Source organism: Arachis stenosperma, chromosome 9, assembly GCF_014773155.1.
Source record: "Arachis stenosperma cultivar V10309 chromosome 9, arast.V10309.gnm1.PFL2, whole genome shotgun sequence".
NCBI classification, from domain to species: Eukaryota; Viridiplantae; Streptophyta; class Magnoliopsida; order Fabales; family Fabaceae; genus Arachis; species Arachis stenosperma.
The window spans coordinates 7,274,263-7,346,351 of record NC_080385.1 but is presented as its reverse complement, the minus strand read 5'-3'; the positions used below and the strand labels follow the sequence as shown (position 1 = coordinate 7,346,351).

Genomic DNA, 72,089 nt, shown 5'->3' with positions numbered 1-72,089 from the left:
CTATTAAAAATACTAATAATAATTAATTAATAGTTACAAATTACAAAGCCTACTAATTTTCTAATACTCCTCTTTATTTTAATTTATGTCTAACGTAGAGTTAAATTAAGCAGCTAACTTTTTAGAGTTGATATCATCAGTATTTTTAAATTATTTTTTATTTAAATTTTAAATTCTAAATTTTAATTAATAATTAAACATTTTTGAATCGCAAAAAAACGTTTTATATTTTGAGTAAATAATCAAAAATCGAAAAGAATATTTATTTTAAAAATTAACTAAAATAGCTAATTAATTTTTTGTATTTATTCATAAAAAATCAAATAAATATATTAGAATATATTTAAATTTATTTAGTCTGATATTATATTAGTTTTATCATTATAATTAAATTGAATTATATTCTGATTTATAAATTAACACTCTTCGTTATATATGCTGATTGATAACATAATAGCAATAGCATTTGATACATTTAAGATATTATATATTATTATATATTAATATATAATATTTTAAATATATTCTAATAAAATTAATGTCCAGTCTTTATATGCCAACATATTCCATCTTTATAATTGTTATCTACATGCATGTTTTAACAAGCTACTTGCTAACACACCAAACAATTTAATAATATATAATTACTACCATCTTTATAATTGTTATCTACTTACCAGCACAAATTTAAACATCAATAATATATAATTATATACTCTTTAATAATTAAGATTAAGAAGTTCCATGTATTATTCCCACCATTAAAATAGAGTTATAATAATATTTTTGTCCAACCCTCAACCCTGCCTGTCTTCTACACATGGCCTATAATATTTTTAATTAGCGTTGTCATAAACTTAAGCACGCCGCACATGCACAGCAAATATAAGACTAGTATTTTTATACATTACGAAAATATAAATTTTTTAAATTATAATCTATTTTATTTTGATAGTATAGATTATATATTATATAAAAAATTTATAAAATTAAATAATTTGTATAAAAAAAAGCATAAATTGACAAAAATTTTTAATTAAAAAAATTAAATATCTATATATAAAAAATCAAATAATAAAATTTTTAGTTATTATTTTTATATAAAAAATCTAATTTTTTATTAATAATTAATTTTAATATTTGTTATCTAAAATTTAAAATAATTTAATGTGTATACATTTATATTTAATTAGGTATTAAATTTATTGCACAAATTGAAATAATTAATTTTTATACTTACTATTTAAAAATAATATTTTTTCTCTCCATATATATAAAAATATAATTAGATATTAGTATAAAAAAATTATACTGATAGTTATAAAATTAACTCAAATTTTTTTAAACAATTGAATCTTGATTTTAACTTTTAATTATAACATTAGTATTCTCTCCAAATTATATGTAATAAATATCTGAAAGAAGAAAAATGAAAATATAGATTAGGAAGATAAGCGATAAAAAATTTAAAATTAAATAAAAAACTAAAAAAAATATGTATATAATAATAATATTTTTATTTAAAATATATTATTTTGTTAATTTTATTTTCTGTAGAATAGAAAGATAGAAAAAATAGAGAATGAGAGAAAAGAGAGAGAAAGATAAAAATGAAGAATGAAAATGAAAGTGAGAATTTATTAATTTTTGAAAAAATATTTTAATTGCTTGTAAAAAATATTGAATAACATATTTTGATTTGTCAAATTATTAATATAAAATATAAATTATATATAGAGTAAAAATGGTAGAGAGAAATAGAAAAATAGAAAGAAGTATATGAGAGAATTTAGGAAAGAAGTTTATTAATTTTAATTAAAAAAATATTTTTCTCTCAATTTTAATAAGAGAGTGTCATATGACATATTTAATTATTAAATTAGATAGTAAAATATGATACATAATTAAGTATATTTTAATTTTAATTTTAATATTTTTAATTTTAATTTTAATACAATTAAAGAATGTCATGTTGTATATTTTGATTGTCAAATTAGTAATTAATATTTAGTAATTGATATTGATAATGACATGTAAAATAGATAGAGTTGTTGAAGGAATAAGAAAAATATAGAAAGGAAGAGGGAGGAGGAGAGAACCCTTTAATTTTTTAGGGAAAGATTTGATTTCAATTGCAATGAAAGAGTGACATATGACATATTTTGGTTGTAAGATTAGTGAGGATGAGGGAAGAATTCTTTAATTTTAGAGGAAAATATTTAATATCAATTACAATGAGAGAGTGACATATGGCACATTTTGGTTGTAAAAGGAGAGAAAAATTCCTTAATTTTGAAGCGAAAGATTTGATTCCAATTGCAATGAGAAAATGACATGTATGTGACACATTTTGGTTGTAAAATATATATATATATATATATATATATATATATATATATATATATATATATATATATATATATGCACAACTTCTGTTTTTGTCTCTAAGGTAGCGTTTGGTGAAAAGATAGAAACGGAAAGACTAAGACTGAGAGACAGAGACTAAGAGACAGAGATTGAAATAAATCTCAGTATTCTATTTGGTGCAAAGTGGGAGACAGAAATCGAAATAAGAATGAAACTCTAATTTAATTTGTACAAAGGATAAAATTAGAATTAATTAATTAAATTGAAGATATTTTAGGTATGTATAAAATGTTATTAAAGTTTCAATATCTATCTCTAAAAATTTTAGTTCCTTGTGTCCTACTTTTTAGAGGTACTGAAACAGAGTTAGAAATTTTAATACCAGTCTCTAAACCAACAAATATGATACTGAATCTCAGTCTCCTAGTCTCTGTCTCAATACCTCAAAATAAATACTATCTAAGTCTCCATCTTTTGATTTTTGTCTTCCTTTCAAACGCTACTTTATAAATTTTAATTTCAAGTAACTCAATTTAACATTGATCATTTTTGTTAAATTTTAAAATCTTTTACAGATTTTTTTGCCAACAACAGATCAAATATTATTTTATTAGCCAAAATTTTTCGAATCCCAATTTAATATTTTCCTCCAAAATTATACCATTGATGCAGAGCTATTCTATGAATAACTTTTTGTTTTCATTTAAGGGGAGGAGTATATAAGTTGAATTAGATTCCAAGTTCAAATGTAAGGTATACAAGACTCAATTAACTAAATTGTTGGCTCAATTGCTAAATTTTCTAATGGCTTACAAGCAAATTACTCTTTAACTAATTTTTATTTAATTCTGTTAAATAATTAACAAAAATTTAACTAACAATAAATTAACAATTATTTTTGAATTATATTTTATATCAATTAATTATCATTAATTAGTAATTATTTAAATTTTATTTTTTAAAAATATAAAATTAATAATTAATAATTATAATTATTTAAAATTAACTGATTAAAAATTGTTTACTTATATATATTTTTTATTTTCATATTGCACCTTATATATCTCACCCCTCCCATTACTCAAATCATGGAATGATATCTTAACCTTAATTCTATCGTCACTCGTATAAAGAGGTAAAAAACAACTTTTTTTTTAAGTTGTTTATTTAGTTAAAGTTAAAAAAGCGTGTTTTAAAAATATGGATTAATAATAAAAATAAAAACTATGAATAAAATTAAATTAATAAATAAATTAAAAGATTTGAGAAAATAATTAAATTATTTAAATTAATAGACTAAAAATGAATAATTTTAACTAATATCAATTTAAATAACACTGAATTTTTTAAATTAATATAAAATGTTTTTAAGATTAATTTTTATAATATATTTTATTTAAAAAATTCAAAAATAAATAAGAATTGTTAGACTAAAAATGAAATAGTTAGCAACAGGAATTGGAAGATTAGAATATAGATCTTCAAAAATCATAAAAAAAAAAATCATAAAATATAGATTAATTGGTTTTATTGCCATTTGTTCAATCTCTTCTTCTTTGGTGTGTATACATTTTAATTTTTTTGGGTTAAATTACACAGGACTGAATCTGACCTCATTGAAGGCATAGTCCAAATGATTGTCCGAAAATTGGATCAGAAATACACAAATGAACTCAGGAGCCCTTTTATACATGACCAAAATTATGCATGCATTGAATCTGTTTTGATCAACTCACAGGATGTTCGAACCATTGGAATTTGGGGCATGGGCGGCATAGGAAAAACAACTATTGCGGCTGCCATTTTTCAAGAGTTCTCTCCCAAGTACGAAGGTAGTTGTTTCTTGGCCAATGTAAGAGAAGAATCTTCAAGGCATGGCCTCAACTACATTTTCAATAGACTTCTTTCTGAGTTGCTGCACGAACATGTTCATATTAGCACTCCAAAGATTGTGTCTTCTGCTATAATCCGCAGATTGAGGCGTAAGAAAGTTTTCATTGTGCTAGATGATGTGAATACTTCTGAACTTCTAGAAAATTTGCTTGGAGTGGGACAAGATTATCTTGGAGTTGGTAGCAAAGTTATTGTTACCACCAGAGATAAGCATGTTCTTCTGAGTAGATCGGTTGATCATATCCATGAAGTCACAGAAATGAATGATGAAAACTCTCTCAAACTGTTTAGCTTGAATGCCTTCAATAGAACCCATCCTCCTGAAAATGAATACTGGGAGCTATCAAAAAGGGCACTTGCTTATGCCAGAGGAAATCCTTTAGCTTTGAAAGTTTTGGGATCTTTTCTTCATTCGAGAAGTGAAAAGGAATGGGACAATGCACTGACAAAACTAAAAAGGATTCCTAATGCAGATATTCAAAAGGTGTTGAGGTTGAGTTTCAATGAACTAGATGATACAGAAAAGGATATATTTCTGGATATTGCATGCTTTTTTAAAGGAGAAGAGAAAGAAAAAGTGATAAGAATATTGAATGAGTGTGGCTTCTTTGCAGATATTGGAATAAGAAACCTTTTAGACAAGGCTCTTATATCAATAGCTACCAATAAAAGCATACAAATGCATGATTTGATACAGGAAATGGGTCACAAAATTGTATGTGAAGAATCTCTCAAGAACCCTGGAAAGCGTAGCAGAGTGTGGCACCCAGATGAAGTTTGCGATATATTAGAGAATGATAAAGTAAGAGAACGAAACTCCAACATTTTCTAAGTTAAAACAGTACATGTTTTTGTATAGAAAATTTAACTTGCTTACATTATTGTGTATATTTTTCAGGGGTCCGCTACGATTGAAACCATATACTTGGATATGACTCAGCGGACAGAAATATGTATTAGTTCCGGTGCATTTAGAAAGATGCCAAAACTAAGATTACTTGCTTTTGCTAGCAGCAGCATTGATTATGGGAGAAAAAGAGTTGATTATACATTAAGTCTTCCAACAAATCTGGAATTGCCTAATAACTTGAGATACATTCAATGGGACAGATGCCCATTAAAATCTCTATCAACTACTTCTTGGCCTAACAAACTTGTTGAACTCTCCATGCCATACAGTAACGTTGAAAAGCTTTGGGATGGCCCACAGGTTAGTCATATTCTTCATATAAATGGTCTCTTTTTTTGGTAAATTCTAAGGGCCTACGTGCTTAAGGACTAAAGAGGATAGTGTGTGTTTGTATTGGTTTTATTTTGTAGAAAATAAATTTAACCGATCAAACTATTAGTTTATTAGTTTAGTTAGTAAATTATTAATTGAACCGATCGATTTCGTATCATATAAATAAAAAATATAAAATAATAATAAATTTAAAATTAAAATTTAAAATATATATCTTTATTAATATTTTAAAAACAAACAAAAATCAACAAATTATAATTAATAAATTATAATTAATTTATTATTAAATAATTATATAAAATTCTAGTATTTTAAATAATAATTTTTGTAATTTTATTTTTATATTAAAATAATTTTTTTTTTAATTTTAATAACTATCTAATTAATTTATATTTATTATATTATTATATATATATATTTATTAAAAAATAATATTAATAAATATTATATAATTATAAAAAAATAATTATATTATAACTAATAAAAATATATAATATTTTTATTTATACATATTTAATAATATTTATATTCATATTAATAATTATATATAATAAAAATATAATTAATTTAAATATAAATAAATATAAAATAATATCTAATAAAATTATTACATATTTTTATTATATAATTAATAATAATTTAAAATAATAAAAAACAACGTAATCTAATAATAAAGAGAGTTTGTAGTAACAAAGAGACTTTGAATTCAAATTTCATCTTCATCAATTTTAAAGTTTTCACTTCTACATTCCGTTGAATCGGTTTATTTTGACCAATTTCGTCGAGTTTGACCAGCTCTAGTCGGTTCCAATTCTTCTTATAACTATAATAGGTACACTTTTATAAAAGTTATGGCATTTTATTTGGATTTTTTTTAAATACCGTAATATTATGATTGTAATATTAAAAAAAAATTCGTTCATTTTAAGGTTGTAATATTATGTTTTTAATAGGGGTGGCAAATCGGTTTAAACTTATAGGGCAATTCGTGTAACCTGCCAAAAAAAAGTAGGTCGAATTAAAAAATTGAAATCGTTAAATAGCCAAAATCTGTTTAATTCGTATTGTTTAAACTGCGAATATTTGGCAGGGCGGAGTGGAACGGATTTTCTGTTGGACTTAGTATTTTTTTGGCAAAGAAATATTTTTGTAATTTTTTTTGTCAAAACACAACTTTTTTCAATCCAACTTATAATAGAATAAAGATAAAAATTGAATGTTTTGAATTATGTTTATTTTGCTTTGAAGACAATATTTATAATTATGTTTTGGATGAAAACTCGGTTGATAATTATGTTTATTAGATATCTATAATTACAAAAATTTTAATGTTTGTGAATATAAAAATTATAATTTTTTTATGATTTTAGAAATTATAAATTTATTAAAATAATTATGAAATTATATACATTATTTAATAATTAATATATAATAAAAAAAAGATAACATTGGTGGACTTAACCTACCAGTCCACAGCTAGATAGGACGGGATGAAATTTTAAGATCGTCTCTCTAGGCGGGACAAAATGGGCCAATCCGTCAAAAGATAGGTTTTTGACGGAATAGAACAAAATAAGACAGACTTCTCTACTTGTTACCCTTAATTTTCAATAATATTATAAAATTAATAAATATTATTAATATGAAATAAATACATAATTTATACTTATATTTATTATATTTTACATATATAAATTAATATAATTTACATTTATATTTATTAAAATTTGTATATATAAATCAATATTAAAGATAATTCAATGCTTGTGCCGATAAAATAAAATGTTGGCCAAAATTAATAAAAAAAACTGCTGATCCTAATTTTTTGTTACAGTAATAATATGGTGATAATGAGTTAAAATTATTTTATTTAACTTAAATGTACATTTATAATTTTTTACCTAACATCTATATTTATACACTGATTATAGCTGCTAAAAAATTATAATTTAAATGACATAATCTCTTCATATTTATTTAAGAAGTTAGGAATTTAGGTTTGCTTGTTTTTAATATTTCGTTCTATTGTCTTAATCATTGTTTTAAATTGTGCACGCACATCAGTTGTCGTCGATCTAGTAATTGAGATGAGACATAAAATCACAGGGGCTTTTTAATATAGTTACATGCGTACTAAAAAATAATTATTAAATTAGATAATATGCATGAGTATATTTATATAATCATATCACATATATATAAAAGTTTAGTTACTCACTTAATCTAATAAAATATATATTAAAATATAAATTAAATAATATTTATTTATATATAACTATATAATTAATTTTTTATATTTACATAATATTTTTTATATTTATATATATATATATTAAATCACATATTTTTTTAATTAAATAATTAACTATCAAAATAATGAAACTTATATTAGACTAATAACAAAAAAAACTTATGAACTTATTGTGTATATTTATCGACCTTAATTATTAAAGAGAAATGTTAGAAGATAATAAATTTTATAATATATAACTATCAATTAATTATTATTATTATTTTTAATAGTATAAAATTATATTTAATAATATAATTTTTTTTATTAATTAAATACTGATAAAATTTTAATAAAAATACTACACTTTCTTTGTTACGAAAATTGCTGTTTCTCAAATTTCATATAGCAACATGCATTGCAGCAGCTTCTTTAGCCATATATACTGGTAAGTAACCACAACTAAGGATTCCTAATCTACCCGCTTAATCCATTGCAGAGTTTACCGAGTTTGGAGGAAGTTTATCTCAGTGGTTCGAAGCGAATGATAGAGTGTCCAGATTTTTCAGGTGCCCCAAATCTCAAAGCAATATGGCTAAATCAATGTGAAAGCTTACCTCATGTTCATCCTTCTATTTTCTCCCTTCCAAAACTTGGATTTTTAGCTGTGTATGGATGCAAGGAACTTAAGAGCCTAAGCAGCAACAACTGTTCAACTTCCCTTGAAAAAGTTGTTGCCTATGGCTGCCCAAATCTGGAAGAATTCTCAATCCCAATTTCAAAAGATCATTCTGATATTCATGTGCATTTGAGGTCAACTGCCTTGAAACAACTACCATCATCAATTGTGCATCTTCAACATCTTGTGAACTTCTCCTTTCCAATCAGCGATCTCCTCATGGATCTTCCTGAAAAGTTCACCAATCAAATCATGCTTTCAGACCCTAATAACCAAGAATGTGACTCAGTGGCCACCTTACGCAGAATACTACCCAGCCCTATGTTCCATTATCTAAAAGAATTGAAATTTGATGGATGTCAAAGTTTGACTGAACTCCCAGACAACATCTCTTTGTTATCATCATTGTTGTTCATAGGCCTACATAACACTAACATCACTTCCTTTCCAGAAAACATTAAGAGTCTTCCGCGGCTCAAGGCTGTTTTACTTTGTCATTGTGAAAGGTTACAACATGTACCAGCGCTTCCACCTTCCGTTCATGACTTCAAGGTCTGGGACTGCAAATCTTTGAGGACAGTGTCAGGTTCCACAGAACAACTGAAAAAACAGCATGGTACTACTTTTATATTCCTAAACTGCGTGATGTTGGATGAAGAGTCATACAATACCATTTTGAAGGATGCCATTGCTAGGATGGAAATCAAGGCAAAATCACTATCAGCAACAAGAACAGAAAACAGAATTGAAGAATGCACTGTTGTTGATGATGGTGATGGCTTTCTTAGTGAGGATAACGCCAACGTTGGCAAGATTTGTTATTTCTTGCCAATTAGAGGAAGTAAACTTGATGACTTGTTCCATAATGGATCTTCACAAAATTCCATCAGCATTCAAGTGCCACTAAGTTCCAATTTCTCTGGTTTCATTTTCTACTTGGCTCTTCCTCCAATACCACCATGTAATACTGGTGACCTTGACATTAGGTTTGGGTTTGAATGTTACTTGGAAACAAGTTGGGGTCAAAGGACCCATATAGCAAGTTCGTCCTTAATAGGATGGGGCTGCAGTTTTTACCATGGCTTTCAGATGAATGTTATGTCAGATCATGTGTTATTATGGTATGATTCACAATGCTGTAAGCAGATAATGGAAATAATCAGAGGAAGAAAGGCCATTATTGATGATGATGACCAGAATGCAAATCTGGAAGTTAAGTTCTTTGCTCGGCTACCAAACAAGGAGGAAGTGGTGATAAAAGAGTGTGGCATCCGTTGGATATACACAAATATGGAGAAGGAATCAAGAGTGTGCAGGTTCAAGAGAAGCAGGCAAGTTTTCGAGTTAGAAGCCATTGCATCTCCAAATGAAGAAAAGGGGTTCGAATCTGATGATGGAGGGGAAGAACTAGTTCCTCCAGCAAAGAAATTTAAGCATAGCTTAATGGAAGTTGAATCAGTAGAAAACTTGAGGTAATCTTTTAATTAATTAATTAATTAATTGGTTACTATAACTGAGTGTTAAACAAATAAGTTTAATTTAATTTATGCATGCTTTAGCCAAGATATGCTAATAATATTTTCCTCTTTAAAACCAAAAAATGAACAGGAAAAAACTTGAACAATTTTTGCACATTCAATTTGATGGAGACTCTCTTAGCGCGGAGATCAAATTGGGGTACAATGTGCAGTCCATTTACAATTAATTCTTATGAGTAATTTCAGTTTAAAGGTACATATTTTGATTACATTCCTTTTATTAATAACCTAGGACTGAATATTCTAGCTAATATTGTATTATGGTTGTATCTTCTTTTTTCTTTATATATATATAAAGAAAGTGTGCTTCCCAGTTTTTTTTTTTTTTTTTTGGTGTCAGTCCTTCTCACTTATATTTCTAAAGATACTATTCTCTCTTTCTATTTGTTATTTTCTATTTGTCTCCCAATTATATTTCTAAAGATAGCAGCTAGTTTGGATGGATCCTATTAGGGTTTAAATTGCAGCTGCATTTATAAATGTGATCATGGTTATGATTGTCGTAATTGCGGATATTTCACTTTCGTGATATTTATCACAGACTATTCCATACACGCTGCTGCAAAACCGAAAAGAGAAAACAAAAAATGCTGCCCTATCTATATGAATAACAATGAAAGAAACAAAAGCTTGAGCTTGCTGTTAATGGCCAGAGGTAGAAGACGCCATGCTGACTAGAGGGGATCGTGAATTGCTGCATATTCTGTTGGGCTTGGGGCCTCGGCCAATTTCCATAATCAAGGCAGGCTAGTGCTATTAGTCCATTTCAATTTGATAGACTAGTAGTGTACACTCAAAAACAAATATTTGATAGATTAGTGTGCTCCATTATCTTGTTACTTTTGATTTTGACCCCTTTTTTTTTTTTTCACTTTAACTTTTGGTTATAATTTTATAACTTCTCTATTTTAGAACCAAATATTAATTATTAAAAAAAAAAGAGAAATGAAAAAGAAAAAGGACAGGAGCTATGCATGCATGTCAAATATTAATTATTAAACCCAATTAGGCTCGATTTATTTTTGTTTATTAAATAAAATCGTGGATATTTATAAAGTCTATTTAATTATATAGGTCAAACTGTAGAATTTTAAAATCCAACAAACAGGCCAACTTTAATAAAACTGCTACTAATCCCCGCTTTCCTTGTAGCATGAGAAACTGGCATTTCAATAAGTTCTTAAATCGAGTTGAACCTTCAAATTTTTTTTTTAATTTTTAATTCAAAGGTTTTGGACCACAAATAGTATGTTACCACGTATGAAACTTCGCCTTGTTCCTAGCTATTACCTTTATTACCACATGTTCTCGTATTCCAAAGCAAAAAAAAAATGTCTATTTTATTGGATTCCTTCAAAATTGTGACAGAGACATTACAAGAATATTATCTCGTGTTGGTATAGCTTAACTTAATGCTATTCAGAATATATTTTTATTTTTTAACTCTGCGAATCTTCTAACAATGGAATTCATGCAACCTTTGGTATATTATTTTACATTCCTTATTTCAGTGTCAATACCGTGTGTAGTATATATGTGCCGATGCTCGTTTCCATTTTGCGTGATAGTTTGTTTATCCATTTAATTAATTTGTACACAATTTCCGAGTCCAGTTTAAATCCCAAACCTAGTGTGCAAGACTCAAGGAGCAAAATAGAATTTTATTCTTGTTATTACTATATATCACTTCTCATATTGATACCAACAGCTTATTTATATCTTGAAATTTATATATTTTGGTGAGTATACAATAATTTATTACTTTTATACTGTAATCCAACTCACACACAATACAACTGCATGTTATTATGTTAACAATTTCGTTACATGACCAATAAGAATTCTACTAATTTTTGCCAACTTTTACTTATAGCTATATTTAATAAAAGTATTTTTTAAGAAAAAGTATAGGGTATCAATATATTATCTGCCAACTTATTACTAACAATGATTAGTTATTATATTTTAAACACATATATAAAGAGACACATCTAAAAAATATATTTATAAAGACACTTCTATTAAATACAGTTATAAAAAAGATATTTTTATTAGACACATCTACAAAGACACTTTCATCAAATATAATTATAAATAAGAATTGGCAGATGTTGGCAGAAATGCTGTTGGTAATGTAGCAGAGTTGTTTTTGTAAATGTATCTAATAAAAGTATCTTTTTTTATAACGGTATCTAATGAAAATATTTTTATAGATATGTCTCGTGAATATATCTCCTTATACATGTATCTTCTAGTAAAAATGTCTTTAATATTAATTATTATTGACAATAAATTGACAAATAATATATTAGTATTCTATATTTTTTCTTTATGTTAATTAATATAAAACATTTTGAAAGTGAGCTGGCTATTGAGGGATAAAAATTAAGCTCAGTTACTTTAATTTTAACTAAAAATTAACAGAATTCTATTAAAATTGGAGTGAGCCCCTTTATTTGCACATGGTTCTATCAGTCTAATTCAAAAAAATATTTTATCCCTAACACCATATATATGTAGGGAGATAAAAGTGCTTATATATAATTAAGATTTGATTAATTTTTTATACGTGTTAAACAATTTTTATCTCATCATGAATTGGTTCTTAAAATTAAATTATGCCCACTTAATTTCTATATGATATTAGAACTAATATTATACACAAATTCAAGCCATCAAAATTCAAGTTTCAAATTCATGTTAGTTCTAATAAGAATAAATAAGTTAGGAATTGAACACTTTCTTATACGTCGTAATCCAAATTATTTCAGTTTTATTTGAAAATAATCAAATTATAAATAACTGTATTATAAAACACACGCATATATATGTTTTTGTTCTTAACTTTTTGATACATGATAGTCTTATGGTTTTTTGAATACTTTATTTATTTATTCATTTTATGCGTTACCATTTTATAATTGTTTAACGAATTGGTCTTTTCCTTTTTTTTTGTTCCCTCCTTCTTTATCATCTGTTAATTGAACTATTTTTATCATAGGGTTAATGTCAAATTTACATTATGTGAACAAGGACCTAAAAGGTAACTTTCTGGAAAACAATTAATAAGCATTTTAACCAGAACGATAGTGACCGGGAAACTGCGAGTAAAGAGCATGAAATGGAAACACAAAAGTGAACAAAAATTGGTGTTTCTAGTTAAGCTGGGTCCTTAACTTTACATCTGATTCTGCTGATTGTGAACAAAGAATTATAAAAGATTATTTACCATTTGGACGGGAGAATATTTTGAATGATCGTTATATATATATAGCTATAATTACTTTGAATCTAATTCCGCTTAAGATGCTAACCTATATATAATTATTTTGTATTAGAGAAAGTATAAAAGAACAACACATATAGTATATGATACGTCACCCTTATCTTCGGTCGCCCGAAAAACTCGGCACACGAGCAGATAAACTCGGCCTCATCTATTTGAGAAATAGGAAACGTGCTCAACAAACTTAATCACCAAAACAGAATATCATAACCAATCTACAAACTAGGACTTATCCATAGTAAACGGGTAAAACAACTCCTATAAAGCCGAACTAATATCCTCGGCCAAGAGTCAGGTTCCATTACTAGTTTTCATATTCACTTATTCACTCTCACTTAAGATTATCACTAACTTGAGCGTTGGGGTATCTTTTGCAGGTGTTTCCGCCGCGGTGTTTGGTCCTGGCCGACGTATAGCTCTTCCTCTCTGCTGACGACTCACTCGAAAGTGCTTAAACTCGGCCACCTCAGTACTCGGATGAATCACTTGGCACCCACCGTGGGGCCGGAATACATCTAACCCCATTTTTTTCTTTGTTCAGTCCTCTACTCTATTTTGCAGGATTCTCAATCCTCGGTCATGGCTGACAAGGAAAGTCCACAACTCACACAGGCTGAGCTCCTCGCCCAAATCGCCGAGCTTCAGGCGGAAGTGCGGAGAATAGTCGAGCTGTCTACGCAAAACAATGGGGAGAGCTCCAAGAGCTTGGCTCAAGGGAACACAGATCCCTTAAACATCACTCTGCTGAAGAAAAAGCTCACCCTCGACAACCCCTTCTCCGAGGAGATCACAAAGTACTAGATGCCAAAAAACTTTGCACTGCCCTCCGCGCTTGAACCATACAAGGGATTCGGAGATCCCAGAGCCCATGTGAAGAAATTCCAATCCATGATGTTCTTCAACGGTGCTAACAATGAGCCTGTCCTATGTCGAGAATTTTCTACTTACCTCGACGGCGCTGCGTTGCTCTGGTTTTCTAAGCTGTCTGCAGGTTCGATCTCCTCCTTTGAAGATCTAGCCAGATCATTCATTGACTACTTTGCAGCGTCGAGAATATACGTACATGGATCAGATTATCTCGGCACCATCAAGCAAGGACAGCACGAGGGCTTGAAGGACTATATGACCAGGTTCGCCGAGGCCACTATGGAGATCCAAGACCTAGATCCGACTGTCCACTTACATGCTCTCAAAGCTGGCCTCAGACCTGGCAAATTCCGGGAGACTATTGCGATAACAAAACCAAAAACACTGGAAGAGTTCCGAGAAAGAGCTGCAGGACAAATGGAGATCGAGGAGCTCCACGAGGCCCAAAAGACGGATAAGCAGCCACATCGAAGAGATGAGGAAAAAGCTCTCAGGTCACCAGGCAACAAGGACACAAAGAAACCTTTCAAGCCCGCATCGAAACACAATACGTACACCAGATTCAACACCAGAAGAGAAAATATCATCAAAGAGATTCTGAATGCCAAAATCGTGAAGCCACCAGCTCGAGCAGGAAACTACCGAGACCAAAGTTTCGTGGATAGAAACAAGCATTGCGCCTTCCACCAGAAGTTCGGCCATACCACGGACGACTGTATCGTGGCAAAAGACTTGCTCGAAAGACTGGCACGCCAAGGGCTCTTAGACAAATATGTCGAAAGTCAGAAAGCCAGAGGGATAAGCTCGGACTAGAACGAGCATAAATGAACAGTAACAGATAAGAACAAAAAAAACAAACAACTCCAGATCCGCCAAGAGGAATCATCAACCACATATCAGGAGGATATGCAGGTGGAGGCGAAACAAGCTCGGCCAGGAAACGGAGCTATAGGGCAATGCTGGCAATCGAGGAAGCATTGCAGCCAAAGAGGGAGGAAGGCCCAGATATCACAATATCTTTTGGTCAATCAGACTTCAGATCGACAAGCCCTAACCTCGACGACCCAGTAGTGATCTCTATCCAGGCTGGAGAGCTGTTGGTAAGGAAAACACTGCTGGACCCAGGTAGTAGTGCTGATGTTTTATTTTATTCTACATTTAAAAAGATGAAGTTATCAGAAAAACTAATACAACCCTCATCGGGAGAGCTAATTGGGTTCTCCGGAGAAAGGGTCCCCATCATGGGGCACATATGGCTAACGACCACAATGGGAGAGATCCCTATGTCGAAATCCATCGATATTCAATACCTAATAGTAGACTGTTATAACCCTTATAATATTATAATTGGGAGACCCGCCTTGAATATATTCAAAGCGGTAGTGTCCACATTACACCTGTGCGTTAAGTTTCCAGTGCAGAAAAACAGAATAGCAACAGTGTATGCTGATCACCAAGAAGCCCGGCAGTGCTACAATGCTAGTCTAAAGCAAATCCAAACGAAACAAGAAGCTCGGCCCCAGGTCCAAGCAATACACAATTCAGCCGATGCCACAACACTAGCTGACCTCGACCCGAGAGAAGACCTTGGCGAAAGACCTTGACCAATGGACAATCTTCACCAAATAACATTAACAGCAGATGATAAACAATACACATACATAGGAGAAGCATTGGAAGGGGAAGACCGAGCAAGACTTATACATATACTGTGCCAGAATGCCGACCTATTTGTGTGGACACCAGATGATATGCCCGGAATAAGCTCAGGGGTCATCTGCCACAAATTAGTAATCGACAAAACAGTCCGACCAGTGGCATAGAAAAAAGAAACCTTGGAGAAGAGAAAAAACAAGCAGCACTTGAAGAGACCAAGAAGCTCCTCAACGCAGGTTTCATCAGAGAAATCCGCTTCACCACATGGTTGTCCAACGTGGTAATGGTAAGGAAAAACTCAGGTAAATGGCACATATGCGTCGACTTTACAAATTTAAACAAAGCTTGCCCTAAAGATGCATATCCATTACCTTGCATTGATAAGTTAGTTGATAACGCTTCTGGTTTCAAAGCCTTGAGTTTTATGGATGCATACTCTAGTTATAACCAGATTTTGATGCACCCAAAGGACCAAAACAAAACAGCTTTTATAACAGAACATGTAAATTTTTGTTACAAGGTAATGCCTTTTGGCCTAAAGAATGCAAGTGCAACATATCAGAGACTAATGGACAAAGTATTCCAACAGCAGATAGGCCGAAATATAGACGTCTATGTAGAAGATATGGTAGCAAAAACACCTGCGCAAAGGTCACATTGTAATGACTTGGTAGAAATTTTCAAACAACTCCGAGCATATAACATGAGACTCAATCCGAACAAATGTGCTTTTGGAGTCCAAGGAGGAAAGTTCCTTGGTTTCATGCTAACCTCGCGAGGTATAGAAGCCAACCCAGAGAAATGCAATGCAAGGCTGAACATGACAAGCCCAAAGACAGTAAAAGAAGTCCGGCAACTAGCAGGGAGAATAGCTGCCCTGTCACGTTTCCTACCCGCAGTGGCAAACCGATCTTATCATTTTTTCTAGACATTCTCTAAAGGCAAAAAATTCACATGGATAGACGAGTGTGAAAACTCTTTTTGCGGAACTCAAACAGCTCTTAACATCACCACCGATACTCCAGAGACCTGAGGCAGGTAAACCGTTATGTTTGTATTTATCAGTATCTAACCATGTTATAAGCTCGGTACTAGTAACAGAAACAGTGAGAAAGCAAAACCCAGTATACTTCATCAGTAGGGTACTACAACCAACAGAAACAACGTACCCGAAGATAGAACAGCTGGCACTAGCATTAATCACCACAGCAAGAAGACTGCGACATTACTTCCAGAGCTACACAATCATAGTACGAACAGACCAACCGCAGAGGCAGATATTAACCAGACCCGAGCTCGCCGGAAGGTTAACAAAATGGTCGGTCGAACTCTCTGAGTTCGACATGCAGTACAAGTCAAGGAAAATACTGAAGTCACAGGTGCTAGCCGACTTTATATCGGAGATGACTAATGACACACAAAACACAGAGGTCAATTGGAGTATACATGTGGATGGAGCGTCAAACAAAGAAGGCAGTGGAGCAGGGATATTGCTAAAGGAAGGAGACAAAGTGGTAGCCGAACAATCATTGCAGTTCCGCTTCAACGCAAGCAACAATCAGGCGGAGTATGAAGCTTTACTCGCTGGGCTAAAGCTCGCCCTACAACTGCAAATACCTCGAATAACAGTTTACTGTGACTCTTCATTAGTGGTGCATCAAGTAAAGGGCGAATTCCAGGTAAAAGATCCTTTGTTAGAGAAATATTGGCTCATAACAAAGGATCTCATTTCAAAATTTAACAAATTTGACATTATTCATGTAAATCAAGAACAAAACACCAGGGCCGATGTGTTATCCAAGTTAGCCACAACAAGGCAAGCCAAAAACACATCGGCACTGTCCCAGCTAACACTTGACAAGCCAAGTTTCGAGCAAGACACGATCTTAAGCATCATGCAGGTACCAGATTGGAGAACACCTTTTCTTAATTACATTAACACAGGTGCCGTGCCAAACGAAGAGCCGAACTTGCCGCTCTTCCGAAGAAGAGCAAGCTTCTATACAGTGCTCGGACATACCTTATATAGGTGAGGACACTCCCAACCACTACTCAAATGCATCAGCAATAAGGAAGCCGAAGAGGTTATGGCAGAAACGCACGAAAGGGTTTGTGGAAACCACATTGGCGGCCGAACATTAGCCACAAAAATATTGCGAACGGGATACTATTGGCCGACGATAAAAAGGGACTGTATTTCAAAAGTAAAGGCATGTGATAATTGTCAGAAGCATGCCACCCTCTCAGAAACCCCCGCCGAGGAACTCCACACCATAGAGGTAAGCTGGCCTTTTGATAGGCGGGGATTGGATATCCTCGGACCTTTCCCGAAAGCGCCAGGCCAGGTAAAGTTCCTTTTGGTATCAATAGATTATTTCTCTAAGTGGATAGAAGCACAACCACTAGCACATATAATGGCAGAGAAAGTGTGATCTTTCTTATGGAAAAACATTATATGTAGATACGGTATCCCAAGAGAGATAATCTCGGATAATGGGAGACAATTTACAGACCATAAGCTCGCTGCCTTTCTAATAAATTTTAACATTAAACATCATTTCAGCTCAGTCGAGCACCCGCAAACCAACGGACAAGTTGAATCAACTAACAGAGTTATCTTGCAGGGATTAAAGAAAAAGCTCGGTGAAGCTAAAGGAAAATGGACCGACCTCATTCCAGAAATCTTATGGAGTTACAATACCAGCATTCAATCCGCTACGGGAGAAACTCCTTTCAAGCTGGTATATGGTGCAGAAGCACTGTTCCCAATGGAAGTCAGCATCCCGACATTGCGGGCCGAGCTCTATAATTAAATGAATAATTTGCAAGCTCGAGCAACCAAGCTGGATCTTGTGGAAGAAGAAAGAGACATTTCAGCCATAAAACAACGAGCCAGGAAGCAGTTCATAGAACGGAGACACAACAAAAGAGTAATTCCAAGGTCTTTTAACAAAGGAGACCTCGTACTCAGGCGAACAGAAGAAGCTCGGAAGCCTCCAACACATGGCAAATTAGCAGCAAATTGGGAATGACCCTTCCAAATTCTCCATAATCTCAGAAAGGGGGCTTACAAGCTAGAAACCCTTAAAGGAGGTCAACTTCCAGGAACATGGAATGTCTCCTCGCTAAGGGAATATCAGTCATAACGCATGCTGTAAATTTGCGAATGATGGTACTCCTTTTCCCCTTCGAAGGTTTTTTCCCAAAACACATGGGTTTTACTCGGAGAGGGTTTTAACGAGGCCGGATGCCACAAATCATTATACAAATGTAACTTAGGTTAAAGCAAAACATTTTTTATCATGGCAGTTAGCATACATTTCAATCAACAACATTCAAAATTATCCGAGCTTCATACTCGGAACCCAAGATACACATGCCGAGCATAGTTCTCAGAAACATTCAAACTACAAAAGCAAGTCAAAGTTTCTCATAAAGGCTTAAACTGCCCTATCACTCTCATTGCGTAACTACTATTGCTTACTACTATCATAACTTTACCAAAATATTATATTTTATAAAGGATCAAACAGTCATCATCAAACCGAGCTCTATGCTCGGAAGCCAAAATATAACAACCGAGAATAAATACTCGGAACTATCCAGAAAAGCCAAACAAGTCAAGTACAAGTCTGAAAACTAAAGCACCATATACAAAGCCTACAAAATAAAAGCATAAACTAAAAAAGCCTAATCTGCCTTATCAACCAGGCTGGATCCCTCGCTATCACTTCCAGTAGCAACCTCGTCATCCACGAGCTCATCATTTACGACCACCTTCATGACATCAAGCTTTGAAGGATCAGCTTCCGGGTAAAGCACCTTGACCTGAGAAACGGCGCGATCAAAACCTTGGGCAAAAGCCTCATAGATTCCATTTTCGAATTCTTTGATCCGAGCAGAAAGCTGATCATTCTCGGACCCCATAACCTTCAGCTTTTTTGAGGATGTCTCCTGCAGTTTTTTCTCATTAGCCAACTCCAGCTCTTTCTTCTCCATGAAAGCAGAAAGCTCAGCAATCTTTTGGTCCTTCTCCTGGATGATTCCAGACAACTCCTCTACACAGGAAACCTCTTTTTCCTCCCGCTCCAAGGCAAGCTCCTGTGCCCGACCAATGGCCACGATCCGAGCACCAATCACCTACGAAAAAGAAAACAAGTAAATAGGTGACATTAACAAAAAATATTTACAACACCACAGCAAAACCTGTACCTGAAGAAATCGGCTAACACCAGCTCGGCCAACTTCATTAATCATCTTCATGTCATTCGGGAAACAGCAGAGTTCATCAGCCATGGTACTAAATGGATACAGCCTTGCCCACAGAGACCTAGCATGCTCATTTTCATCATACCCATGGAGCCTTTTTTGTGATTCATATGCAGACTCAACCATCTGCAGAATCATAGACGACTCCCCCTTACCCTCTAAGACCTCGGCAAGGCTACCTTGAGCTTGTCCTCTCTTTCTCTTATGCTTCTGCCCAGGACCATATTGAACCAAAGCAGCAGGCCCTTTCCCAACATTAGAAGAAACCTCTTTCTCACCTTTCTTGCGCTGATTAAAGAAAGACTTCAAACCTGTAGTAGTGATGGCAGGAACTTTCTCGGCTGCAAAATCATACATAGCCAAAATTAGGAGCGACAAGATCAAAACAGAAATAGGAAACAAATACAGTAAAACAAATTACCTATATGATCATACACAGCCTGCCTATCAGTATCCCATTTCAACATTTCGCCAACTGACAACAAACCTTTTGGATCCAAAGACTTAAACAAAAAATCCATCACGATATCATCGTCAGGAAGCCTATCATCTACATCCAATGCTTGATATGGCTCGGCACACCAAAATAAAGAAAATCTCTCGACTAAATGCTCGTTCAAATAAAACGAGAAATCCTCAGGTACACTCCTAACCCTTACAAACATGGATTTAAAGTCCTTAAACGAAGACTTATACAGACCAAACACAGCATGATGGGGATAGCTACTAAGGTTTACCCACAAGTCCCTATTCACCCCTTTTGCTTGAAATAAAGAGAAAAACAGCCTGAGAGACGGCGGATGCTCTAACAGTTCCATCAAAATCTCGAATGCTCGGACAAAACCCCAGGAGTTAGGGTGAAGCTGGGTTGGGGCACAATTCAACCAATACAAAATCCCACACTCAAACTCGGTAAAAGGAAGTCTCACACCCAACTCAGTAAACAGACAACTATACATGAAGAAGAAAGACCAATCATCTAGTCGGTTGCACACTCGGTCACCTCTCTCTTACAAGGTAATAACTCTATCCTAACATTACTACCCTCCCTGACCCAGAAATCTGACCCCAACAACCTCATTGACTCTTCATCATCAAACTGGGAGACATGCTCTCTCACCCTAGCATCCACCCAACCATATGGGTCACCCACATTACAGTTCTCCATCAAGAGCACAGAAACAGAAAGACAGAAAAGAAAAAAAGAAAAATAGGAAAAGAGTTAACACTGACCTTTCTTACTCATTCTCAGTCAGGTAGAAACACAAACTTTTATTTTCGAAACAAAAGCAGAATGAAGGAAAGGAGAAAACGCAACTAGGGATAACTCCTCTAAAAGACAAACGGTTACAATACCACAGCATTAAAGCCAGATTGCTAAAAAAGAGAAGAATTAAACCCACTACAAAATTCAATGGACATGGGCACCTAGAAAAATGGAGCAGTTTCACATCAATCATGTCATAATGGCGCGCAGAACGAGGCCACCAAAACGTTTTCAATTCTGCACAGAACCAAGCCGAGCTTGGGGGCTGTAAGGAGCATATACGACAACAACTCAGCGACCGAGGATTGCGATACTCCTGGTTCGAAAGCTCGCATTAGTCCTGTCCAAACCAAGGCAAGCTTGGGGGCTATGATACGTCACTCTTATCCTCGGTCACCCGAAAAGCTCGGCACACGAGCAGATAAGCTCGGCCTCACCCATTTGAGAAATAGGAAACGTGCTCAACAAACTTAATCACCAAAACAGAATATCATAACCAATCTACAAACTAGGACTTATCCACAGTAAACAGGTAAAACAACTCCTATAAAGCCGAACTAATATCCTCGGCTAAGAGTCAGGTTCCATTACTAGCTTTCATATTCACTTATTCACTCTCACTTAAGATTATCACTAACTTGAGCATCGGAGTATCTTCTGCAGGTGTTTCCGCCGCAGTGTTTGGTCCTGGCCGACGTATAGCTCTTCCTCTCTGCTGACGACTCACTCGGAAGTGCTTAAACTCGGCCACCTCATTACTCGGACGAATCAGTATATATTGCGAATAACAGATTAGAAAAAAGGTAAAATTAATTTTAAAATTAAAAAATTTATTAAAGAAAAAAGTACTACGCCAACTAATCCTAATTTTATTTTAGAAAACCTTCTTCTCTTCCCATCTCTCGCTAGCTATCGCCGAGTATCTTCCGTAGCGCTGAACGGATTTCTCATTGCATCGCCCCCACCCCGCCCCGTCATGCCATCACAACTTCTTCTCCTGCACTCTACAGCAACTATCGACCATGCAAGCGCAGCTGCCATTTATCCTCTTCTTTGATCTTCTGTGTTGCACCGCCTTGAATTGTTATTCATTTTATTAGGTATGTAAATAGTTGTTTTCATTCTAAAATAGATGTTTATTTAATTTAGATTGGATTTAAGTAAAAGTACAATAAACTTTAGTAGATGTTTATTTTATTAGGTATGTGGATGATTATTTTTATTCTAAAGTCAATGTTTATATATATATATATATATATATATATAATAGCCAAACAATAGACACTTAATTAACGGGACTTTCCAAATGAACGTAACAAGTAATAAGCAAGAAACTAACATTAAATGAAAAAATATATATAAAAAAAATATAACACACACACATCCCTGAGCCACAAGTATAAATCCTATAGCTAGAAGGCCAAAAAAGAAGAGAGAATCCCAGTTTTATTAATTTATTACCAAGTAAAAAGAGATGGGTTTGGTAGATATTGTTTATTTAAATTAATCGTTGGAGTATATCTTTTGACAATAATGTCCTTTAATTTGTAAGATAACATCATCCAGTGACGTCAACATAATAAGATCAGGCTAACCGCGGTTCAAATATAAAGGTGTTGTCTCCATTTGCACTCATGAACGCTAATGTGCAACAACAGGATCGGAGAATAATTCTGAATTGATTATTATTGACCAATATTGGGATCTGTAGAAAATTAGCAAACATGTAAATTAAACCTCTAATTTGATAACGGTTTCTCACTAAAAAGCTTTAATTTCGACATGAATAAGTGAATCAATTCAAAATTTAGTTAATAAAATTAAGTATTATAAAATATTACACATAAATAATGCTCCACGTCATTGATTCCCACGGAGAAGAACAGGTTCTTTTTCTTTTTTATATATATATATGAACCAGGATCAAAACATTTGATACAAACGTAAAATCGAGCAAAATAGACTTTGAGAGAAACCTAACTTTAATTTACCAAGAACAAACTAAAGATGGTTTTTATCGATCCTTATTATTCATCCTCGTCTCTAATTTCTGATGATCTCAAGGAATACGATGTGTTCATCAGTTTTAGAGGCGAGGACACCCGCGAAAACTTCACAAGCCATCTCCATGCAGCTTTGCGCCGAAACCAAATCGAAACTTACATAGACAACAGGCTTGAGAAAGGAGAAGAGGTTTGGACATCACTTGTCCAGGCCATCAAAGACTCCATTGTTCTCCTTGTTATCTTCTCAGAAAACTATGCTTCTTCGACGTGGTGCTTGAATGAGATCGTTGAGATCATGGAGTGCAACAACAAGAATGGAGGACAACATGTTATTCCTGTGTTCTATAGAGTGGATCCTTCGCATGTTCGGCGGCAGAAGGGAAGCTATCATGCAGCGTTTGCCATGCACGAGAAGAGTTCTAAGCACTCTCATGAGATGTTGGAAAAGTGGAAGGATGCTCTCTTTCAAGCAGCAAATTTATCTGGCTTTGATTCAAGCACTTACAGGTACGTACTTATAGTTTATAATATCAAACTAACCTACTACTTAATAAGTTTTAAATCATAGTGATATTTTGCTTTGGTTTTTGCTAGGAATTTTTTTTAAACTAATAACTAGTAAACAAAATAATGAACAAAGATTAGGTTTTTGTTATGAGAAAAAAGAAAAATATTCACAAATTATTAGTTGAAAAAAAAAAGTTAGTTTCTAACTAGCTAACATTTTCTTGAGGACAGATACTGAGAGGAGTTTGATCTATAAATTTTATTTAAATATTTCTTATCTTGACTAACATCATATATTATTATTATTATTATTATTATTATTATTATTATTATTATTAATAAAAATATAGATAAATATGTACATTACTACTTATTAATCTACCATATAAAATATTTTTCCAAAGATAATAATTATTCCTTTAGAAAATAAAACCACAAAAAATTTATCCCAAAAAATTTAGCTACGATAAAATTACTGTTGAAAGATCAAAACAATAAAAAGAATCTTAAAATATTTTATAATATAAAAAAATAATTAAGTATTAAATATATATTCTTTGAAAGAATTTTAAAATTAAATTTTAATGTATTCTTTGCAAGCATAATTAAAAAATAATACATTTTATTCATTTTAAATTTGGTGATTTTACGATCTTATAATTATAAATGATTAAAAATTTGAAAAGATAAAAAATCTAAAGATCAAATTGTGTTCTAATTTTTTTATGTATATTTTAAATAATTATTTAAATATTTTCATGAAAATTTCGATCAAATGCACAGTTATAACTGTGCTAAATATGAAATCTATTTGTCAATTATAAAGAAGTTTTTTTAATCATGTTTTTAACCCTTTTTAATCATTTTTTTCTTTTCATAGTAAAAAGCATTTTTAATTATTAGCTTTATCTATGGTTATAATAACAAATAAACAAAATAAAAATGTTTACGTTTTTTATAGGAAAAAAGTATTTTTAATTAGGAGTTGTTTAGATAAAGATACTTAAAACGTCTTTTTTTTAAAGATGTTTTTTAATAATTAAAATTTAACATATATAATCGATTAAACTATATTATTTTTATCAAAATTAAAAAGAAGAGAAGGGTTAGGATTTAGAATTCTTAATATATATATAAAATAGGGATATTGTAGTCATTTTTTATAAGAAATATTAATTTAGACTGGTTCAAAATTTAGTTTATTAATTTTTTAGTTAAATCGATTTGTCCGGCTTAATTTTAACAAAAATACTATGATTTAATTGATTATATATGTTAAATTTTAATGATTAAAAAATATCTTTAAAAAAATATGTTTTAAGTATTTCTAGCGTAAATGACTTTTTTTTTTAATTATCTCCCGGTCTTGGATTTGTATTCATTTAAGAGGAGTGCTAGGGGACAGTAAGTTTTGTAATTTGTAGCCATCAATTAGTTATTATTAGTATTTTTAATGGTGTGAGATTTTATCCAATAGTATAAAATTATTCACTTTTTTTTATGATTAAGTACTAACCAAATTTTAATAAAAGTACTGACTTCTAGACTTTCTCTTCATTTAATAATTTTGGGTTACATTTACGCATGTTAGGACTGAATCTGATCTTATTAAAGACATAATCCAAATGATTGTCCAGAAATTGGACCACAAATATACAAGTGAACTCAGAAGCCCTTTCATATTTGACCAAAACTATGCATGCATTGAATCTGTACTGACCCACTCAAGGGGTATTAAAACCATTGGGATTTGGGGCATGGGCGGCATAGGAAAAACAACTATTGCGGCTGCCATTTTTCAAGAGTTCTCTCCCAAGTACCAAGGTAGTTGTTTCTTGGCCAATGTAAGAGAAGAATCTTCAAGGCATGGCCTCAACTACATTTTCAATAGACTTCTTTCTGAGTTGCTGCACGAACATGTTCATATTAGCACTCCAAAGATTGTGTCTTCTGCTATAATCCGCAGATTGAGGCGTAAGAAAGTTTTCATTGTGCTAGATGATGTGAATACTTCTGAGCTTCTAGAAAATTTGCTTGGAGTGGGACAAGATTATCTTGGAGTTGGTAGCAAAGTTATTGTTACAACCCGAGATAAGCATGTTCTTCTGAGTAGATCAGTGGATCACATCCATGAAGTCAAGGAAATGAATGATGAGAACTCTCTCAAACTGTTTAGTTTGAATGCCTTCAACAAAATCCATCCTCCTGAAAATGGTGGATATTGGGATCTATCAAAAAGGGCACTTGCTTATGCCAGAGGAAATCCCTTAGCTTTGAAAGTTTTGGGATCATTTCTTCATTCCAAAAGTGAAAAGGAATGGGACAATGCATTGACAAAACTAAAGAGGATTCCTAATGCAGATATTCAGAAAGTGTTGAGGTTGAGCTTTAATGAATTAGATGATACAGAGAAAGATATATTCCTAGATATTGCATGTTTTTTTAAAGGGCAAGAGAAAGAAAAAGTGGCAATGATATTAAACGAGTGTGGTTTCTACGCAGATATTGGAATAAGAAACCTTTTAGACAAGGCTCTTATATCAATAGCTACGAATCAAAGCATACAAATGCATGACTTGATACAGGAAATGGGTCACAAAATTGTGTGCGAAGAATCTCTCAAGAACCCTGAAAAGCGGAGCAGAGTGTGGCAACCAGATGAAGTTTGTGACATATTAAAAAATGATAAAGTAAGAGAATAACACTTTAACAAAACACATCTTTTTTTATTTAAAATATAGTTTATATAATAAAAGTTTACTCTAATTTTAATTATATTATATTTATTTTTCAGGGATCCACTACTATTGAAACTATATACTTGGATTTGACTCAGCAGACAGAAATATGTATAAGCTCCAATGCATTTAGAAAGATGCCAAACCTAAGGTTACTGGCTTTTGCTAGCAACAATGGTTATGGACAAAAGAGAGTTGATTATACGTTGAGTCTTCCAACAAATTTGGAGTTGCCTAATAACTTGAGATATATTCAATGGGATGGATGTCCATTAAAATCTCTGTCAACCACTTATTGGCCTAGCAAGCTTGTTGAACTCTCCATGCCATACAGTGATGTTGAAAAGCTTTGGGATGGGCCACAGGTAATTTTTTTTCCCTTCTAAATTCATCCCTTACAATGATATAAGTTTAAGAAGGGAAATGAATATTAACTTGCTTGATTCATTGTATGTCACTGCAGAATTTTTCAAGTTTGGAGAAAATATATCTGAATGGCTCGAAACAAATGATAGAATGTCCAGATTTCTCAGGTGCCCCAAATCTAAATTCAATATGGCTGAATGCATGTGAAGGTTTGATTCAAGTTCATCCTTCTATTTTCTCCCTTCCAAAACTTGACTATTTAGCTGTGCACGGATGCAAAAAACTTAAGAGCCTTTCAAGCAACAATTGTTCATCGTCTCTTCGCGCAGTGGTTGCCTACGATTGCCCAAATCTGCAAGAATTCTCAATCCCAATTTCAAAAAATCAGTCCAATATTCATGTCCATTTGAGGTCAACTGCCTTGAAACAACTACCATCATCAATTGTGCATCTTAAAGATCTTACAAACTTCTCATTTCCAATAAGTGATCTCCTGATGGATCTTCCTGAAAAGTACACCAATCAAATCATGCTTTCAGACCCTAATAATCATGCATGTGACTCAGTGGCCACCTTACGTTCAATCCTACCTAGCCCTATCTTCCGTTATCTAAAACAACTGAAATTTGATGGATGCCAAAGTTTAACTGAACTTCCAGATAGCATTTCTTTGTTATCATCATTGTTGTTCATAATCCTGCATAACACTAATATCATGACCTTTCCAGAAAGCATTAAAACTCTTCCACGGCTCAAGATTGTTGTGATCTGTCATTGTGAAAGGTTACAACTTTTGCCAGCGCTTTCACCTTCCGTTCATGACTTCAAGGCCTGGGACTGCAAATCTTTGAGGACAGTGTCAAGTTCCACAGAACAACTACAGAGACAGCACGGTACTACTTTTATGTTCCTAAACTGCGTGAAGTTGGATGAAGAGTCATACTTTACTATTTTGAAAGATGCCATTATTAGGATGGAAATTAGGGCTAAAGCACAACAACTATCACCAAGATTAGAAGAAAACAGAAATGAAGAATGCACTGTTGTTGATGATGGGGATGGTTATGTCAGTGAGCATAATCCTAATGTTGGTAAGGTTTGTTATTTCTTGCCAGTTAGAGGCAGGAAACTTGATGACTTGTTCCATCATTGCTCTTCACAAAATTCCATTAGCATTCAACTGCCACTAAGTTCCAATTTCTTTGGTTTCCTATTTTACTTGGTTGTTCCTCCAATACAACCATGTAGCATGGGTGAAGTATTTGAAATTAGGTTTGGATTTGAATGTTACTTGGAAACAAGTTGGGGTGAAAGGACCCATATAGCAAGTTCGTCATCAATAGAATGGCACTGTGACTTTAGGCCTGGACTTGAGATGAATGTGTTGTCAGATCATGTGTTACTGTGGTATGATTCACAATGCTGTAAGCAGATAATGGAAATAATAGGAGGAAGAAATGTCATTGATGATGACAAGAATGCGAATCTGGCAGTCACGTTCTTTGCTTGCCTACCAAACAAGGAGGAAGTGGCTATAAAAGCGTGTGGCATCCGTTGGATATACTCAAATATGGAGAAGGAATCAAGAGGCTGTAGATTCAAGAGAAGTAGGGAAGTTTTTGAGTCAGAAGCCATTGCATCTCCAAATGAAAAAAATGGCTTGGAATGGATAGAACTAGTTCCTCCAGCAAAGAAATTTAAGCAGAACGTTTTGGAAGCTTCCTCAATCCTTGAAGTTGAGTCAATAGAAAACTTGAGGTAATCTTTCAATTAATAAATTGTTTATCATAATTGATTATTAAGCAATAATTAAGTTTAATTTATGCATGGTCTAGCCAGATTTGTTAATAATAATAATGAACAGGAAAAAACTCGAACAACTTTTGCAGATTCAACTTGATGGAGACTCATGTAATGCGGAGATGAATGAATGATTCAATGGTCTCTCTATCGGTCTATCCTTTTTTGTTTTTACCATGTTGGTGAAATCTAAACCCACGGTTAGATGCAAGAAAAATTGTGTTCACTTGCAATACTTATTATTATGTGAAAGTTATTAGAATATCATAATTAGAGAAAAAGAATCAGAAAAATATCAAAGAGGATTAGAAAAAAAAAATCAATGTAATTTATTAGGATATTATTCTATAACAAGTGCATTCTTAGCGTACTTTTGGTTTATATATTGGTAAAAACTTTGTAATTACAGATGAAAAATATGAATAACAAAAATAATATTTTTTTTAAATAATTTTTCGTTTCTTTTTTAAATTTTTTGTACCATGGTAACATGGTATTAGAATAGAGTTAGGTTCTAGGGATTCAAAATCAAGAATTTTTTTACAAATTGGCGATCATCACAAACCAATTCTGATTTGTCAATTGATTTTAAACTAAACGGATATGATTATCCATTATGGGCAACTCTAATGAAAAAAAGTAATTGGTGGAAGAAGAAAAAAAAAACACCAAAAAAAATTGCTTTAATATTATGGGTTATCCAAATTGATGGAAAAATAATCCCAAATCAATAAAAGTAAGTTAAAAAATTATTTTATAAATACAAAAGAGCTACCAAATCAGTTATATACTCACCGTATATTTAATTTCTTACATTTATACATGTTGCTTTATACCATCATTTTCAACAAAATAATTAAACTTGTATATTAATAACAAAATAATTAATTTTTTATGAACACAAAATATGTATTTTTATACTGTGAGGATTTGTCGGCTGCTTTTTATATCTATTTGGCATGGTTGATTTTTGTTCTATATCATGTTTTAAATTTTAATAGATTTTTAAAGATGTATTACTTTTGATTGGTTTGTGTTGATAATATAGCAAGTAATGAAAATAGATAACTGTTAGTTACAAATTAGTTATTGATGGATCTAGTTGAACTTGAAAAGGGGGTTGAATCAAGTTAGTTTAAATCTTAAGGCTTTAAACTTTGTTTTTTTTTTTTTTTTTGCTGTATCACAATTTGCAGGAGATTATTTGAAATAGTCTCATACGCAGAGCTGAAAGAGTAGGGAAGAGAAGATGAAGACCAGCATGTATCCTGGTTCGGATTTTTTGTGCAATGAATCATACGTCCAGTCTCCACCACAAACCATGGTGAAATTTTCACTAATCATTCACAGATTACATACACCAATACCATTGAATTTCTCCCTAATTCAACTAGTATCTACCCCCAAGCTTTCATCAACAAAAGCTTAGCTTCCCATAGTGCTGACCCAACTAGGAAGGGGAATCAACCAGATTCAATTTCCCCAAGTGCTAACCCAACTTGATAAGGGGAACTAATCCTAGTTCATAAACCCAAAATACATCAGAAATCAGTGGCTATTTTGCATTACTCTTACCTTTTCTCTCTTGGCTTTTGAACCTCACATAATTGCCTTTTTCAAAACAGAAAATAACGCAAGACAGCCATAACACAAAGATCAGAATTAAGCTTGAGTAGAAGAAAGAGATTCCAGCTTTGTTTTAGAGATGGTGCTCTGAGTGTGTATTCTCCCTCTTATGTCTTGAAATGGTGGGATGAAACTTGTTATATATTTTCAACTTGGCTTCATTGTTGCCTCTTCCATTTTCTTGTACCAGCTGCTCGTTGGAGCTGTCATAGCTAGCAGTAGTCCTTCTTAACCATGCTCCACTACCTCTGCTGCTTGAGGAGCTCGACCACTACCTCTGCTGTCCTTTGCTTGGCCTTCTTCCTTGGCATGCTCTTCTTTTATATTCTGCTCCATTTCCTTGCTACTGCTGCTTTGTGCTCTTTGCTCGATTGTGTTTTGCTCAACCATGATCCTAGTATTGCTCAGCTGATGTCCTTGGGTTAGTGGTTGTCCTAGTTTCCTTTTCTTGCTTTCACAGAGCCACACATGTCCTTGCTGTGTTGTTGCCTCCTTTGTTTGCCAGCTGTCCTGTTTTGCTCATGATATAGACATCTGTCCTTTTTCTTTTGCCAAATGCATAGCCTTTCATTCTTGCTGAACGGTGAAACAAAAGAGAGGTATTGGGCTTGTGCATTTACTTGAAGCATCAAAGGAATGAACATGTAGCTTTGTTTGGCTGTGAGAGAATTAATAGGCCTGCCACAATAAACACATATTAAACAATATTGGGCTTTAAACCCAATTGAATGTTTGTCATCATTAATTAACCCAAAATCAAACTAGGCTCAACAATCTCTCCCTTGATGACAAACATGATAAAATAGGAAAGTTAAAGCATAGTTGTCAAAACCGAACCGGTGATCGAACCGGTCAGACTACTGGGTCACTGGGTTACTGGTTCAACCGGTGGGTCACTGGTCGAACCGGTTGACTCGGTCATATATAAATAAAAATAAAAAATAGTGAAAAATTTAAAATTAAAATTTAACATACATATTTTTACTAACATTTTAAGAATTTCAAGTTATTTTAAAATAATATGGAATAAGAACAATAAATATTTTATTATTTTTGCTCTATTATAGATATTTTTATTTTATTTTTTATATTTAAATAACTATTATTTTAATTTTCAATAATTTATTAATTAATTTATATTTGTTATACTATTATAGAAATAAAATTAAAAATTAAATACATATTTTTAAAAATATATTAATAATAATTAAATATCAATTCTTATATATAATTTATGGTGCAAAATGAGATAATAAATTACTAATTACTCATTAATACAAAATACTTTCTCAATTTAATGAACAAAAAAAATAAAATATAACACAATCAATATCAATATATTAATATATTTGTATACTATATGTTGTTACTATGTGAATCCATATTTAAAAGGATAAAAAATATAAAAATTCAGTTATAGTTTATTATATATTTAAATTTTGTCGTTTATACTATTGAGATTCATGCTGGCGTAGTGGTAAGATAGGGGACATGAATGTTGGCTGACTTGGGTTCGAGACCTGTGTTACTCATTTTTTGAGTAATTTGGATAGGAGCTTCTACCATGGTTCGGCAGCGCACGGGTGCACCGTGGACCCGCGCGGGTCTAGCGAAGTATGGATGCGGACCGGCCGGTTTTCAACGGGTTTGACCACCGTTGACTGGTTTAATTGCGGGTCCGGTCCAAATTACTAACCGAACCGGCCAGACTACCGGTTCACCGGTTTTTTGGTCGAACCGGCCGGTCCGATCCGGTTCTGATAACACTGAGTTAAAGACTAATTTAAAAGAGTTAAGAACACTTCCCTTTTATGACATTTGGATTGTGAGTAGCTCCCCCTCAATGCTAGCATTACTCCCCATTGATCATGGCTTACATCTTTACCTGGGTAAAACTTAAAAACAGCCAAGACCAAAATTTCCAAGCAATATAATACTAATAGCACAGATCAGTAACACTAGGCATTGATACACAGCACATGACAAAATGAGTTAATTAGCACCACAAAGCATCATTGTTCTTAACAAACACTATTAACCCTTAAGGCAAAACTAACATTCCATTTCTTTTCTCCCCCTTTTGTCATCAAGGGAGAAAAGGAAAAATCTGTACAAAATTTGTTAGTGGCTGGTGCATATAGTTTAAGTAGCAGAGTAGTTAAGATCTTTACAGTCATCCAAAAACTTAAACAATTTCAAAAGAAATAAACTAAGTCATAATCACAGATGAGATTAAAAGAAGCTAGGCATCAAAGTTGGATTCATCAGAGGTTCCATCGTCCTCCCCCTCATTGTCAGAAGTTGTGATCCCAACCTCGATATCCTCTACAAAGTCTCTCAAAATCCGAATCTTTCCTTTAGTCTTTTTGAGAGCATTTTCCTCCAAAACTTGGACCCTTTTGTGCTCAACACCATGATGGAGAAGAAGGTCTGTCAGATTGGGGAATTCTTCAAGCATATGCTTCATGATGCGTGTCATGGTCCTGACCATAATAGAGGTGGATGGGGGAATCAGAGGATCCTCATCAACAGAGGGAACATCAGTGCTGTCATCAGTTTGGCGACGCCTGGAAGCTGTTTTCTTTACTGCACCACCCCCTTTGATATATGAGTTACAATCTTTTGCAATTTCAGCCCCAAAATCAACATTGTAATATTGAAAAATTTTTGTAAGAAGCATGCCATAGGGTAATGCATTTTTGGTACTGACACAAGCATACATATGTCTCACAAGCAAGTAAGCAAAAGAAATGGGGATTTTCGAAAGCAATGCATACAAAACCAGTGTGTCACAAAATGAAACACGTTGAAAAGAACCGCTCTTAGGTAAGATGATGTGATTTACAATCCGATGCAACTAGGCATGGACTGGACCAAGAGACTTGTGAGTAGGAGTGTTACCTTCCAGGAGAGGGATATTGATGCAGACAGTGCTTAGAGCATCAAAGTAAGAGACATTGAGCGTTTTGTCCCACTTACCAGAGGTGTAGACATCAGGTCCTCGGTTCTGGTAGTATAAGGCTTTGCCTAAGTGATATTTGTCAAGAATGATCACTTTGCCTTTAACAAAAGAAGCGATTCTCCTTTCTTTATAGGACATGTTGCTATAGAACTGTTTGACCAAATCAGGGTAAATTTTTTCTTTGATGGACAGTATGGGTGCCCAACCTTGATATGCAAACAATGGGGTAAAGTTCAGACCTTTCCTACAGAGTTTTTCTAGATTGACAAGCTTTAGAGGGATAGAGAGTACGCTTGTAAACGTCTTTGTAGAAAAACAGGTAGTTCATGAGAGATTAAAAACGGCGACGATCATAAGATTCATCAGGAAAATCAACATAAAAGGACTTGTAAGCAATAGGATTGGAGAGTCTAGGTTTAGCAACAGGACAAAGATGAAAGTAAATGACTGTACCACAAGTATGGCGAGGCTGAGTAGGGGGAATCTCTTCGTCTTCGTGAAGAGGCCTCTTTCCTCTGGAAGAGCTGGGTTTTGACGAACTAGGCTGAGAGGTGTTTGGCGGAGGAGGAGGAGAGGGGCGAGGAGCAACGCCAGGACGGCGAGCAGTGGTCTTAGTGTGGGCCATGTCAGGAGAAGGATTTGGTGGTGATGGTGGTGAAGAATGAGTAGGAGATTGTGAGGGAGAAGGGTGTGTGTGAGCAGAACGGTGGGTGCCACTCTGGGAGTCTCTGCGGGCGGCTCTCTTCTTTCGTGCCATATTTATTGAGGATTGGTTCAAAGAAGATGAAAGAGTGGAGGGAGTAGTGTGAATGGATGCATGTAATGGGGAGTTAATATAGGTGTGGAGGAGTGCAAAGGTTGCATCTTGAAAACAGGTAAAAATGAAAACTTTAAAGTGGTTTTGAAAAACATTGAAAGTTACAGCTGTAACCTTTGTACGTTTCAGATAAAAACAAAAGAAAACAAAAACAAAAAAAATAGATTTGAAAACAGATATAAATGAGGCCCAAAATGAGTGAAAGACATATTTTCAAAAGAAATGAAAAAAGCAACAATGAAATGGGCTTGATGGATTCAGTAAGGAAAGCCCATTTGTTTTGAACTGCTCCAGCACGAGATGTCCATCATACATTATGATCAAGTTTGAATCCAGTAGGCTTCATAGTGACTCAATGAGGATTACTCATCATCTGCCAAAGGAAAATTCTCACCGCAATTTATAAGACAAAACACAAAAAATCTCATTAGCAGAGTCATTAAGAAAACAAAGATAAAGCAAGAATGCCCAGTTCAGTTCGTAGCTTGCAGAACCTTTCCTCTATCAAAGGTTTGGTGAAAATATCTGCTAGCTGACCTTCAAAATTAACAAACTGAATATCCAAATTTTCATTTTGCACATGTTCTCTTATAGAATGAAATCGAACTTCAATGTGTTTTGTCCTTGAGTGCAAAACAGGGTTTTTGGAAATATTGATAGCACTCATGTTGTCACAAAATAATGGAATATTAGAGACATTCAGTTTATAATCAGCTAGTTGAGTTTTCAGCCATAATAATTGAGAACAACAGGAGGAGGCTGCAATATACTCAGCTTTGGCTGTTGAAAGTGCCACAGTAGCTTGCTTCTTGCTAGACCAAACAATGAGAGATTTTCCAAGAAAGCAGCACATGCCACTTATACTTCTTCTATCAATCCTGTCCCCAGCAAAATCTGCATCACAGAAACCCACTAATTGAAAAGAATCAGTCTTAGAAAACCATAACCCATAATTAGTGGTACCAAGTACATATCGGATGATCCTCTTGACAGCTGAAAGATGGGACTCCTTAGGCTTTGATTGAAACCTGGAGCAAACGCCAACACTTTGGATGATATCAGGCCTTGAGGAGGTTAGATAGATTAGGGATCTAATCATCCCTCTATAACGGGTCTCATCAACATCTCTACCATATTCATCCTTATCAAGCTTGATATTAGGATGCATGGGAGTTCCCATTTGCTTAGCACAATCCAGCCCAAATTTCTTGACTAGTTCTTTTGCATATTTTTCTTGATCGATGAAGATGCCTTCTGCAGTTTGCTTGATTTGCAAGCCTAAAAAGAAATTGAGCTCTCCCATCATGCTTATATCAAATTCATTGGTCATAAGCTTAGTAAAATCTGCACACAAATCCTCATTAGCCGAACCAAATATAATATCATCAACATAAACTTGCACAAGAATAAAATGATCATGATAGTTCCTAATAAATAAAGTGGTGTCAGTGGCTCCTCTTTGAAAGTTGTTTTTCAATAAAAATGAGCTAAGCCTCTCATACCAAGCTCTAGGAGCTTATCTTAAACCATACAAGGCTTTAGCTAGTTTGAAAATATGGTTAGGAAAAATTTTGTTTTCAAACCCAGGTGGTTGAGCCACATAAACCTCTCTATCTATTATGCCATTGAAGAAGGCACACTTTACGTCCATTTGGAATAGCATGAAACCACAGTGAGCAGCATATGCTAGGAGCAATGTGATGGCTTCCATTCGAGCTACAGGTGCAAAGGATTCATCAAAATCAATCCCTTCCTCTTGATAATATCCTTGAGCAACCAATCTAGCTTTTTTTTGGACTATAGATCCATCTTCACCCAGCTTGTTTCTGAAAATCCATTTGGTGCCAATGACTTTCTTTCCATTTGGATAAGGCACCAATGACCAGACCTGGTTCTTCTCAAATTGCTGCAATTCCTCCTTCATAGCTAACACCCAAGATGGATCAGCAAGGGCTTCTTGGATGTTTTGAGGTTCAACCTTTGATAAAAGAGCAATGTTGTTGGATTCGGCTCTTTTCAAAGATGAACGAGTGGTCCTACCAGTGGAGGGATTTCCAATTATGAATTCTTCAGGATAGTTTTTCAGAAACCTCCATTCTCTTGGTCTTCTTGACTGGTTTGAGGATTCAGGTTTCTCTTGATCAACAATGGTCTCTGCATCAGTGTTTTTAGCTGTGACAGGAGATAATTCCAAATTGTCTCCTGCAGAATTAGGATTTTTGCTGCTAACAGGTGCAGCTTCATGAGAACTTGGATTTTGTGGAGTTGGTTCAGTGTTCTTCGGTAATTCAGCTTCAAAACCTATACTATCATCAATGCAAACACCGGGAACATTGTTAGATTCACAGAAAGTGACATGCATAGTCTCCTCAACTATTTTGGATTTCTTGTTGTAAACCCTATAGGCCTTGCTATTTGTGGAGTAACCCAGAAAAATGCCGTCATGTGTTTTAGGATCAAATTTTTCTAAATTTTCTTTGATATTCAGAATGAAACACTTGCATCCAAACACATGAAAATAGCTAATATTGGGAGGATGCCCTTTCCAAAGTTCATATGGGGTTTTCTTTAAAAACTTCCTAATAATAGTTCTATTTAAAACATAGCAAGCTGTATTCACAGCCTCAGCCCATAAGAACTTGGGAATTTCATATTCACATAACATAGCTCTAGCCATTTCTTGTAAACTTCTGTTTTTTCTTTCCACAACACTATTTTGTTGAGGTGTTCTTGGACAAGAGAAGTTATGTGATATGCCTTGTTCATCACAAAAGGATTCAAAGAATTGATTTTCAAACTCTTTACCATGATCACTTCTAATTGAAACAATATTTAAATCTTTTTTCATTTTGAATCTTTTTACTGAATTTCTCAAAAAAAGAGAAGGCTTCATGTTTATGAGCAAGAAAGAATACCTAGCCAAATCTAGTATAGTCATCCACAATTACCATACCATAACTCTTTTCTCCAAGACTTTGAGTCCTAGTTGGTCCAAACAGATCAAGATGCAACAACTCTAATGATTTCTTAGTAGAGACATCTTCCTTGGGTTTAAAAGAGGTTTTAATTTGTTTACCCATTTGACAAGCATCACAAATGATGTCCTTATCAAATTTTATATTAGGAAGACCTCTAACTAAGCCTCTCTTTACAAGCTTAGAGATTTGGAACATGCTAGCATGTCCTAACCTCTTATGCCACATCCATTTTTCAATTTTCATTGAAGAAAAACAAGTTACATTTTGAACTTTTAGATCATCTAGAGTGATACCATAAACATTGTCACTTCTTTTGGCAACAAATAAAACAGCCTCTGTTTTCTCATTTATGACCCTACAATCGGATTTCCGAAAGGTTACAGCATATCCAAGGTCACACAATTGACTTATACTCAATAGATTATGCTTTAACCCATCAACTAAAAAGACACTATCTATGCAAGTTGAAAAATCTTTGCCAACCTTACCAATGACAATTATTTTACCTTTACCATTATCTCCAAAAGTGACAAATCCTCCATCATACTTGTTGAGTTTAATGAAGAAAGTATCCCTTCCGGTCATATGCCTTGAACATCCACTATCAAGATACCACATGTCCTTTTTCTTCTTGGATGTAAGGCAAACATGCATGTTCTTCAACTAACCTTAGGTATCCAAATCCATTTGGATCCTTTGATGTGAAATCTTCTTGGTTGCCTAAGAGCATTAAAATCATGAACAACTTTATATAATTTACTATCATTACCAAAAGACCTAAGAAAGATGAAACATTGAGGAAGATCATGACCATTTCTATTGCACTTGTAGCACTGATTCTTGCTCATTGATTTTTGAGGTTTGCTGAATCCTTTTGGTTTGAAAAGCTTGGAAGAGGAGGCTTCAGATTTTTTAAAGTTTTGTTTAAAAACAGCCTTATTTTCCTCTTTGAATCCAAGTCCAGATTTTTCAGATCCAAACCTTTGACTAGCTAGCAGTTTGTTCAGATTTTGAGAACCTTGAACAAACTTTGCTAAGTCTTCATTCAAATTTTTTATTTGTTCATTCAGCTTTTTGTTTTCAGAAATAAAATCAGTGGAAGCAGTAACTTCATGCTTGAATTTGAATTTTTCTAATTCAGCTCGCAAGGCAGTGTTTTCTTCTTTTAAAAACTTTTCATTTTCAGTTTCATTTGCCTTAACTTTTTTTAAAAGAAGATCATTTTCAATTCTCAAAGCCTCATTTTCTTTCTTGCATTTTGCATACTTATCCAAGAGTTTCTTGGAATTGACAGAGATGTCTTTGATAATATAGTGCAGTTCATCAATAGATAAGTCAGAAAGATCTACCTCATTTTCATCATCATGGTCTGCCATCAAACATAGCTGAGCTTCTTGATCTGAGCTCTCTGAGCTGGTGTCGTTCTCCAAGTCCTCCCATGTTGCCATCATTACCTTCTTTTTGTCCCTTTTTGATTTTTCGCCTTTTTTAAGTTGAGGGCAATCTGACTTGAAGTGACCAGGTTCCTTGCAGTGATGGCATGTGAACTTGACTTGATCTTTTTTGACATCTTTAGATGAGGAGCTTCCTTTGCCTTTGCTTTTGAATCTCAGTAGTCTTCTCATTTTTCTTGCAAAGAGCACCATTTCTTCATCTGAGAAACTGTCATCAGATTCTTCTCCTTGGGCTATCATTCTTGATTTTAGTGCTGTACTTTTTTTTTGTCATCTTTGTCTTGAGACATGTGAGTGGTTTCACAGGCTAGCAGCTTGCCTCTCAGCTCATTATAGGTGATTTTGATCAAATCATTCCTTTCAGAGATGGTTGTGCTTTTTACTTCCCATTTCTTAGTAAGACTTCTCAGGATCTTTCTCACTAGAGTTTCTTCAGAGTAGTTCCTTTCCATTGCGTCCAGATTGTTGATGATTATTGAGAACTTTTCAAACATTTGATCGATGCTCTCATCCTCCTTCATACTAAACATTTCATACTCCTTCATCAGCATGTCAATTCTGGTTTCTCTCACTTGCTTAGTGCCTTCGTGAGTGAGTCTGAGCTTGTACCATATTTCTTTAGCCGTTTTTGCACCTTGACACCTTTCTGAACTCTTCGAAACTGATTACGCAATGCATCAGGTTGATTGCTTTGGCATTGAGTTCAACCTTCTTCTTTTCTTCCTCTGTCCATTCACTATCTTCCTTTGCCACAACTTCTCCATCAGCATTATGTTTAGTAGGGACGTCTGGTCCGTTGAGAATGATCTTCCAGATGTTGTAGTTGATTGACTGCACGAAGACTCTCATTCTTTCTTTCCAGTAAGAATAGTTGTTGCCATTGAAGTAGGGAGGTCTATTATTAGACTGCCCTTCAATGAGAGTGAACGCCACGATGTTGGGATTCATGTTGTTGGCCATGGATCTTTGCTCTAAGCTGTGAAGCTTGCCTCCTTGAGACCTTGCTTTGGATACCAATTGATGGATCTAGTTGAACTTGAAAAGGGGGGTTGAATCAAGTTAGTTTAAATCTTAAGGCTTCAAACTCTGTTTTTTTTTTTTTTTTGCTGTATCACAATTTGCAGGAGATTATTTGAAATAGTCTCATACGCAGAGCTGTAAAGAGTAGGAAAGAGAAGATGAAGACCAGCATGTATCCTGGTTCGGATTCTTTGTGCAATGAATCATACGTCCAGTCTCCACCACAAACCATGGTGGAATTTTCACTAATCATTCACAGATTACATACACCAATACTATTGAATTTCTCCCAAATTCAACTAGTATCTACCCCCAAGCTTTCATCAATAAAAGCTTAGCTTCCCATAGTGCTGACCCAACTAGGAAGGGGAATCAACCAGATTCAATTTCCCCAAGTGCTAACCCAACTTGATAAGGGGAACTAATCCTAGTTCATAAACCCAAAATACATCAGAAATCAGTGGCTATTTTGCATTACTCTTACCTTTTCTCTCTTGGCTTTTGAACCTCACATAATTGCCTTTTTCAAAACAGAAAATAACGCAAGACAGCCATAACACAAAGATCAGAATTAAGCTTGAGTAGAAGAAAGAGATTCCAGCTTTGTTTTAGAGATGGTGCTCTGAGTGTGTATTCTCTCTCTTATGTCTTGAAATGGTGGGATGAAGCTTGTTATATATTTTCAACTTTGTTTCATTGTTGCCTCTTCCATTTCCTTGTACCAGCTGCTCGTTGGAGATGTCATAGCTGGCAGTAGTCCTTCTTCACCATGCTCCACTACCTCTGCTGCTTGAGGAGATCGACCACTACCTCTGCTGTCCTTTGCTTGGCCTTCTTCCTTGGCATGCTCTTCTTTTGCATTATGCTCCATTTCCTTGCTGCTGCTGCTCTGTGCTCTTTGCTCGATTGTGTTTTGCTCAACCACAATCCTACCATTGCTCAGCTGATGTCCTTGGGTTAGTGGTTGTCCTAGTTTCCTTTTCTTGCTTTCATAGAGCCACACCTGTCCTTGCTGTGTTGTTGCCTCCTTTGTTTGCCAACTGTCCTGTTTTGCTCATGATATAGACAGCTGCTCTTTTTCTTTTGCCAAACGCATAGCCTTTCATTCTTGCTGAACGGTGAAACAAAAGAGAGGTATTGGGCTTGTGCATTTACTTGAAGCATCAAAGGAATGAACAAGTAGTTTTGTTTGGCTATGAGAGAATTAATGAGCCTGTCACAATAAACACACATTAAATAATATTGGACTTTCAATCCAATTGATTGTTTTTCATCATTAATTAACCCAAAATCAAACTACGCTCAACAGTTATAAATAATTTGCATATCCGATCCTTTTCCATTCTGAGTCTCATTGTATATAAATACCTCTATTATTCTGTAATACACAGCAATGCATGAGTAATAATACATACAATCACAATTTTACTTTCACTCTCTCTACACAATTTTCTTTTGTTCTCTGTCTTTCTTGCAACACAAGATTCTGAGTTCTCTCTAGTCTCAGACCTCAGAACATCTTCTCTTTCCTTCAATCAAGTTCACAGTTTGTATTGTTAAAATTAATAGGCATTGCCATAGTTAAATCCAATACTGTTTAAGAGAAAGATCCATAATCAAAAGTGTATGTAGTTTCTACATCAAAATCTATTTTGAAGTTGCTTGGAAGGTAGTAGTTGGAAAAGTAAGAATAAATAATGGAATTATAAAACGCGTATTAGTCCGACTCTGTAATTATTGACCAATTAATTTGCTAATTATCCATGCAATACAATTTGTTGATTCGTCGGAAGTTGTATTAGTGACAGTGACAACCGCGTTAGTTTTGGATTAACTATAATAAATGGACTAAATGCAAAGTTAGTGGTATTGCTAATTGTTGAACGGACAAAATCATGCGTCAGATGATTAAGATCAATATTATTAACATTACCTTGGATTAAAGTTTACAATTAGATTCCCCTAAATTGAGCTCAATTTTACTAAGCCAAGTTTGAGCTTAGAATGGCTCATATAGAGCTCAACTAACTAATTTTCAACCTTAGTTGTTAGGAAAGAAGTAATAGGGACAAAACGAGAATAAATAACTGATTTAGAAGACGTGTATTAGTTGATAATGATGTAAGCACTGCCCAACTAATTTGCAAATTATTCATGAAAAAACAATTTTTGATTTGTCCCTAGTGTGAGAGTCACACGACCGTGTTAGTTTTGCATCAAATATAATAATTGATATTTGAGAACAAATTATGGGATTGAAAAGTCAAATGCAAGAGGTTAGCGGTAACTAATAATTCAAAGGACAAAATCTGCCTCAAGATGATTAAGATCAATACTATATATTAATATTATCCCGATGAAACTCATTTAGATTACTCTAATAATAAACTCATTAATTCATTTAAATAAATGTTAAAATTTTAAATTTCGTCTAATGAATATAATAATTTATAATAATTTTTTAAATAAAATTCTAATTTATGACGAATTAACTGTAATCTGTTAAAAAAAAATATGCCTTAATGCTTGTGGTAGCAAATAAACTACAAACCATAATTTTCTATATGTAGCGTCCATTTATACTTGGTTGGGCAAAATATTTATTTTTAAAAGATAATCTTTTAAATACGGTAGTATTTATACTTAGGAGGCCACTCAGATAAAGATGCCTAAAACGTCTTTTTTTAAAAATGTTTTCATGTTGTGTTTTAATTGGTTTTTGTATAATTTATTGGGTATTTCTCATCACATATTATTAAATTCCTCAAAAGATTTTCTTTTCAAAAATAATAAAAAATATTTAATTTGGACTAAAACAAAAAAAGTAATAGATTAACTATTAGATTTTTTTAAAGATTATTTACATAAAAAAATATATCACATTCATCAATATATATATATATATATATATATATATATAACAAGCTCAAACCTCTTAAAATTTTTATAAATAAAAAAATAATTAATTTATATTCGTACAATATATAAAATAATTACTATATTATTATTATATTATAGATTAAGATTCACTAATTTAAATTTTCTTTTTATTTTTAATATAAACATTAGAAATAAATAAAATTTTTATAACTAAATGTAGTGTAACAAAATATATATAATATTAATTAGTTCTTAAAAAATTCTAAAAAAATAGTTTCTTCTCATATACAGTTTTTTTAAGACATAAAAGTAATTAATTAGGACATTTGTTAAGATAATTAAAGTCACTATTTCATTAAATTTTTAATTTAAAGAAAAATCCTAGTTAATTTTGGTATAGATATTTCGAATTTGAAAACATTGATAAAAATTATGTTGAATTTTGATTTATTTGATTCTCATTTAAATTAATCACTACATAAGTTAAAGTTCTGTTCTGAAGTTATATTCGAGCTTTAATCTGATTTTTAAAGTTTCAATTTACTTAGTTTGATTTTTTAACTTAGGTATCCGTGACTCATATTAAGATTTTAAGTGTTTAGTTGAAAAAAAAATAAGGTAAAAAAATTTCAATTGTCACATCAAATAGTCGCTAGAATGTATAATGTAGCAGTCGTTAGTCCATCTCAGCATGTCGTTAACGATTTTGTGAGACGGTGACAAAAATAAGATTAGGAATCAATGTGAGTTATAACTATTAAGTTGGGAGACTAAATTGAGTAAATCAAAATTTTTGAAATTAGATTGAAACATAGTTGTTAGAACCGAACCAGTGATCGAACCGGTCAAGCTACTGGTTCACTGGTTTATTAGTTCAACTGATAAATCACTGGTTGAACTGATAAAACCGGTCTCACGTAAATATAAAATATAAAATAGTTAAAAACTTAAAATTAAAATTTGAAATACATATCTTCACTAACATTTTATGAAGAATCAAGTCTCAACTTCTAAAAATAACTAATATAAAAAAATCATAAAATTTTAATACTACAATAGTATCTTATTTTGACACAATAAAAAAATAATTAATTCACAAAGCCTATCATCTAACTATAATATCAGTAGATTTTAACACTAACATCAAAACAAATAACCTTAATCACAATACTAGCAATAAAATAGATCAAGTAAATTAATAAATTTTTAGTGAAATTTGTAACACCCTACCACACAGAGTTTTACGCTTAAGTCGTAAAGCAGAGGTGGCGAGGTATTACGACCTCTAAAAGAAAAGACATATAAATATAGTTGAAAGAAATTATATCCAAGAGCCTTGAAGAATAAGCTAAACAAGAACGATAAATAGAAAATCGTGTGACACTCGCATGGATATTCATAAAACGAATAGATAAGATCAAAAGGAAGCTGAAAGTATATATACATATCAGAGTTCCAAAACTCAGATTGCAAGCTCCAAACTCGACCTGCGAAGCTAAGGCCGGCCAGAGTATATAATTATATATATATATATACAACCCAAACAAAACTCAAACTACAAAATAAACACCTGTATCTCCAAGTCAACCTCTCGGAGGGACAAAACACAAAATGTACATGCGGAGATTCTATAAACATATATACATAGCCTAAAACAAAATATGACAGTCCAAAAGGTAGTTCTTTGCTTATAAGAAGGATATTCAGCGCTCAACGAGGTGTCTCTCGACCTGCATCTGAAAAATAACAACATAGTATGGGATGAGAACCGGAGGTTCTCAGTATGGTAAAGGTGCCCGCATAGTTAATATAAAAGGTCTCGGGAAAGCCAGAGGCATTCCTAAAACTTCGACACTCAGAATCATTCTTAAGGAAAATAAACTAAACCAAAAGTTAGGTAAGCTATCTAAGGTATTCTAATTCTGAATCTAATTTTAACCTAATAATTCACGTTCTGTCTCCTCTAATCCTCCGAATCATTGGTGGAACAATCCTCTCTCCTCACACTTTCGTCAAGAGGAATTTCCCAAAAAACATACACATACAATTCAAGCAAAGAAAACACAGATAGAGAAGCATTTACAGCAAGTAGAACAAGTAGCGGATAAGTAGAATTTAACAGTTAAACAAACTAAAGCAATGCACACCCAAACAAAGCAAACAATTGCATATGATGTATGCCTGTCCTATGGCTGATGAGTCTCATCTGTCGGTTATACAGCCAACCCGACAAGTCCTGGTAGTTAACCATTGGACAGTCCCTCTGTGCGCGCATCCCCAAGCTCAATAATATTCCATGGAGTCAAACTCCAAGGTCAAATATAATATTCCATGGAGTCACACTCCAAGCTCAATAGTATAGTATTCCATGGAGTTAAACTCCAAGCTCAATAATATAGTATTCCATGGAGTTAAACTCCAAGCTCAATAATATTCAATATTCATATTTATATGCATGCCCATGGGGGAATCCGGGGAGTTAAAGTGCCCGGTCACATCTTGCGACAGAGGGTCAACAAATAGTCTCAAATACACAAGCCACATAATAATCTCTTTCCCTTTTAAAATAATACCTCAAATCAAAATTCCAATTCTTATAGAAATTTTGGCAATATCTCCTCTAAGACTCAAGTTTCTGCCACCCTTCAAGGGTCCCAACTATCAAACCAAACACCTCTCAATCCTTCAAATCATTTTCGGTAACAAATTATTTCATAATCAAACAAATACCAATATTAAATCTTTTTCCAAACCGACCAACTTCAACAGCAAATTATTGACAACAGCTAAACCTCACATTTTATACCATATACACAAACCATCAATTATTCACTCTGTTCATTCCTATCTTAAGGTCTTCTAGCCTAAGTTTTCACGTGACATTAAATGTTAACTACGAGAAACCAAAACCATACCTTCGTACGGAATCAAAATATTCAAAGCTTTGGAGAAGTTTTCTGACCGAGTTATCGAAGAAGAAAACGTCCAGAATCGTTTTTGCCTCCTAAAACTCTCGTTGGTCAAATCCAAAGAAAAGAGGAGCTACGCCATTGTCAACTTTCACTAATAAAAAATGGTGTCAACGTGTAGAGGAGGAGGTTACGAATACTTTTACCGGATTAGATTTTTGACTGAAATTACAAATCACAAGAAATCGGGCTCAAAAGAGTTGAGGTTCCAAGGTTTTCGTTCTTCTCACTCACGGCTTACTCTCTCTTTTTCTTTTTAGTTCAATTGGTGATTAACGAAGGGAAAAGGAAGATGAGTATGGATTGATAGTATTATCTGAAGTTTTGTGGTTATCAAAGCTTCATTAGGTGTCATTTGTATTATATACATATACATGCATACATGCCACGTTTCAGTTTCAATTTCATATATATATGTAAATGTATATATAAGTTATGCTTTAGTTTTCTTTCTTTTTAGTTCCTTTAAGGCTTCGGCCAAAAGGAAAATAAATAATATAATATAATAATGATAATATTAGCGTGAAATTAAGTGATTATATAATAATAATAATAGTAATAATAATAATAATAATAATGAAAATTCTTATATATATATATATATTTTTTTTTGAAATATCTTATTATAATAATAAAAATAACTTAAAACTTTTAAAAAAAAATTTAGATTTAAAGTATTATAAAATTTATTTAATTATTGTAAAAAAATAATTTTCTTTAAATACAATAATAAATTATGAATAATTAATTATTTAATTTTTTCAAAAATTCGGGATGTTATATTCCACCCACCTTATAAAAATTTTCGTCCTCGAAAATTGATATAAAATTAGAAAAGATTCATACTAACGTAATTTTTCTTCTTAAACATGTCAAAGAAAAACAGAAAGATTTGACATGTTTAGTTTGCAAATCCAGGATATTCTTATAGCTTAAAAGTCTACGCAAAGCGAAAGATACAAGATAGGCTCGATGTCAAAGGATTATAAGGCAGGCTGGTGTTAGAACGTCGAGTTTATCGCTTCTAATACTCACTTCATCTAGCTCTTAAGTTCTGCCGATTCTATTGGTGTCACCTTATGTAATACAATCGAAACTGGTTCAGCCTCTGACACTAAATCTATCACAACTTACTCTTTCTCTTGACACATAACCGATTATCAATTACGGGTTCAACCTATGTCATGTCTCTTCCTTGTAACTTACCATCTCTGGGTTTCAGGTAACTGTCCCGCACAACTCTCAACATTTCCGGTTCTTTATGTATAACTTAAGTTGTATACTCAAAATAATTCAACCCACTATTGCTATGCCACTCTTACTATTATTCTCCAAGAATTTAGTCACTTTTCTAGGCTGACCAACTGTCGTTCTGTCTCACCATTCGGAGGTCTTTATTCGATCGCTCAGTTGAAAATCATAAGGCTCACAACTCGATAATGTACTACAATGAATGCTACATGTTATTTACTATGCAAGGCAGTCAGAAATTTCGAATATCAGTTCGTGATTACCTCTAATCGGAGTATCTGCGCTTCTAGCACCATCTGCTATCATAGTGAACACGCGTCCCTGATGTTGTGCCTTTCCAGCTTCTTGATTCTTCTTCTTTTCTGGACAATTCCAAGACAAATGTCCAGCTTCACCACAGTAATAGCATACACCTAAACCAGCCCTGCACGGAGTATTCGGGTGGTACTTTCCACACCTCCTACAAGTTAAATCATTCGGTGGGGTCTGAGCTTGTTTTCCTTTGCCTTTTCCCTGGCTGTTATTATTACTGAATCTCTGGAAGTTATTCTGGCCCAAATATGGTTGTGGGGTGTAACCGCCTCGCTTAAAATCTTGTCCTCTAGGGGCGAAGTTCCTTCCCTGATCTCTCCTAACAAAAATTCGCTGATCACTCTTATTTGTTGTCGCCTTTCTCAGACAATCCTCAGCAACTCTACTTTTGTTTACCAGTTCCGAAAACACTCTGATCTCCATTGGTGCAACGAAGCTCAGAATATCACTTCGAAGACCTCCTTCATACTTAATACATTTCCACTCAGCAAAATCTTCAGGCGCACCTTGACAGATACGAGAAAAGCGACATAACTCCTCAAACCTACTAGTATACTCAGTAACAGTCATTTGTCCCTGCTTTAACTGCATCAGTTCAAGTTCCTTGGCATTTCTGGCTGAATTAGGAAAGTATTTCTTATAGAACTCTGTTCGGAAAACCTCCCAAGGAGCCACAGTGCCATCTGGCTGCAGGATACGTCGTGTCCCCTGCCACCAATACTGAGCCTCACCCTGCAACTGATAAGTTCCAAACTCAACCCATTGCTCCTCAGGAACCTGCTGAGCCTGTAGTGCCCGTTCCATAGCCTGAATCCAATTGTCTGCATCAGTGGGATTTGAGGTTCCCCTGAAGGTCGGAGGGTGAACTTTCAGAAATGTAGCAAGTGTCATGGGACCGTCCTCATCATTATTGTTTCTATGATTATCCTGGTTTATCTGATTACCCAGTGCCTCGGCTGTCGCCTGCATAGCCGCAGCCATATTCCCCAGGGCAGCCATGAAGTCTACTGGATCATTTTCTGCCGGGCCAGGAGTAACGATGCCTATCCTACCTCTACCTCGCCCGCGACCGCGTCCATGAGTCGACATCTGGTCCCTTCACACACCAAACAAGTGATATTAAGTTGATCAGTCTCAATATCGCAAGTCTAATGCTTCAAGTTCCAAATGCATGCTCATGAATATTTATGCCACATATATCAATCAGATATCCTAATAGCACATACACACACCCAGAGTATGCCCAGAAGCATAATCAGTCCATCCCTCAGGCTCTACAGGAACGAACTGCTCTGATACCATAATGTAACACCCTACCACACAGAGTTTTACGCTTAAGTCGTAAAGCAGAGGTGGCGAGGTATTACGACCTCTAAAAGAAAAGACATATAAATATAGTTGAAAGAAATTATATCCAAGAGCCTTGAAGAATAAGCTAAACAAGAACGATAAATAGAAAATCGTGTGACACTCGCATGGATATTCATAAAACGAATAGATAAGATCAAAAGGAAGCTGAAAGTATATATACATATCAGAGTTCCAAAACTCAGATTGCAAGCTCCAAACTCGACCTGCGAAGCTAAGGCCGGCCAGAGTATATAATTATATATATATATACAACCCAAACAAAACTCAAACTACAAAATAAACACCTGTATCTCCAAGTCAACCTCTCGGAGGGACAAAACACAAAATGTACATGCGGAGATTCTATAAACATATATACATAGCCTAAAACAAAATATGACAGTCCAAAAGGTAGTTCTTTGCTTATAAGAAGGATATTCAGCGCTCAACGAGGTGTCTCTCGACCTGCATCTGAAAAATAACAACATAGTATGGGATGAGAACCGGAGGTTCTCAGTATGGTAAAGGTGCCCGCATAGTTAATATAAAAGGTCTCGGGAAAGCCAGAGGCATTCCTAAAACTTCGACACTCAGAATCATTCTTAAGGAAAATAAACTAAACCAAAAGTTAGGTAAGCTATCTAAGGTATTCTAATTCTGAATCTAATTTTAACCTAATAATTCACGTTCTGTCTCCTCTAATCCTCCGAATCATTGGTGGAACAATCCTCTCTCCTCACACTTTCGTCAAGAGGAATTTCCCAAAAAACATACACATACAATTCAAGCAAAGAAACACAGATAGAGAAGCATTTACAGCAAGTAGAACAAGTAGCGGATAAGTAGAATTTAACAGTTAAACAAACTAAAGCAATGCACACCCAAACAAAGCAAACAATTGCATATGATGTATGCCTGTCCTATGGCTGATGAGTCTCATCTGTCGGTTATACAGCCAACCCGACAAGTCCTGGTAGTTAACCATTGGACAGTCCCTCTGTGCGCGCATCCCCAAGCTCAATAATATTCCATGGAGTCAAACTCCAAGGTCAAATATAATATTCCATGGAGTCACACTCCAAGCTCAATAGTATAGTATTCCATGGAGTTAAACTCCAAGCTCAATAATATAGTATTCCATGGAGTTAAACTCCAAGCTCAATAATATTCAATATTCATATTTATATGCATGCCCATGGGGGAATCCGGGGAGTTAAAGTGCCCGGTCACATCTTGCGACAGAGGGTCAACAAATAGTCTCAAATACACAAGCCACATAATAATCTCTTTCCCTTTTAAAATAATACCTCAAATCAAAATTCCAATTCTTATAGAAATTTTGGCAATATCTCCTCTAAGACTCAAGTTTCTGCCACCCTTCAAGGGTCCCAACTATCAAACCAAACACCTCTCAATCCTTCAAATCATTTTCGGTAACAAATTATTTCATAATCAAACAAATACCAATATTAAATCTTTTTCCAAACCGACCAACTTCAACAGCAAATTATTGACAACAGCTAAACCTCACATTTTATACCATATACACAAACCATCAATTATTCACTCTGTTCATTCCTATCTTAAGGTCTTCTAGCCTAAGTTTTCACGTGACATTAAATGTTAACTACGAGAAACCAAAACCATACCTTCGTACGGAATCAAAATATTCAAAGCTTTGGAGAAGTTTTCTGACCGAGTTATCGAAGAAGAAAACGTCCAGAATCGTTTTTGCCTCCTAAAACTCTCGTTGGCCAAATCCAAAAAAAAGAGGAGCTACGCCATTGTCAACTTTCACTAATCAAAAATGGTGTCAACGTGTAGAGGAGGAGGTTACGAATACTTTTACCGGATTAGATTTTTGACTGAAATTACAAATCACAAGAAATCGGGCTCAAAAGAGTTGAGGTTCCAAGGTTTTCGTTCTTCTCACTCACGGCTTACTCTCTCTTTTTCTTTTTAGTTCAATTGGTGATTAACGAAGGGAAAAGGAAGATGAGTATGGATTGATAATATTATCTGAAGTTTTGTGGTTATCAAAGCTTCATTAGGTGTCATTTGTATTATATACATATACATGCATACATGCCACGTTTCAGTTTCAATTTCATATATATATGTAAATGTATATATAAGTTATGCTTTAGTTTTCTTTCTTTTTAGTTCCTTTAAGGCTTCGGCCAAAAGGAAAATAAATAATATAATATAATAATGATAATATTAGCGTGAAATTAAGTGATTATATAATAATAATAATAGTAATAATAATAATAATAATAATGAAAATTCTTATATATATATATTTTTTTTTTGAAATATCTTATTATAATAATAAAAATAACTTAAAACTTTTAAAAAAAATTTAGATTTAAAGTATTATAAAATTTATTTAATTATTGTAAAAAAATAATTTTCTTTAAATACAATAATAAATTATGAATAATTAATTATTTAATTTTTTCAAAAATTCGGGATGTTATAAAATTTATATTTATATTAATAATGGTATATAATTAAAATATAATTAATTTTAAAAATAGAAAAAACAAAAATTAAATTAAATTAGATATTTATGTATACTATATAATTAGTATTTGTCAAATATAATACTTAGAAGTGCAATGGCTAAGTGGCAAATAGAGGTTGACTTTGTGGAGACATTTTAAAAAATTTTACCAGCCGATCCAGTTCGGTTAGACCAATAAGTATTATCTCTTCGTTGACAATTAAGTTGTTTTAATGGTAATTAAGATCTAATAATGGTTTATAATAAAAGAAGCATTCTTTTGCAACAATGAACCTATAGTAGTAGTTAGGGGTGTTCATAGATTAGATCATATCCATATAAATTCACAGTATTTATCCGTATCTAATTTGTAATTTGAGGATATGATCTGATATGTAAGATGATCAGATTGGATCGGATCGGATCCACACTCTAATCAGATAGAAGTAAATATGTTTAAAAGATAAACAAAAAAAATTATTGACTTTTTTATAAAATTAAAATTTTTTAATATTTTTTATTTTATGGATATATTTGATATCTGATCCAAACATAAAAAGTGCGAATATCGAATTTGATCTAATGAGTTTAGTGCGGATTGGATCGAAATTTCAACCATATCCCATCTGTAAACACCCTAGCAATAATAACTAAAAAATTATAATGATTATATTTTTAACTAAGAGGAAGTGCAAAAAAAAATACTAAATACAAGAACATTTAATCAAATATTAAAAGAAAATTTTACTTTAAAACAGTTGGACTTTTTTTGTATATATATATATATATATATATATATATATATATATATATATATATATATATATATATAATAATGTAATAATAATAATAATAATAATAATAATAATAATAATAATAATAATAATAATAATAATATAATAATAATAATATGATAATTGTTTTATATATCACACAAATATAAAGGTTTTTTTTCTATGATCTTAAGAAAGGTTTTGTAAGTCCTTAACCTTGTTATCGATTTTTGTAGTGTTAGCCCTCATATTATCAATTTGATTCATATATAATTCGGATAATAAATTATTTGGTGACGTGCTTTGTGATATACTTGTTTTATTATTATTATTATTATTATTATTATTATTATTATTATTATTATTATTATTATTATTATTATTATTATTATTATTATGTACATTAAAAAATAACAGACCAAATTATTACCATAACATAATAGAAGTATAGAAGTTTATCATTCTTATCTAATGGAGGAAACAAAATTTTTTTCAATAGTTTATTTAATGTTTTCTAGAATAAAAATAAATTTTATTAGAATAAATTTTAGTACGAGTTTAATATTTTTATTATTCATCATAAAATATTTATAGAATTACTTTTAGATAAATTTTAGAAAAAAAATCATGATTTTTAATTTTATTTTTTAATAATATTAATTTTTTACCTTATATAATTATTCAATTATTTTTTAATTATATATAAATAAATTACTCTTAATAAGATTTTTTTATGTTATTCAATTATTTTTTTTAAAAAATAATTAATTATTAAAATAATTAAACTTTTCACAACAAAAATAATAAAAAAATTATGAACGAAAACCATCCTGATAATTTTTTGTATTTTTATTCATATTTTAATTATAAACATAAATATAATTTAATTATATTATTTAATGAAATGTGACTATAGATGTAGATAAAATTTAGTTATATTACTTATATATAGTTTTATTGTATTGTATTGCTTATAAAGTTAGATTATAATTATGACAATAGAATTATTTTTGTATTTTTATATGTGTGACTAATTGGTGGTATTAAAACATTACTCTTAATTATAAATAAGGTATATAATTTAAAAAATCAAAGACTCAATTAAAAAGATACGAAAAAAATGATGTTAAAATATTCTAACTCTTTAAACTAAAAATATTTGAAATTCAGTTAAAAATTATTTAAAATTTAAACTCAATAAAAATTTATATTCAATGTGTTTTGTATTAAATATATTTAATAACCTATTATATCATATTGGTTGAAATTAGTTTTTATAATGTTAATTTTTTAATAACACTTTATTAGAAAAAATCATCTTTTCATAATTTTTTAAAAATTAATTAATATTATATATAGGGTAAAAAACGTAAATAAGTCAAGGGAGTTGAGAAATTACACAATCCGCCAAACTGAAAATTGTTCACGAATGAGCCAAAGCACATTATTATATAATTCGAACCTGGTTGGTTCGAATTACAAAAACACATAATTCGAACCAAGGTAGCTCGAATATTGATGGAACAAGTGATGCATGTAATTCGAACCTAGTTGGTTCGAACTAGGATTGAGAGTAATTCGAACTAGGTGAGTTCGAATTACACGTTTGGACGCTTCAGCAACTAATTCGAATCTATTTGGTTCGAATTAGTCAAAGTTTGTCTCGAATAGTAATTCAAATTATGCTGTTAAAAAATTAATAATTTATTAAAAAAATTTATTAAAAAATTAATAATTTAAAAATTAAAAAAATATATATTTTATTTCATACGTTAAAAAAAAGCTAACAAAATATTTAATTACGAGACTTTTTTAAAATATTAATGAGCTATCAATTCGGATTCTATACAATACTTTTTTGTCCATTTTTAATTGCTCATGAATATTTTTTAATAAATTTTTTTAAATTATACTACAAATAATATTTTATCCTATGCAAAATAATTAAAAAAATGGCTTAGAAAATGTTAGGAGTACTATAAAAATTTGTAATGTTCTAATAACTTAGGTAAATACATGAATGTACTCAAATTTTAAATAAAATATTCTACAAAGTCAATAATAATTTAGAAATGAAAGAGAATATTTTATTCCATACAAAATAATTAAAAAATATATTTTATTCTGTACAAAATAATTTTAAAAAATGGCTTAAAAGATGTTATGAGTACTATAAAAGTTTGTAATATTCTAGTGATTTAGGTAAATACATGATAAAAATATTTTTTCTTTAATTTCTAAATTATTAGTGACTATGTAGAGTATTTCTTTAATGTCCTAAGTCATTAGGACATTATATATTTTTATAGTACTTCTAAAATTTTTTAAGCCATTTTTTAAATTATTTTGCATAGAATAAAATATTTTTTGTGGTATAATTTAAATAAATTTATTAAAAAATATTCATTAGGTATCAATAATTGGCAGAAGAGTATAGAATTCGAATTGCTCACAATATAATTTGAATCAGAGTGATTCGAACTTCCACATACATAATTCGAATCATGTAATATCTCACCATATAATTTAAATAATTTTATTAAAAAATTATCATGAATATTTTTTAATAAATTTATTTAAATTATACCACAAAAAAATTTTATTCTATGCAAAATAATTTAAAAAATGGCTTAAAAAATGTTAGAAGTACTATAAAATTTGTAATGTCTTAATGACTTAGGACATTAAAGAAATACTCCACATAGTCACTAATAATTTAGAAATTAAAGAAAAAATATTTTTATCATGTATTAACCTAAATCAATAGAATATTACAAACTTTTATAGTACTCATAACATCTTTTAAGTTATTTTTTAAAATTATTTTGTATAGAATAAAATATATTTTTTAATTATTTTGTATGGAATAAAATATATATTTTTTAATTTTTAAATTATTAATTTTTTAATAAATTTTTTAATAAATTTTTTAATAAATTATTAATTTTTTAACAGCATAATTTGAATTACTATTCGAGGCAAAATTTGACTAATTCGAACCAAATAGGTTTGAATTACTTACTGAAGTGTCCAAACGTGTAATTCGAACTCACCTAGTTCGAATTACTCTCGATCCTCATTCGAACCAACTAGGTTCGAATTACATGTATCACTTGTTCCATCAATATTCGAGCTACCTTGATTCGAATTATGTGTTTTTGTAGTTCGAACCAACCTGGTTCGAATTATATAGTAATGTACTTTGGCTCATTCGTGAAGCAATTTTCAGTTTGGCGGATTTATGTAATTTCTCAGCTCTCTTAGCTTATTTACGTTTTTTACCCTTATATATATTTTGTTACATTACATCCTGTTATAAAAATTTTATTTATTTCTAATGCTTATATTAAAAATAAAAATAAAATTTAAATTAGTAAATTTTAATCTATAATATAATAATAATAATAATATAGTAATTGTTTTATATATTATACGAATAAAAATTAATTATTTTTTTATTTATAAAAATTTTAAGAGCTTGTTTTATATATATATATATATATATATATATATATATATATATATATATATATATATATATATATATATATATATTGATGAATGTGATATATTTTTTATGTAAATAATCTTTTAAAAAATCTAATAGTTAATCTATTACCTTTTTTGTTTTAGTCCAAATTAAATGTTTTTTATTATTTTTGGAAAAAAAATCTTTTAAGGAATTTAATAATATGTGATGAGGAACACCGAATAAATTATACAAAAACCAATTAAAACACAACATGAAAATATCTTTGAAAAAATACATTTTAAGCGTCTTTATCTGAGTGACCTCCTTATATTTAATAAATAAAATAAAAAATAATTTTTAATAAACATATAATTATATTTAGTAAAATAATTGTTAAAATTTAAATAAATTATAATAAATAAAAATATATTGATAAAGATTAAATTTAAATATTTATTAATATATAAAATTATATTAAATTTTAAAAATTTGATAAGTACATATTAGCTCTTCTTTTAAATATTTTTAAAAATATTTTTTTATAATCTTTTTAATTTATTATAAAGAGCTTTACAGGCAAGACTTGATGAAGAGCTTAGACCAAGAGAGGGAAGCCACTGGGTAACTACTTGATGATGATGAGTGTTTCAAGTACAATTATATATACCTGAAAAGAGGACCATTTCTTTCTCTAATTAACTCACTACTTAAATCCCAATTAACTGTGCTGAACATATGGCACTTTCCCTTGCTTCTTCTTCTTTCTCACCTCTTACTACTCGATATGATGTTTTTATCAGTTTCAGAGGCGAGGACACGCGTAACAATTTTACCAGCCATCTTCATTCTGCTCTTCTCAGAAATCAGATTGAGACCTTCATAGATTATAGAATCCCGAAAGGAGGTGTCGTCTGGAACGAACTTGTTGAAGCCATCAGAGATTCAAAGTTGTTTGTTGTTATCTTCTCCGAAAACTATGCTTCCTCTAGCTGGTGCTTGAGAGAGCTGGTTGAGATCATGGAGTGCAAGAAAAAGAATGAACAAGTTATTGTGATTCCAGTGTTCTATAAAATAGAGGCCACACATGTTCGCAAGCAGAGTGGAAGTTACCGCAGAGCATTTGATGAGCATGAGAGATCCTCCAACCGTAAACATGTGCACCAATGGAGGACGGCACTCACTGAAGCTTCGAATCTCTCTGGCTTCACTTGCGATCACCACAGGTGAAGGGCCTTAACCTTCTTAAGTTTTAAAAATCAATAATATACTGGTGTATGTTATGATGAAGAGGAAATGAAAATTTACTCTTAGATATCTATCTAAAAAAATATGTTATTTTTATTGAAAAATATTATTTATACACTAAAATTAGTTATTAAAATCAGATATTAATGTATTTGTGTATAAATATATGTGTGGTTTAATTTATTTTTATAATATATTTATATTTCAACATGTATTTTATATTAGTAGCTGATTTTAATAGCTAATTTTGATGTACACGTAGTATAATTCTATTTTATTTTTATTAATATTTTAAAATAAATTTATACACTTTTTTTTTTCTCTTAACTGAAAAAACTATTTCATCAAAAGATTATCTTAATATATTTGGGTTTAATTTAACAAAAATAAAAATATTTAATAACAAAATAAATTAATTAAATATAATAAAAAATTATCCTATTTAATATTTATTAATTATTATAAATTCTAATTATTTTTTGTGTGTTTATCCAATATTACTGTAACAAAAATTTAGAGTAGTTAAATGCTGAATAACATTCTGATAAACCGACATACAATTAATATCATTGATTAATTATATGGAAAAGTATATGAAACAAAATCATTTATACCCTTTAGACAATTAATTAATTATAGTGATTATTGATTAATTATTATCCATTTGTCTCCCTTCTAACAATATCCAATTTATAATGAATAAGTATTAATTATAATTATTATTCTTGACTATAAATACAATATTATTTAATTATTTTTTCATTTTAATATATTTTATAAATTATATATACAATATTATTTAATTATTCATTTATAAAAAAATTAAGGTGTAAGACTTTCGGTCAAAGTTAAAGTTTTAGGGTTTAAGGCATTTATTTAGTACTTAAATTTGTTTTATTATATTTAACAAATATTGCTTCAATATACCTTAAACAATATAATCTTTTGTAATTATATTCATAATTTTATAGAATCTATCACTTACTTATTAATGATTAACTCATGGCGTGTGTGTCTCTCTCTCTCTCTCTCTCTCTCTCTATATATATATATATATATATTCAGCAACTAACTTTATAGTCTAAATTTACAAATTAATATTAATTTTAATATTTTCGTATATAATATTACTATAAATTTAATTGTTTTATCAGGTAAGTTATTATTATTATTATTATTATTATTATTATTATTATTATTATTATTATTATTATTTAAAAAATAATTAATATGTTATCACATAAAGCCTAATTTTCACATACGACAGTAACTATTAAGATAGGTTTGTGTGTCATGAATTGATTTGTTGTCAAGTAACTCTTTTTATTAATACAAATATATTAAATATTGTTTTTATCACTTATTTTAATAAATTATTAAAATAGTATCAAAAAGTTTATCACGTACAAAAATAACTATTAAAAATACGAACGACAAATAAATAAATTATTAAATAATTTAAAAATACGATAAAAATAAATATCAATACATATATATTTTATAAGTATAGCAAAAAAATTTATAATTAACAAATAAATTATTCATTTGATTTAAATTTTTGTGAAAACATTTGAATAATTATTTAAAAAGTGTATATAAAAAATTTGATCTCTAATTTTTTTTTCAAAAGAACTTGCTCATTCACAATAAAATGATTTTTAAAAAATTTGCTTGAGATAAATTTAACAAATTTTAAATATGAAAATATTTTATTTTTTTAATATATAATATTACAAAAAATTATTTTAAAATTTGATCTCTAATTTTTTTTAAAAGTGTATTTAAAAACTAGTTATTTTTGTTGATTTTTTTAATTTTTCGAGAGTTTATTTTTCATTCTTATCTTTTGGGATCACTTTTGTCAGCAATAGAAAATTTTCAACTATTATTTTAGTAGTTTATCGAGCTTAATTATATTTGTATTTTATTTTCTACTAAAATTACTTTATAAAAGTTTTAGGATATAATTTATATTAGTCAATAACACTCTAAAATTGTAATATTCGTGAATAATATTAATTACGCAAATTCATTGCTTAAGGAAATTTTTTTCTTCTTACACAATTTTAAGCATTATCAAATTTTATTTGTTATTTTTAATATGGTTGTTTTTATTTTAAAATGAAAAGATTAGTTTTCACAAAAAGAAGAAAATTATTAAATAAATAAAATAATAAATAAATAAATACTAATAAATATCTTCAAATTATTAATTCCAAAATAATTTATAAATATCTTTAATATTATACCCCAAGAAAAGAAAAATCTAGTGAGATTTTGGTCATCTAGAATTTGGTCTAACGTAACAATTCCAACACATAGGCTTGATATCTTGCCTTCTAACCAACATATAATGATTGATTAATTTTGCATTGAAATCAATTATCATTCAAGATACATTTGAGATGCTAATAAGGAAATATATGTACCCATTTTCACCTTTTATCTGGTTATGTGTTTATTGTTTTATTTCTAATGTAATTTTTACTTGTCATGCTAGGCAAGAAGCAAAGTTGATTGATGAAATTGTGGAAGCAATTTTTCCAAATCTGAATAACAATGGTTTTAGAGATGACCTCAAAAGCCCTTTTATTTGTAACAGAAATTATACTTCTGTTAAATCCTTATTGAAATTTAAGTCAGAGAATGTTCTTGTGATTGGAATTTGGGGTATGACTGGTATTGGCAAGACAACCATTGCTACTACTCTTTTTCATGAGTGTTTTTCAGAATATGAAGGTCATTGTTTTTTAACCTTTTCAAAAAAATTAGAAGGAAAAGGTCTTAATTACATATGTGCTAAACTTCTTTCTCAATTGTTAAATCAAGATCTTTGTATCGATAATATTCGAGTAATACACTCTAGTATTATCCGTAAAATCAAGCATAGAAAGATCTTTGTTGTACTAGATGATGTGACTAATTCACAAATTGCAACTGATTTGATTCAACTGTTTCGTAATTGTCTGAGTTCTGGTAGTAGAATCATTTTGACAACAAGAGATAGAAATGTGCTTACAAGTGGAGGAGCCGAAGAAATCCATGAAGTGAAGGAAATGAATTTTGAGGACTCTCTTAAAGTTTTTAGCCATAATGCCTTTAGTGGTTCTCATCCTAAAGAGGATTATTATGAGCTATCAACAAGAGTCGTAGCAGATTATGCCAAAGGAATACCATTAGCATTAAAAATTTTAGGATCATTTCTTCGGACCAAAGAAAAAAGTGAATGGGATAGTGCATTGAAAAAATTACAAAAGTATCCCAATCCAGATATTCAGCAAATGTTGAGATTGAGTTATGATGCATTAGATGATGATGAAAAAAACATTCTGTTAGATATTGCGTGCTTTTTTCACGAGCATGAAATGGAGATGGTAACAAGAATATTAAATTCTTGTGGTTTCTTTGCAGACATAGGGATAAAAGGCTTATCGGACAAGTCTCTTGTAAGCATTTATTTAAATGGTGGTTGTAAATACATAAAAATGCATAGCTTGATACAGGAAATGTGTTGGAAAATCATTCATGAAGAATATAGCAAAAATGGTGGTCAACAAACAAGACTGTGGAATACGGAAGAAATCTGCAATATATTCCAAGATGAAAGGGTAAGGGAATCTTGCTTTAATGGCTTGGTCTTCAAGAAGAATGTATGTATATATCAAAATATTGCTTACAGCAACATAGTACTAACGTTGTATTGCAATGCTGATCAATTTTGCAGGATATTCATGGAGTTGAAAGCATGATTGTGGATATGAATCAAATTACAATAGATCCACGTATAATCATCATTGCATTAAGAAAGATGCCAAAATTAAGGTTACTTGCTTTAAGAGGAAATATCAATATAGATCTTGAACAGAACAGAGTGCTTATAGAGGATTTTCAACTTCCTAATAACTTAAGGTATATTGAGTGGAATAAATGTCCACTTAATTTTGTGCCATCTATTTGTTGGCCTCAAAAACTTGTTCAACTTTCCATGCGAGATAGCAATATTGAAAAACTTTGGGATACAGCACAGGTAGGATCATGTTTATATTTTTCTTTATGCTTTTTTGATACTTTTGTTAGATACTAAAATAAAGATTGATATATTATATTATAGAAATTAGTTAGTATAAAAAGCGAAATTTTAAAAGAACAAAAAATAGAGTAGTTTTGATATAAGTAATATTAATTATGGGACGTTTATTTCAAGATTTATAATTTATAAACTTACTCTATTATGTAAGATTAATTTATTCCTATATATTGTAAAACATTCTTGCATGCTAATTATTTTTTTAAAAGTTATATTTTCATCATTTAATCAAGAGAATTTTTTTTATATAACCTTTTGTGAGAATAAAATATCACAGTAAAATATTTTAGAAGATTGAGAATAAATTTTTATTACATAAAAGTAACTATAAGATCACAGAATAATTAAATAAGTTTTGATGATAGAACAAAGAATATTTTATAAGAAAAAAATGATAATAAAATATATGACTTAGATTCAAATGACATATATATATAAAAGAGATAAATATTAGACTACTTCCAATAATTATTTATATATAGCCATCATAATTTTTAATTAATTTACTATATGTCATGATGCAATGCTTTCTTCGCAAAAAGAGAGAATAAAAGTAATAATCAACCACATAAAAGGGTTTTCGCTTTCGAAAAAATTTTGCCCCAATAATATATATAATAAATGGTAAATACTAATCAAATCAAGTTCCATGTTCTAAATTTCGAAAAAATTAACTATTATTTTAATATTGTAATGGACAACTAAAAAAATTCATATGCTCAGTATGCTTTTAAGTAAATTAAATTCAAATGCATTTTATACCTATTCTAAAAATATTTAGTTGTATTGATTAGCTGGAAACACTTTTTTATATAGGTGTAAGAATAAGAGAAGAGAAAAAATTGTTGGAAAATATAGTTAATTATTCTGAAAATATGAAAAAGTTATTGTCATTTAATATTTGATATTAGATGTATAACAATTTATAAAATTAAAATAAGCGAGAATGTAATGCATTAAAGAATAAAACAACACTTTTTCCCTCCACTAGTGATGTACATGTGTTAACATGTTTGTTGGGATTGACAGAATCTACCGAGTTTGGAGTCTATTTACCTTAATGGCTGCAAACGCTTGACAGAGTGCCCAAATTTAGCAGGTGCCACGAATCTCAAAACAATATCACTCTCTGGCTGTAAAAGTTTACATGATGTTCATCCATCTATTTTCTCTCTCCCCAAGATTGGACAACTACATGTGAACTATTGCACATCGCTAAAGAGGCTTTGCAGTGACTATTGTTCTCCTTCTCTGTGGGGCTTGTGGGCCACTGGTTGCTCCAACTTGGAAGAGTTTTCAATTCCCACGATGGGTGATCATTCCAAACTTTACTGGTTACATTTACCATCAACGGCTTTGAGTGAAGTGCCATCCACTATTATGCATCTCAAAAATCTTGAGGGGTTTGCTTTTAACATCAGTTACTCTCTTCAGAAACTTCCTCTAAACTTTACCCGTAGAATTGCACTCATGGATCCAATAAAACATGAAGACAACACATGCATCATGTTAAGTAGAATATTGCCCACCCCTGCCTTCTTGTCTCTCAAGGAATTACTTTTCTTCAAATGTAAGAGTTTGTCTAAACTCCCAGACAACATTCATGTCTTACAATCATTACAACTATTACATCTGGAAAGTTGTCACGTCATTACAAGTTTGCCAAAAAGCATTAAGAATCTTCAACAACTCATGGAACTTAACATCGTTGATTGTAAAATGGTAAAATACTTACCTCCACTTTCCCCATCTATTATAGGCTTTAAAGCACTAAACTGCAAATCCTTGAAGGAAGTCTCAAGTTTAACCAGTGAACCACGCAGACAACACTATGCATGGTTTGTATTCCATAACTGCACAAAGTTGGATGATGATGCATATGAAGCCGTTTTGAAAGACTTGAAATCCAGGATAGAACTTGTGGCAAATAATGATGGATATCTGCATAATGAAGCATACAATGGTAATAGACTCTTCTACTATTTACCAAGTAAAGAGAGCATAATTAATGAGTGGTTCCCTGACTACTACTCAAGAGAAGCTTCCATCATTGTTGAAGTTCCTCCGGATCACAAGATTTCTTCTTGTCTTGTTGGCTGCATCTTGATTTCTCAATACCAATCTTTCAACTTTGGCAAGAAAACAATGATATTTGGATGGGAATGCTACTTGGGAAAGGGTTGCAACGAGTGGGAATGGATCGCAACTTCTGCCAATAGAGGACACTTGACCAGATATGTTCCCGATGATGATGTGATTGATCAATTGATGAAAATGGTATCAGATCATAAGGTAGTATGGTATGATGGAGAGGGTTCCAACAAGATAACGGAAGCAATCAAAGAGAGAAGAAAAGGCACCACCACTTGCAATCCTATCCTTAAATTTGAGTTCTATGCTCATACAAAGGATAATGAGGAAGTAGTGATAAAGGAGTGTGGGATCCGTTGGATGCATGTCCATGTCAATGATGAAGGAGAGATTAGTCCAGATGCCACTCATGAGGGCTATGAATCTCATGACGTTGAGGTAATGCTTCTAAATTCTAATACTAATGGCACTAGTTTTCACACATTATTGTTGTATTCTCAATTGTTTAGTCTAGAGATCCACAACAAAAATTAAATCATTCAAAATTGATTTTGGAATATATATAATGGTAGTAAACGAAAACACAGAGTTAATGAATTATCTACGTGCTTGAATTTTCTTTTTATTTCTTCTGCACAACCTAGCTATAATTTTTTATTGTTTCTCTTACACAAAGCTTCTTTGCTTCAATTTTATAGAGTCACTACAAGAATTACAAAAATCAAGGTTTACTATGCTCTTCTTTACCAATTAAAAATGGACATGTTAACATTTGTTGTTGCATAGCAAGTGTTTCACTTTCTCAATAAATTTAAATCACACAAATGATAATAATGATTTATTACTAACATAAAAAAAAGCTTTAGACCTCGAAAACGTCAAAGCTACCAAACTGATACATCACTTTGCAAAAGTTATACTATTTTATGAATAGACAAAAATTTGAAATAAAACATTTTCGCATATTGATGTTTATGTTCATGATGTGCTATCAATTTTATACCACGGTATATTTTTTGATATCATCCTTGTTTGTGTGGTTAATTATAGTATTGTAGTAATAGCTTAGTGTATCAAATGTGGGGGATCATGAGGAATTATATTCTTGTCGCAGAGTCAGAGAACAGAGAACCGGAGAAAGAGTGGATTTACGTCATGGTTCCAAAGATTACTGGTAAGTTGTCCAATTATGTTAGCTAAGCTTTTGATTATATTTGATGAAATTACTATTTCTTGAACAACTTACTTTTCATATTATAATTGAGTTTATTTTAATATATGGTCTCCTATTATAATTGTAATTGTAGTCGTAACAATCAATCGATATTTTAATTTTTTTTAATTCTACTTTTTATTTCTTTTTTACCCTTTTTTTTTACTTTATTGATTGATTATTAGCTGGTAGAAAGTTAGTTTTCTAACAAAACCAAATGTTATTGTTAATTTGGTGATTATCATATTGAAACCATGCTATGTTACTGTATGTAATGGTATATGTATCATAACTTCAAACATACTATTATAAATAGAGTTGCAATAGGCTGCAAATATATTCAAATTCAAATTGCAAGAAAAAGAAAATTATACGACATAAACCACAATGCGTGTTATTGTAAAAGTTATAATATCTAGAATCACCACAATTAATTTTATGTTATCGATTTTATAACAGTGTTATAAAGCAAATACCGAGGAAGAGATATAGAGAAATATCACTCCAAAACAGAATAATATGTTTCTGTTAAATTAAGGTACAGTAACTCTCATTTCTTTTGCAGACTAAGTGTTATGCAATATCTTTCCTTTTTTTATGTGTACATTGTTCCTTTTTTCTCTTCAATTGAGTTGGTTTGTGATTATAAAAAAAATAAAGAAGAGAAAAGAAATTAAAAAAAGTATAGCAGTGGATGAAAGGTCACGTGGCTCAACTCATATATATGTGTTACTTTCTTTTAACTTATTTTTTCTGCTTTCTACAGAGAAGAACATATCATATGACAACTCCATCCAACACGAAATCTTCTGTGGGGAACAGTTGTACTTCCTTTAGTTCATTATTGTTGTAATAGTGGTCTATTTGGTCACTCTATAGCACACTTTCTCTGAAAACACACCATTACTTATTTTTGCTCATTTGATTTTTGTTCAATTTCCCTGTCAACTCGGTAGTCTGTTTAATTTGCATATTACTTTAATACTTTTGCATTGGCATTTTCACGCTTTGTTTTATATTCATATTAAGATATTATCTATTACTACAAGACAGGGTTTAATGATAATTGAATCATGAAGGAAGGCCATATAATTAAATAAATATTATATAATACATGATGTCATCATTTCAATACAATACTTAGCTTGTTTGCGACGTACGTGTGGTCACCATTATGCATCTCTATTATGAAGAAAAGAATGATAATATATCCTTCTACCATTTACCAAGTAAAGAGAGCATACTTAATGATTGGTTCCCTCACTGCTACTCTACAGAAGCTTCGATCGTTGTTGAAGTTCCTTCAAATCACAAGCTTTCTTCTTGCCTTGTTGTCTGCATGCTACTTTTCACAATACCAATATAGAAACCTTTGGAATAAGCATATGATATTTGGATGTGAATGCAACATGGAAAAGGGTTGCAACAAATGAGAATGGATAACAACTTCTCACAATAGACCACACATGATGGTTGTATTCAAAATGGTGTCAGATCATATGATAGTATTGGATGATGGAGAGTATTCCAACAAGATAATGGAAGCAATCAAAGAGACAAAGAGGGAAACCACTTGCAATCCTATCCTTATGTTTGAATTTGCTGCTCAAACAGTGGATAAAGAGGAAGTAGTCATAAAACTTAAAAGGGTGTGGATCCATTAGTGAACAATTTGATACAATACTCAAAGCTCCAATATTTAGAGATCACATTTCTTCTTATTCTGTTTTTCATGCTTGCCTTGCATACCAAGCCATCGATAATCCCTTCATTAATATCTCGTTATTTTCTTTTTATTTTTTTCCTCATTTTTTTCAGCACAACTTTCACGTACTTTCCTTTTCCTAAATAGTTCTGCATAGTTTCTTACTCTGTAAAGGTTAACCAAGCTTCTCTGGTTCACTTTTATAAATATATCTTTCAAAAATTTGTCACTTTGTAATATTCATCCTTTTTAATATCAAAATAAGTTAAAGGATTTAATTTTAATGTTGTATGACATTAAAGTTCTCCATACTCTTGTCTAATTATATATAAATGAACATATTAACATTTTTTATTGTATTGGAAGTATTTTCACTTTAACAATAAATATAAATCACAGAGAATATTATAGATGACTAAAAATCTCTTTACACCAATTAAGAGTATCAGTTTAATTTTATAATGCAGTCCTATAGTTGACATCGTTTGTTTGTGTGGTTAATTATTGTATCATAATAAAAATCTATTAAATGTGTATACTTACGACAGTTGGATAATGAAAAATTTATATTGTTGTCTTAGAGAATTGGAGAAAGAGTGGATGCATATTGTTGGGATTTGGGTATTGTCAAATGGCTCCGAAGATTTTTTGTATATTGTTTTGCTTTCTATATTGGCAAATGGTTCCAAAGATTATTAGTAAGTTGTCTCATTATGTAAGATTATTTTGGATTCATTTATTACGGTGAAAATGATAAAATTATGTTCATACTACCAATTATTACGGGAATGGATTCTCTCAATTTTTTTTAATAATTGAGGAAGTAAAGTGTGATTTTTTATTATTAATTTTTTGAGTGGGACTAATAATAAATATGAGAGAAAAAATAATGAAAAATTAAAGATTACATTTTACACTTTCAATTTTTTTTAACAATTGAGAAAATCCATTCCCATTATTACCCAGAGTGAACTATAAATTTTTTTAGTATGCCATGATCAGAAAATTATTACAATTTTTAAGTGTATATATATTTTTTATCTACAAGACTTCATATTCACATTGAATATATTTCAAAAGAACAAAATAATTAGTCACAAAAAATATATATATAATAATCTCTCAATAGAACTAACAACATTTTATTTATAAGTGACTATCTTGCTAATAATATAAGATTAAACATACCGATATCTAATTCTATTCAGATTTTTCTAAACTTATCTGACAAGTTTCTCATTTTTATTTATTTATTTTATGAAAATATGGTTGAATAGGACAAGAGATGGAGTAAAAAATATCTATTATTGTAACTTCATTGGTTGACATAGACCAGGTCGTCATCGCATATATAGTCCACAGATTATTATTTGCATTTCATGGATTTGTGTAACTTTTAATTATGGAAAAGTATAGGTAAACAATGAAAATATTAAACAATGTAAACAATAGATATATCGGATGTTCATTTTACTAGTGTACGGATGGTTATTTTAATATTAAAATTTAGAAGTTTAATTTGAAAGTGTAGTGTATTTTTATTTGATTGGTGGTTGTTCACATTGTTCAACAAAGTCATTGTCCCCCTAGCATTCCCTTTAATTATATATACACAATACAGCAGATGTGAGATGACAACAAAGTATTTCCTTTCTTATTAACTGCTGATTCATTCCCCCATCTTAGAGGCATGGCACTTTCAGTTGCTGCTGCTGCTTCTTCTTCTTCTTCTCAAGCATCTGTCACTCGTCAACACGCGTAACGGCTTCACCAGCCATCTTCATTCTGCTCTCCGCAGAAACCAGATTGAGATGTTCATAGATTACAGAATCCAGAAAGGAGGAGCCATCTGGAACGAACTTGTTGGAGACTCAAACTTCTTATAATAATCATGAATGTGACTCAATGGCCACCTTACGCACAATCCTACCCAGCCCATGTTCCATTATCTAAAAGAACTGAAATTCGATGGATGTCAAAGTTTAACTGAACTCCCAGACAACATCTATTTGTTATCATCATTGTTGTTGATAACCATTCATGACACTAATATCATGACCTTTCCAGAAAGCACTAAGAATCTTCCGCGGCTCAAACTTCTTTTTATTTGTCACTGTGAAAGGTTACAACTTGTACCAGAGCTTCCACCTTCCCTTCAAGCTTTTAAGGCCTGGGACTGCAGATCTTTGAGGACAGTGTCAAGTTCGAGAGAACAATTAAAAAGACAGCAGGGTACTACTTTTGCATTCCTGAACTGTGTGAAGTTGGAGGAAGAGTCATGCTTTACCATTTTGAAGGATTCCATTGTTAGGGCTGAAGCACAACAACTATCACCAAGATTAGAAGAAAACAGAAATGAAGAATTCATTGATGATTACGGTGATGGTTTTCTTAGTGAACATGACGTCAGTGTTGGCAAGGTTTGTTATTTCTTGCCAATTAGAGGAAGTAAACTTGATGACTTGTTCCATCATTCCTCTTCACAAAATTCCATCAGCATTCAATTGCCACTAAGTTCTAATTTCTCTGGTTTCATTTTCTACTTGGTTGTTCCTCCGATACAACCATGTGATAAGGGTGACATTGAAATGAGTTTTGGCTTTGAATGTTACTTGGAAACAAGTTGGGGTCAGAGGATCCGTAAAGCAAGTTCGTCCTCACTGAGGTGGAGAAACTGTGTTTACATTGGATTTCAGATGAATCTTTTGTCGGATCATGTGCTATTGTGATATGATTTTCAATGCTGTAAGGAGATAATGGAAATAGTCAGAGGAAGAAAGGCCATTGATGATGATGACAAGAATGCAAATCTGGAAATTAAGTTCATTGCTCGGCTACCAAACAAGGAGCAAGTGGCGATAAAAGCGTGCGGCATCCGTTGGATATACCCAAATATGGAGGAGGAATCAAGAGGGTGCAGATTCAAGAGAAGCAGGGATGTTTTTGAGTTAGAAGCCATTGCATCTCCAAATGAAAAAAATGGCTTCGAATATGATGATGAAGGGGAAGAACTAGTTCCTCCAACAAAGAAATTTAAGCATAGGTTAATGGAAGTTGAATCAGTAGAAAACTTGAGGTAATCTTTTAATTAATTAATTAATTGGTTACTATAACGGAGTGTTAATCAGTTTAGTTTAATTTATGCATGCTTTAGCTAAGATATGCTAATAATATTTTCCTCTTTAAAACAAAAAAATGAACAGGAAAAAACTTGAACAACTTTTGCACATTCAATTTGATGGAGGCTCTCTTATTGGCGCGGAGATCAAATTGGGGGACAATGTGTAGTCCATTTACACTTAATTCTTATGAGTAATTTCAGTTTGAAGCTACATAGTTTGATTATATTCCTTTTATTAATAACCTAAGACTGGGTATTCTAGCTAATATTGTAGATTGTATTATGTTAGTATCTTCTTTATATATTCCTTCTACCATTTTGTTGTTATTGGGGTTTTTTCTTTTCTTTTCTTTTTATCAACAAAGTATTCGTAATAGAAATTAGAGTTAGACCTACGGATACACACAAAGAGATAAATTATTTATAATATACAGTATATTTTAATAAATATTATATTAAGAATATTTTATAGAATATATTGTTTTAAGATTTTGAATTTATTTATTTTTAAAAAAGACAAATTATTTATATTAGAGTAATACAAAGTTATATTTTTATTTTTTTGTTTTTATTTTTAGATTTGCTTTAATTACTATACTCTATCTTTTCATGCGTTTTTTTTAAATAATTAAAAAAATAATGAATGAAAATGAAAAACATAAAAAAATATTATATTAAGTTTTTAATTAACTTTATAATCATGGTATATTTGAATGTATCGAATAAGAAGACGTGCTAAATTTAAACTTACTTGAATAAATTTTTTATAAGTGGTATGAGAGATTAAGAAATAAAGAGTAATAAGAGTCTTAACATGTATAAATTATAGAATTTGAATATTTGTAACTAAAATTTTTTGTAATTATTATTATTATGATACTTTGAATATATATTTATTCATTTAATTAGTACTTGATGTTTCAATTGAATAATAATAAATAAAAATTTTTTATTTTAATTTTTTAAAAATATTTTATTAAAAATAATTAATTGATTTTCATCATTTGTCAAGTCATTAAAATTACTAACATAATATCATTAGTATAAAAAAATAACTTAAATTTATTGTGAAAAAAATTAGTATCAATTTTTATGCATCATAAAAAGATATAGCAACTGCACATCATTATTGCTGAAGTTGGGTACATACACTTGAATGCCAAAGAAGAGCTTCCACTGCCTTCAATAGTTCAATGCCATCAAAATGGTCCTTCCCAGTTTTATTTTGTCAGTTCTTTCCAGTTATATTTCTAAAGATACTATTCTCTCTTTGTATTTGTTATTTTCTATTTTCTCCATATTATATTTCTAAAGATAGTGTAGCTATAGTTTGGATGGATTCTATTAGGGTTTAAATTGCAACTGCATTATTTATTTCAATTATGCTATAAATACAAATCTTTTTTGCTTATAAATTTTATAAGTTGGGCCAAACTCAATAGAAGTTATGCTCACCCACAAAAGCGTGTTAACACGCGCATCACATTTTTAAAGTGCTCCTTCACCATTATGAACAACTCTTCTTTTTCTTCGTCGATGAAAACCATAATTGTCATTTTTTCTTCGGGTTTCTCTTCCTCATCCTCTTCTTCCTTCTTTTTTTCCTTCTTCTTTGTGTTTCTCCTCCTTTTTCTTCGCGTATTTCATTTTCATCGTCGTGTTTCTCTTCCTTCTTCTTTTGATTTTGCAACATTATGTATTTTTTTTCTTCTTTATTTGATTTTTTTCTCCTAAAAAGAATTATGAAAATATGAAATAAGAAGATGAAGAAGAAGAAACAGCAGAAGATGAGGAGGAGAAAGAGGAAGAGTTCTGAATTATGCAGAACTTATCAGAATAACAATACATCCAAATATCTTCGTTTTACACCCAAATTTGCTGCAAATACAGAAATGAGTTATGCTACGTGTATACTAAAATCAACCACCAAAATCAACCACCAGTATAAAATACATACTGGAATACAAATATACATTGAAAATAAATTAAACCACACATGTATTTATACACAAATACATTGGTGGATGATTTTAATAGCTGATTTTAGTGTACAAATAACATTTTGGTACAAAAAAATGTTTCCTCTAAAGCTGCATTTTTTTTTCTTCTTCTTTTCCTTATTTCTTTCTTTATTTTAGTTAAATGAATGTAAGTTCACCCTCTTCCAAGTAATTTTGCAGCATTATGTGTTTCTTTTTTTTCTTTATTTGATTTTTTTTGTTTTTATTCTTGTTAAAAGAGTAAAACAAGAAGAAACTTGAGAAGATAAAACAAAAAGGAAAAGATGAATAAGGAAAAAAAGAAGAAGAAAATGGTGATGATGATGAAAAAAAGAAAAGAACTAGCAGAAGATGAGGAGGAGGAAGAAGAAGATTTCTGAATTATGCAGAACTTATCAGAATAAAAATACACCCAAAATTTTTTAAAATACACCCAAATATCTTCGTGTTACATCCAAATATCTTCGTTTTACACCCAAATTTGCTGCAAATACAAAAATGAGTTATGCTACGTGTACACTAAAATCAGCCACCAAAGTCAGCCACCAGTATAAAATACATACTGGAATACAAATATACATTGAAAATAAATTAAACCACATATGTATTTATACAAAAATATATTGGTAGCTGATTTTAGTGCACAAATAGCATTTTTGTATAGAAAAATGTTTCCTCTAATGCTGCATTTTTTTTTCTTCTTCTTCTTTTCCTTATTTCTTTCTTTCTTTTAGTTAAATAAATGTAAGTTCATCATTTTCCAAGTAATTTTGGAGTATTATGTGTTTCTTCTTCTTCTTTGTTTGATTTTTTTGTTTTTATTCTTGTTAAGAGAGTAAAACAAGAAGAAACTTGAGAAGGTAAAATAAAAAGAAAAAGATACATAAAAGAAAAAAGAAGAAGAAAATAGTGATGATGATGAAAAAAAAGAAGCAGTAGAAGATGAGGAGGAAGAAGAGAAAGAGTTCTAAATTATGCAGAACTTATCAGAATAAAAATACACCCAAAATTCCTTAAAATAAACCCAAATATTTTCGTGTTACACCCAAATATCTTCGTTTTACACCCAAATTTGCTGCAAATACGGAAATGAGTTATGCTACGTGTACACTAAAATACATATTGGAATACAAATATACATTAAAAATAAGTTAAACCACACATGTATTTATACACAAATACATTGGTGGATGATTTTAGTGGCTAATTTTAGTGTACCAATAGCATTTTTGTATAGAAAAATATTTCCTCTAATGTTGCATTTTTTTTCTTCTTCTTTTTCTTATTTCTTTCTTTTTTATAGTTAAATGAATGTAAGTTCATCTTCTTCCAAGTAATTTTGGAACATTATGTGTTTCTTCTTCTTCTTTGTTTGATTTTTTTTATTCTTGTTAAGAGAGTAAAACAAGAAGAAACTTGAGAAGGTAAAACAAAAACAAAAAGATGAATAAGAAAAAAAAAGAAGAAGAAGATGGTGATGATGATGAAAAAAATAAAGCAGCAGCAGAAGATGATGAGGAGAAAGAGGAAGGGTTTTGAATTATG

At 31.5% G+C, this 72,089-nt stretch overlaps 6 protein-coding genes across 8 annotated transcripts in view; 5 read left to right on the top strand and 1 right to left on the bottom strand.

Annotated features, from left to right (window-relative positions):
- LOC130948968 (disease resistance protein RPV1-like) overlaps window positions 1-9,451 on the top strand; it is a 10,512-nt gene extending 1,061 nt beyond the window's left edge. Inside the window, exons 2-5 of the mRNA XM_057877817.1 lie at window positions 3,967-5,062; window positions 5,159-5,470; window positions 8,233-9,334; window positions 9,399-9,451. Of these exons, the coding sequence (XP_057733800.1) occupies window positions 3,967-5,062; window positions 5,159-5,470; window positions 8,233-9,334; window positions 9,399-9,451 (2,563 nt within the window). The remainder of the gene's footprint in view (window positions 1-3,966; window positions 5,063-5,158; window positions 5,471-8,232; window positions 9,335-9,398) is intronic.
- Window positions 9,452-9,454: 3 nt separating this feature from the next.
- LOC130947621 (uncharacterized) lies at window positions 9,455-10,754 on the top strand. The gene is made up of 3 exons (XM_057876332.1): window positions 9,455-9,884; window positions 10,021-10,143; window positions 10,492-10,754. Exons 1-2 carry the CDS (start codon window positions 9,502-9,504, stop codon window positions 10,115-10,117), a joined length of 480 nt encoding a protein of 159 aa, XP_057732315.1. The 5' UTR covers window positions 9,455-9,501; the 3' UTR covers window positions 10,118-10,143; window positions 10,492-10,754.
- Window positions 10,755-14,037: 3,283 nt separating this feature from the next.
- LOC130948966 (uncharacterized) lies at window positions 14,038-15,707 on the top strand. Its single transcript, XM_057877815.1, has 2 exons — window positions 14,038-14,884; window positions 14,971-15,707. The coding sequence occupies exons 1-2, from the start codon at window positions 14,038-14,040 to the stop codon at window positions 15,705-15,707; spliced, it is 1,584 nt and encodes a 527-aa protein (XP_057733798.1).
- A 7,595-nt stretch (window positions 15,708-23,302) lies between these two features.
- On the top strand, window positions 23,303-28,674 carry LOC130948965 (disease resistance protein RPV1-like). The gene is made up of 4 exons (XM_057877814.1): window positions 23,303-23,808; window positions 25,400-26,498; window positions 26,603-26,911; window positions 27,010-28,674. Exons 1-4 carry the CDS (start codon window positions 23,303-23,305, stop codon window positions 28,672-28,674), a joined length of 3,579 nt encoding a protein of 1,192 aa, XP_057733797.1.
- Window positions 28,675-46,888: 18,214 nt separating this feature from the next.
- LOC130948964 (uncharacterized) lies at window positions 46,889-48,070 on the bottom strand. The gene has a single exon (XM_057877813.1). The coding sequence runs from the start codon at window positions 48,068-48,070 to the stop codon at window positions 46,889-46,891; it is 1,182 nt and encodes a 393-aa protein (XP_057733796.1).
- Window positions 48,071-55,671: 7,601 nt separating this feature from the next.
- LOC130948477 (disease resistance protein RPV1-like) lies at window positions 55,672-65,493 on the top strand. Of its 3 annotated transcripts, XM_057877222.1 has the most exons (8): window positions 55,672-56,305; window positions 58,828-59,935; window positions 60,052-60,354; window positions 61,444-61,984; window positions 62,174-62,943; window positions 63,620-63,679; window positions 64,178-64,256; window positions 64,485-65,493. In XM_057877222.1, exons 1-7 carry the CDS (start codon window positions 55,818-55,820, stop codon window positions 64,208-64,210), a joined length of 3,303 nt encoding a protein of 1,100 aa, XP_057733205.1. In that variant the 5' UTR covers window positions 55,672-55,817; the 3' UTR covers window positions 64,211-64,256; window positions 64,485-65,493. The 3 variants fall into 3 exon arrangements, with proteins under 3 accessions (XP_057733205.1, XP_057733204.1, XP_057733203.1); XM_057877221.1 differs by having other exon boundaries at window positions 61,444-62,943; window positions 64,996-65,493; XM_057877220.1 differs by having other exon boundaries at window positions 61,444-62,943.
- Window positions 65,494-72,089: the final 6,596 nt, after the last annotated feature.

Bases quoted from the DNA above. Each gene is read 5' to 3' on its own strand.
- LOC130947621 (XM_057876332.1), top strand. From the start codon at position 9,502: ATGAATGTTATGTCAGATCATGTGTTATTATGGTATGATTCACAATGC. The intron at 9,885-10,020 runs GTAATCTTTTAA...AAAAATGAACAG, and splicing joins GAATCAGTAGAAAACTTGAG to GAAAAAACTTGAACAATTTT.
- LOC130948966 (XM_057877815.1), top strand. From the start codon at position 14,038: ATGCCAAAAAACTTTGCACTGCCCTCCGCGCTTGAACCATACAAGGGA. The intron at 14,885-14,970 runs GTCAGAAAGCCA...AAACAACTCCAG, and splicing joins CTTAGACAAATATGTCGAAA to ATCCGCCAAGAGGAATCATC.
- LOC130948965 (XM_057877814.1), top strand. From the start codon at position 23,303: ATGGTTTTTATCGATCCTTATTATTCATCCTCGTCTCTAATTTCTGAT. The intron at 23,809-25,399 runs GTACGTACTTAT...TACGCATGTTAG, and splicing joins TTTGATTCAAGCACTTACAG to GACTGAATCTGATCTTATTA. The intron at 26,499-26,602 runs GTAAGAGAATAA...TTTATTTTTCAG, and splicing joins ACATATTAAAAAATGATAAA to GGATCCACTACTATTGAAAC.
- LOC130948964 (XM_057877813.1), bottom strand. From the start codon at position 48,070: ATGTCGACTCATGGACGCGGTCGCGGGCGAGGTAGAGGTAGGATAGGC.
- LOC130948477 (XM_057877221.1), top strand. From the start codon at position 55,818: ATGGCACTTTCCCTTGCTTCTTCTTCTTTCTCACCTCTTACTACTCGA. The intron at 56,306-58,827 runs GTGAAGGGCCTT...TTGTCATGCTAG, and splicing joins TTCACTTGCGATCACCACAG to GCAAGAAGCAAAGTTGATTG. The intron at 60,355-61,443 runs GTAGGATCATGT...TGGGATTGACAG, and splicing joins AACTTTGGGATACAGCACAG to AATCTACCGAGTTTGGAGTC.